The 58,779-nt window shown below is 43.6% G+C and overlaps 1 protein-coding gene across 2 annotated transcripts; it reads left to right on the top strand.

Annotated features, from left to right (window-relative positions):
• The first annotated feature begins 20,001 nt into the window (after window positions 1–20,001).
• NT5C3A (5'-nucleotidase, cytosolic IIIA) lies at window positions 20,002–53,969 on the top strand. 2 transcript variants are annotated; one of them, XM_069958446.1, is made up of 9 exons: window positions 20,002–20,404; window positions 45,243–45,341; window positions 45,901–45,970; window positions 46,059–46,105; window positions 46,586–46,671; window positions 47,332–47,421; window positions 48,247–48,409; window positions 51,975–52,175; window positions 53,440–53,969. In XM_069958446.1, the coding sequence occupies exons 1-9, from the start codon at window positions 20,267–20,269 to the stop codon at window positions 53,539–53,541; spliced, it is 996 nt and encodes a 331-aa protein (XP_069814547.1). In that variant the 5' UTR covers window positions 20,002–20,266; the 3' UTR covers window positions 53,542–53,969. The 2 variants fall into 2 exon arrangements, with proteins under 2 accessions (XP_069814547.1, XP_069814548.1); XM_069958447.1 differs by lacking the exon at window positions 20,002–20,404 and adding an exon at window positions 34,479–34,567.
• The last annotated feature ends 4,810 nt before the right edge of the window (window positions 53,970–58,779 follow it).

Raw genomic sequence — 58,779 nt, forward strand, 5'->3', positions numbered from 1 at the left:
CATCTGCGCTCGATCGTGATGCCTGTGATCCCGGGTGCATAGTTGCGATCCCGGGAATATACGGCCAGGATATTCCAGGGAATTCCAGATCGATTCCCTGGAATATCCTGGCCGCATACTCTCGGGATCGCAACTATGCACTCGGGATCACAAGCATCACGATCGAGCGAACTGCTTTCGGACCAAAAGTCTGAAAGTTTCGCTCATCTCTAATTATTACTATATGGAGGACACAGCAGGGGACATTATTACTACATAGAGGGCACAACAGGGGACATTATTACTATATGGGGGCACAGCAGGGGGCATTATTACTATATGGAGCACAGTAGAAGACATTATTACTATATGGGGGGCACAGCCGGAAACATTAATATATGTGGGGGCACAGCAGGGGCCATTATTACTATTAGGGGATTGCAGGAGACATTATTACTATATGGGACAAAGCAGGAGACATTATTACTATATCGGGGGCACAGCAGGAGACATTATTACTATAAGTGGGGCAGCCGAGACATTATTACTATATGGGGGCAAAGCAGGGGGCATTATTACTATATGGAGGGCACAGCATGGAGCATTATTACTATATGAAGGGCCCAGCAGGGGGCATTTTACAATATGGGCACAGCAGGAGAGATTATTACTATATGGGGGGAACAGCAGGAGACATTATTGCTATATGGGGCACAGCAGTCAACATCATTACTATAATATTATTACTATATGGGGCACAGCAGAAGGCATTATTACTATATGGGGGTACAGCAAGGGACCCTATATAGGGGGCAACCAACATACCTACTCACTTTACTGCACAAAACACCAAACAGCAGAATTACTACTGTATGGGAAAAGGGAACTGATGCCAACTGTTAGTCACTGAATGATGTTTTTTGTATTTTGTAGAAAATAGGGAAGGGGTGCCCCGGAGTTGGAAAAGGTTGGGCAACACTGCTCCGAACCATAATAAACACACTGCTTCTTCCTAGCAACAGCCCCCTTTTCTGATGGTATATTTATTGGGAACAGTGGCGTAGCTACCATAGAGGCCGGGTAGGCAGTTGCTATGTGGCCCGTGCAGGAGGGGGGCCAGGGGGAGAAGGTAAGAGTGTGTGTCCTTCTGCTTAACCCCTTATGTACTGCAGTGTGTAAGTGACCCAATGTTTACTTACTAGAGATGAGCGAACCGGGTTTGGGTTCGAGTCCATCCGAACCCGAACGATCGGCATTTGATTAGTGGCGGCTGCTGAAGTTGGATAAAGGACTAAGGTTGTCTGGAAAACATGGATACAGCCAATGACTATATCCATGTTTTCCACATAGCCTTAGGGCTGAATGCCGAAAGTTCGGGTTCGGATGGACTCGAGCATGCCCAAGGTTCGCTCATCTCTATTACTTACATGCTGCAACATAAAAGGGATTAACAAGCAGAAGACAGAGATCTCTGATTCACTACACTGATAACCTCTGACCTCAATTAAGTAGGAAAGGAAAATGTGCAGAGCTAGTGCAAAGGTCAGTGGTTATCAGTGCACGAGCAGTAAAGCAAATATCTGCTTGTCTTCAGAACTTTGGGTCTTTTGCACACTGCAGTAGTCTGCTCCTGCACCTATGTATTTAACCATAAGAGCTCCTAATGGGCCCTTATAGGTAAAAACAGTGGACTGTCATAGCAAGCAGCCATTGGAACTCTGATTTTGTTTTTGGCCACATCACAGAGCATACTATATTATACATATCATGCAGTGCTTTGTGTTGTGCGTAGGGTAGGGGGCCCCTTAACATATTTTGCTATGGGGTCCTGTGAATCCTAGCTACGCCCCTGATGGTGACTATATTTTTTACCTGTATACTAGGGAGGGGGGTCGTTGCACCATGTAACTCCTTGGTTTATGTACAGTGGGAAGTATTTGTTCCTGGTTTACTGCTATTATTTGGTAACTGTATGACTATAAGTTAGAGGTACAGGGAGTTTCAGTTTTTGCCTCAGGCAACAAAAAAGCTAGAACCAGCCCTGCCTGTGCCAACATCGCTAAATTATCACATTTCTGCACATGGGGTGGTGGTCCGGTTTTGGAGTCACGCGGAAGTTCACTTCTTGCACCAGAGCTGCTGATTTTCACTTATTTATCCATCTATCAATTGTCTGCGTTATGAGAACAGCTCAACAAAATTGTGTAAATAATATATTTTTCTGTATACCATTTCTGTCACTAGTTTATGCAGCTCTCATTTAAGGACAAACTAAGCATAATTCGGAATAGTGTTTAACCCCTTAAGGTCAAAGTCACTTTTCGTTTTTGGGCTTTTGCTTTTTCCACTTTATGTTTTAAAGGCCATGGCACTTGCATTTTTACACCTTTTTTTTTTTTTGCGACACCAATTGTATTCAGTACGATTACAACGATATGTAACGTGCATGACTTTTATATTATTTGATGGCTTTTAAAAAATTAAATCCTTTAAAAAAAAACTAAATGTGTTTAAAATTGCTCTATTCCCATCCTCATAACGCTTTTATTTTTTGGTCAATGGGGCTGTGTGAGGTGTAATTTTTTTGCGCCATGATCTATTCTTTCTAACGGTACCTTGATTGTGTATATGTGACTTTTTGATCACTTTTTATTAAATTTTTTTATGGATTCAGTGCAACCAAAAATGTGCAATTTTGCACTTTGGAATTTTTTTGCTTACGCCATTTACCCTGTGAGATCAGGAATGTCGGCGATACCAAGTACGTTTGTTTTATTTATTTATTTATTTTTATTTATAAAATGGAAAAAAGGGGATTTTTTATTAAAATTTTTTTTTTTTACTTTTTATTTACTTTAACTAAAAATCCCCTTGGGGGACTTCTATATACACAGCACTGATCTCTTATAGCATTGATCTCTCATAATGTATTGCCGAGCCGGGATCAGCGTCGCCCGAAGCTGAGGCCCCATCCGGCCAGAAGAACGGATTTCCCCCCCCACGATCGCATTGCAGGGGGGAGATTCTTCCCACTAGACACCAGGGACTACAGATACAGAGCATTTCAATGCAGCTGTCAGGTTTGAAAGCTGCATTTAAATGCTTAAAGAGGATGTACCACCATGTACATCTTCTTTAACCTGAACCCACTGATCGAACGGCGCCAGCACGGGGAACTGGTGTCGTGGTCCGTTTTTTGGACCGAGGCCCCGTTCCCGTGCACGGCGCCGTTCTCTGCACGGGAACCGGCCAGTGCTCAAGCACTGGAGGCCGGCCCGCCCGCCCCCAGTGGGAGGGAATTCCCTCTCCTGCATGACGCGGCTCCGTTCATTCTAAAGGAGCCGCGTTCCAGTAGCCCAGAAAAAGGCACGTCATACATACTGTTCCAGTAACGTTCGTACAGCATTACGCGTGATACACGTGAATAACATGACGCTCAGCAGACGCACATTGGAATCATGTATGTAACACTGCGCAAGAAATACGAACAAAATGTGTAATCATTGCTATAAATGTTTATAAAGCGTTCGCAAATATTTTTCCTTCACAACTGCAGAGAGTGGCGTTATACTGCAGAGAGTGGCGATTTTGTGGTGTTGGGTGCACCCAGGCATGCTCCCCCTAATGTCCCAGTATCATTTGGAGGTGTTGGCATTGTTTAGGGAGGTTTCATGGGGGACTTGGTGACCTCCAAGTGGTCGAATTTTGATTTCCAAGTGCCGAGAATTTTTTTCCCCATAGACTATAATGGGATTGAATACTCGTTCGAATAGTCGAATATCGGTGCCTATTCGATTCGAATTCTCGAAAGTTGAATATTTCACTACTCACTCATCTCTACATAATTATTTTCTATATACAGTACGACTAAGCTTATGTCAGGAACTTACCCGACCGCGCTCCAGTGACGTCTGCCCCGGCCGGAGCGCAGCGCCGCCTTCCTCTCCGGGGCCGGGTGACGTCACGGAGACCCGACGACGTCCTTGGTTACCAGGGACGCCGCGGGCTCCGATGACGTGCGGCGGCTCAGCTGAGCGTTGTATGCTCGGCTGAGTAGTATTAGGCTCAAGCTGAGTGGCAGACGCCTCTGTCACCCGGCTTGCAGTCTACACATGTGATTTGATCAGGACTCAGGAGTCCAGACCAATCACATCCTGGTCTGGGCTCCTGGTCCTGTATTTAAAGAGCCAGCGGTCATTCACTGATCGCTGGCTATTAGGTGTATTCCTGGTCCCAGCTCTCCCCTGTATATTCCTGCGTTCCCCGTCCTATCCCTCCTACTGCTCGACTCGTTATTCTGACCTCCCGCCTGACTTGTGACTACTCTTTTGGATTGCTGATTTTGTACTGCGTTGCCCGTGTGGTTTGACCAGGCCTGGTTTACTATTCCTTATTGTGTTTGTCTGTCCATATTGTTTTGTGTACCACGTATATAGCGCAGGGAACGTCTTCGTGGTTGTCCGCGACCGCCTAGGGTCGGCTGAGGCAATTAGGCAGGGACAGTGGGTGGTTCAGATAGGGCCCACTGTCTGGTTGTGTCTGTGTTAGTCTGACAGCTTAATGCCAGAATCTAGAGGTGATTCACTATACCATCACTTTTAAGTAGCCCCCCCCCCCCCCTCTGTTTATATTCTTACGGACAGTGGTGGGATGAGGAAGATTATTACACATAAGCCTCAGGTCACAAAGTCTTTTGCACAATAAAAAAAAGTAGCAAAAGACTGCAGTACAGTACAAGTTATGATCACAAGATGGCGATGGTAAATCAGTTATTTTACTAGTATGCCCGTTTTCCTGTCTATACCTGTCAAGAAACTGTTTGGTTTTATTGTTCCTTATGTATCTTAGTGTAAAATTATAAAATCCTGTTCTTCATCTTTTTTTCACAAGCACGTCACTGGGAAGCTTTTAAAAGGGAACCTGTCCCCACTCCTGACTTTTTTAGCAGGTATATGCAGTAGCCAAGAAATAACAGGCAATTTTGGATTATTTATTTTACAGCTCTATGTTGTGCCATTTCTGTTGTTCTTGCTAGAAATGTATGACTCAATATTGATATTGCGTTACATGTTTCTAAAATAACAGGAATGGCATATCACAGAGCTATAAAATAGATGATCTAAAATTGCCTTATTTCCACAGCATTCAGATCGCAATCCTAACATATGTGAAAACACACACTTAGACATCCAAGTATTGAAATTGCTGCAGATCATCTTATGTTCTTTACTAGACATAGCTCTGCACCCAGTCCTGCAGCTCTCTCCCTGGAATGGGAGGATAATTTTGTCCCCCAGGGCTAATTAGAATTGCATAGTCCCAGCTCTCCACTTCCTTTGCGACTCTTATTTTATGTTTTTCACTAAATTAAATGTATTTGTGGTGTCCCACCACAGGTGTTTTTGTCTCTCCTGTGCACCTGTCATAAAGCCTTTTCTCTCGGGTTAAAGGGGTGATGAGGTATTCTTAAGTTTCACCACTAGGTGTCAGTATTTTCTATGTGTTACTATTATTGCAGTATTGGGTTAATGTTTTATGTGTGCCATGTGTTTATTGTTGACCAATAGAAGGTGCTCTTTTTGTCTTCAACTATCATCTCTTTTCTTTCTCCTGCACACACTAATCCCCACCATTCATAGAGAGGTACACTACAAGCCCCTGTAGGAGAAGTTTACACTGGTGGAGGAGGAACAGGGTAGTCTTATCCAGATTCTCAGAGAGGAAGGACACAAAAAACACTGTTCCTGCTGTAGTTGAGCCAGGGCCTGGCTTATGCCAGGACCGCTGTCGGGGACAACAAGTGCAAGTCAGTCTGGTCTAGTCATGAAACTGTACAGATGCAGTTAGAGACCAACAGTTCTTTTGCTACGACCACTACATTCAGTATGCAGTGCTAAGCACCTTAAAGGGAGAGGTAACAAGGAAACACTATAATGTCACTGCCCAGAGAAGCATAAAACTTAACTTTTATTAGGATTCTTAAAATATCACCACAGAAACAAAATAGTGTACACCTACACCAAACAACAACCAATACTATACAATAAAAATTGCCAGTCAGGGTCTGGTATTACAGATGAACATGTATGCCAGTACAGACTGGTCTTACAATGATGTGTACCAATAATTACTCACGTATGGTAGGCAGAGGAACAAGATATTAAGGTGGAAGTCCCTAGGCCTAACAAGCAGGGGTGGAGTAGGTTGGCATCAGTATAGGCAAGGGCGTGATGGGTATCTAAGTGGTGCCTGTATGCCCCTATCCCTGGGTGCCTATGATAACCTGCCCTAGGCGGGGTGAACGTTCTAAAAAGGGCGGCCCTGCTCCTGGATCCTAACCCTTAATCTCCTACAATAGCCCTTTGATAATGACGGCTATCTGTCTCACTTTAGGAGGCCCTATACTTACTAAAGTGCTCGTGACCCTCTGATATCAGAAGACCATATGGAGAGACTGATCACAAACAAGATGCAGTGTCTGATAGATATGAAGTTCCCATGGTGGAAGTTAGGTGTCTATTCACACTTTTCTAATTGATGATATATATGAAATACCAATTTTTATCATAATGGATTCCTTTTAATCTGTCCACTTGGGTTGATTAACTCCCCCTGTATAAACAAGATACAGTAATATCCGTTGTCTATATTGTTACAGGGTGTACACTGTATCAGAGGGTCACCAGCATTTTAGTAAGTATAGGGCCTCCTAAAGTGAGACAGATAGCCGTCATTATCAAAGGGCTATTGTAGGAGATTAAGGGTTAGGATCCAGGAGCTGGGCCGCCCTTTTAGGACGATCACCCCGCCTAGGGCAGGTTATCATAGGTTATCTCTTGTTCCTCTGCCTACTGTACGTGAGTAATTATTGGTCCACATCATTGTAAGACCAGTCTGTACTGCCATACATATTCATCTGTAAGGGTCCTATTACACTGAGTGATTTTTAACGATTAACGATCGCAAACGAGATTGTTTATCGTTAACCTGAAATCGTTCACCATATTACACAGATCGATAATCGTTAGTTATGCTGCGTTTACACAAAGAGATAATTCGCCCACTCGATCATTTAACGATTTTGAAGCAACTATTTGGTTTTAAACAATCATCGATTAGACGAATAAATCGTTAGAAAAATCGTAAATTTCAATCGTTATTAAGATCGCTTAAGCTCATCTTTTACATAGGTGAATCTTTGAAAGACTGTTTACACGAAGCGATCTGCGAATTTTTAGCGAACGATGAACGACGATTTGTGAACATGTTGAAAGATCAAAATGAATGATTTTTCACTCGTCGCTTGATCGTTTGCTGTGTTTCCACGGAACGATTAGCGCTCAAATGCGATCGTTTATAGCGAAAATTCGAACCATAATCATTACGATCGTTAGTATGATCGTTATTGCGATCGTTACTATGATTGTTTATTCCTTCTGATCCCAGCAAAACAATAGACAATGTGCTATTACACTGAACGATTACTGAAAAAATGCGGAACTTGAGCGAACGAACGTGGATTTACAGCGAACGAGTAGCGAATGATTAGCGAACGATTAACGATAATTTTAGGTTCAGATCTAAATCAACAATCAACGACATACGAACGATTTTTTGAGCATTGCCTGCAATTACACAGAACGATTATCGTTTAAATTAAAACGATTTAACGATTTTTCGCTGTGTAATAGGGCCCTAAGACCAGACCCTGACTGGCAATTTTTATTGCATAGTATTGGTTGTTGTTTGGTGTAGGTGTACACTATTTTGTTTATGTGGTTATATTTTAAGAATTCTAATAAAAGTTAAGTTTTATGGTTCCCTGGGCAGTGACATTATAGTGAATTTTGGGGGAGATGTTTACCCTTTAAGGCAGTGAATACATAACCAAGGAACACCCTGACCCACACCAGAAACACGTCAGAACAGAGCAGGGCAATATCCTGATATTAGAGGAACTAGCCTCGATAAGACAAAGTTACCGCAAAGAAGGTCTACGTATCCTATTGCGCAGTGCAGGTAACTGGGACACTTTGAACACCTAGCTACACCCAGATAACCACAGCTGGGGCTTGTATTACCCTACTGGGACAGGTTAGCTGATACCAGGGGGCAAAAGGTGGTCAGACCAAAGTCTATACACAAGTACAAGTAAGCCTTAGTATAAAAATATCTTCAGGTTCTGGCAGAGTACATTGCTACACTGGGTTGGGGCTTCTCTGGCCAACTCCTCTCCTCTATTGCACTTCACTCTACTCTACGAGCAGCGCTACATCTACCTCTCTACCTCCTCAAGCACAAAAGGTCAAGCACTGTTATTTTGTAAAGTCTGACAGTAAAGCTGTTCTATTTTTTGTCTGAACGCACCTACTCTTCCACCTTTCCCCTTTCTTGCCGAGTTTACAGTGCTACTAATAAATAATTCATCGGCTACAATGTGGTGAGCGACTGCTTCTTTGTTGCTTCACATATTTCATATAGACTCACTGTTGTTGTGCTGAGCACCTCCATGAGCCAGATTGAGTACACTGTATAGCGGGATCGCTTGCTGCTACATACTCCTTTCCCCTTGTTTGATGCCAAGTAGTGCCGGCCACCCTGCTCTCTACTTACCTGTCAGCAGCCGAGCTGCGCGCTCTGCTCTCTGCTCTGACAGTGCCAACAGCATCCCTAGCGGCCGGCTGCTGAGGGCGCGCCGGCGGCGTCCCTAGCGGCAGGCCAGGTTGCTGAGGGGTGTGTCGGCTCTTTCTAGTTATCTGCTGCAGCCGGGGCTTCCCTGGCTGGGCGACACAGCTGTGTAATCAAAGGGAGATTGACAGTTAACACTGCCAATCAGATAGTCCTGTTATCCTGTGATTAGGAGCCCAGCCCCTATAAGTATCATCCCCTATCCCAGTACTTTGCCTGCGATAGAGCCTCACTTGTGAGAGTTTCCTTGACCTAGCAATTGTTCTGACTGTGAGTTTGGTTATTAGATCTTGGCTTGAACTTTGACTATTCTCTGGATCCTGTTTTTGTACTTCGCTGTTTTCTGACTCGGACCTCTGACCATCCCTTTCTGTGTTTATTCGTCTGGTCTTTGTTTTTGTGTCGCACCTTGCTTAAGTTAGGGAATGCCGCCAAGGTGTCCGCTGTCACCTAGGGCAGTCGGGGCTAGTAGGCAGGGACAGCTGGGGTGGGCGCCAGTGCTAGGGCAGCACTTGTCTAGTGTCTTCCTGTCCCAACCCTGACATTACCATTGTTCTATTTTTTATACTTCTGGGACTCTGTCATCTTCTATATGCACCGGCACCTATACACACACAACACCGCACACCTTGGGTTATTTTTTTCCCCTCTCTGTGGGTGGCAGTACTGACAGCCCGGGTGGGTCAGATGCCACTCAGGACTGTCATGACAAGAGCCCAAGGGACCTGCAACAACCCTGGCAGGTTACCGACCATTTGAGGAATACAGGCAGCTATACAATAAGCAGGTACCAACATCACACCTGTGTGCTGGACTAGCAATGGCGTCACGACATCTACCATTACTAGCCATACCACCACAGAATTGGCATCACGGGCTAGGTCAACTACTGGCTGAGTACCACATATTGTCTGATCTATGACAAATCTATAGCGTCCTGAGCATGGGTCACCATTGATGTCCAAATGTTTACTACACCCTAGATCAGGGGTCTCCAAACTGCGGCCCTCCAGCTGTTGCAAAACTACATTTCCCATCATGCCTGGACAACCAAATCCAAAGCTTTAGCTGTCCAGACATGATAGGAACTGTGGTTTTGCAACAGCTGGGGGGCTGCAGTTTGGAGACCCATGGTCCTGAGCAACAGCTCCGTGTGAAGGTGTGGAGACTCAAGTGGTGCCAGTTGGTGTTAGCAAGGGCAGGTGTTGTGGTTACAGCTGAAGTACTTGTCACAGGGCCTGAGTGCTATATGCCCTGACTGGGTCACAAACACTTGCCCTTTAAAGGTAGTAGTTAGTCCCTTGTATCCTTGTAGTGTGGTGATGGTACAATGCAGAGGAATCACAGAGTCCAAGATAAACTTAACTACTTGAATAGTTTACTTGAAAATCCCTTAAAGTGACAGTACAGTTTAATACTTTGGCAGATAAAGCAGTTTGCACTTGAGTATGCTTGCCAATCCCTTGTAATACTGAAGGTTCCAATTTGAATAGGTTATACACGAGTTGCAAAGTTTCTTAGGTAGGTTTTAATTAAAAGACTTGTAGAGTAGATAGGGTTCTTCCAGGTGAGCCTGTCTAGACAGTGCAGAACTCTGTCAGGGTGACCTTAATACTTGACTGTTGAGGGCTAAGACTGGGCTTATCCCTATTGGTGTGGGAAAATCGGAGTCAACCCGATGTCCCATTGGTGGGAACTTTCTAGAATATGCTTATGATAGGATAGAAGAGTATGAGTGTCTGGAAGTCATAGTCTTACATTTGCAAAACATCACAATATTAAATGCAATAATCCCCATCTATCTCAGTGTGCTTGAATTTACATAGCAAACAATAAGTGGCAGCATCTTGTGGCCAAAAAGTGGTAAGGCAGTTTTGGAAAATACAATATAGAAATCCCATACAAAAATACCTTCAAGGCCAACTGATCTACGAGGGGTACCCATTAGTGGCCCATGGTTTCCCAGGCAAAGGATACCCCCTACTTAGCCGTCCTTGGAGTAGGATGGGAAGGAGGCACCTGAAATCACCACAGCACATATGGGGTAAAGCATACGAAAGGATATAAAGTGACATGGAATTATATGAATAAAACAAGGCACGTGAATATAAAGTGCAACATTAGTAAACTGTTAGATATTGAAGTAGCAGGATGCATCAGTCAATGAATACCCGAAGTGCTATGTGTCAGTCCATGTACATAATGTATTGTAAGCTTTTCTGGGTAAGTGGAACAGCAACTCCTTGTGAGGCATTTACACCAATAAATTCCCAGATCATAGCCAAAAATTATATACAATATCCACTTTTATTGAAACACATAAAATACATAAAACCAGAAGGAAAAAATACTCCAGTACTCAATCATATAACTTGCTTTATGGGTATATATATATTGCACGTATATCATTAGTATTACCCAATTTTCATACAGAGCATAAAATAATAAATTATAGCAAAAAGAAGGGGGATATATATTTTATCATAGTGGGAAAATCACCTATCATAAAAACAGTATAAGGTTCAATGCCAATCTCCTGTATATGTGCTATTTCCAACCCCACAGCTACTAACTATTAACAAATCACATCCAATATGCTCAGTATTGCACCTGATGGTGCGTTTACACGTAACGATTATCGTACGAATTTGCGCGATAACGATCAATTCGAACGATAATCGTACGTGTAAACGCAGCGAACGATCAAACGACGAACGATACATCGCTCATTTTGATCTTTCAACATGTTATCAAATCGTCGTTCATCGTTCGCAAAAAATTCGCAAATCGTTCCGTGTGAACAGTCGTTCGCCGATTTAACCAATGTGTGAAATAGGCTTAAGCGATCGCAAAATGAATTTTCCGTACGATATATCGTACCATCTAAACGCTGCTCGTTATGGAAAAAAAATCGTTACTCCCACATCGTTAATCGTACGATCGGGCCAATTATCGTTACATGTAAACGCACCATTACCCATTTTGTAAAGCAAGAGACCCCAACACACGTTTCGTATCTTCCTCAGGGGGCGCTCCCTGAAGAAGATACAAAACGTGCGTTGGGGTCTCTTGCGTTTACAAAATGGGCTTATGCAAAGCGATCTGAGAATTTTTTAGCGAACAGCCAACGATGTTTTGAGAACATGTTGAAAGACCAAGATGAACGATTTCTCGCTCATCGCTTGATCGTCCGCTGTGTTTACACGAGCCAATTATCACTCAAATGGGATCATTATAGTGAAAATTCGAACGACAATTGCTCCGTGTAAAAGGACCATTAGTCTTCAGGAGGACTGGAGGTTGCACACCTGTTGGTATTGTCTTAATCTGTAGACGGTGTGGGGTTAAAAGGCTCCTGCTTTGATAACTTTAGGCGAGTAACAGCTGCAGCCTACTTACCTTTCTCGCCAAAGGCTGGTGTGTACTCCACAATCTCTCCCACTCTAAGGGCCCTTTTACACGGAAAGATTATCTGACAGATTATCTGCCAAAGATTTGAAGCCAAAGCCAGGAATGGACTATAAACAGAGATCAGGTAATAAAGGAAAGCCTGAGATTTCTCCTCTTTTCAAATCCATTCCTGGTTTTGGCTTCAAATCTTTGGCAGATAATCTGGCAGATAATCTTTCTGTGTAAAAGGGCCCTAAGATTGTGTTTGGTAGCAGGCTTTGTTTGACAAGCAGGTACTCTCTAGAGTAATTGTCTATAACAAGGCCATACTCTCTTGTCTTGTCAAACTTGTATACTGTTCTCCTTCTTCGCCCTAGAGAAGGCTCACCTGCTTTAGGTCTCTCCGGGCACCTAATCTTGTTCAGCTTCAGCAGTGGAGGCAATAACAGGGTTTCTCACAGGCCCAGGGTCTCACGCAACACGCTTGACCACCACCAAATGGCAGGAGGGCAAGGCACAGTGCTCACCTGATGTTGGAAGGCTCTTGAGCAGTTTTTGGACCTCTGGCTAATCCCCAAAGATCCACTCTGACAGGGGTGGCGTATATGCTTCTGGCGGTTATCTGGTGGTTGCAGTGAGGGGTGCTACTCTGGCTCTGACTCTTCATCACACACCAGGAGGGCATAATCAGTTTCAGTGTCCCAGCTGTGTGCTGGAGATGGCAGTCTCTGTGCAGTGGGGATCAAGGGAGGCAATGGCTTGATTACCTGCGGAGGTGCAGGATGTCGGTACTGGCAGCAGCTGCATTTGCAGCCATAGAAGCGAAGGGAAATCAGCTGTGTTGAGGGTGGCAGCCGAGCAAGGGCACAAACAGCAACGTTGAGGACCTGTGCCACCGAGGCAACAAACCGGCATCTTCTCACCATGTGGGCTTGGGCAGTCCCGAAAATGCAATAAAAAGTTCCTGGCAAGGTGGCTGCCACCATACAGACTCTGGAAGTTGCGCCAGCTTTTTATGCAACCCTGTACAACATGTCTGTCTTTCAGTTCCCGCTTACGTTCTCTGGCTACTCTTTGTTTTTCCCCCTGGAGGCGGTCTCTGTACTTTTTCCGTGGAGCATGGGTTAAGAAGTTAACCTCTTAAGGGGAGAAGGCTCTGTGGTGCAGCACACCACTGAAGTCCCTACACAATGTACCAGCGTACAGTTTTCCACAGGCATTCCATAGTACATTGTAGGCTGAGTACTTGATCTTCTGCAATCCGCCCCCCACACACACACACAAGCACACACTTTTTCAAGACCACAGGGCGACACATTTGTAAACCACAAGAGTAATTGTAATCCACAAGATATTTTTAATCCACAATGTTAACAGACTTCCACAGCAATCCACTCCTGCAGTAGCACACCAATGCTATCACAGTGACAGTGGTGCACAATACACAGGCCTTTGGCGCCTTTTGTGCTACAAGTGTCTAGCACCGTTTTGAAATCTTGATAAGGATGCTCTGGCGCAACCACATAGAAAACACTGCACCACTTGTCACAGGGCCAGAGTGGTATATGCCCTCCCTGGGTCCATTTGGTATACACCCTAAAAAGCAATCAAAGTGATACCTAATCGAAGCAGTCAAAATAATATCTAGCAGTGATATTTAGTCATAGAAGCATGTTTGTTTGTTTTTTTTCATTCCAATTGAAAGATTCTTACAATATGCAAGATTTAACAGGGACAAGTAATAGTCAATTATGAAGCAACCCCTTTGAGTTACTTTCTTAGGGCCTACAAATAAAAAAAAAAAAACTAAAACCTTTACAGAACAAGACAGCCATAGCAGATTTGTATTTTTTGAAGCACATTATTCTCAGAGCTGTACTGTATACATCTTTTTTATTTACAGAGGTCCAGAACATGTAAACTTATATCAGCTTGGAAGGTCTAAATACAGATCCAGTAATGCCAGACCTATTGACCCGACAACAGCAGGTGCAAGCCGCTTCTTCTCCTGTAATGTCAGATTCCTGAGTGATATGACAGCAGGCTGCATGGACATACAGGCTTTATGTCTATGCGTGTGTCTAAGGTATGGAAAAGCTGCTATAACTGTGCGTTAAATCGCAGTGACACTGGGACCGGATGACATAACATTTATCTCTTTTGTTCCCTAAAGACCATTTTGTAGGCCTCATCCACACATCCATGTGCAGCTTGTAATATTTGGTCGGTTTGCTGACACCATATCATGGACTCAACACTTATTAGAGAGACGGACTCTCTGTATTATAATCCTTTATGATGTAGTGAGCTCTGGAACAGGCAGAGCACTACATTACTGGACTGACTAAGCTGTGTCACTTCAATAGTGTAATGCTCTGGCTGTTTGAGGTCTCAAAGATATAAAGAATTATGACACAGAGTTGCATCACTGATGGGTGTTCAATCTATTATATGCACTAACAAGAATGATATAAGGGCTAAATGTCTTATTTATCTAGCCCCAAAGCTCAATGCTGACAGTGGCATCTCCTACATGGATGCTGCATTCTTTGTGATTAAGAAGTAGGATTGGCAAGACTCCTACAATGCGGTCAGAAGAGTCAATCCATTGTCATTTCAGCCCAAGGCCTTTCTAGGCCGACACACTTTTAATTATCCTTTTTACTATTTTTGAAATAAAAAATGTTAAACTTAAAAAACAAAAACATATTTGGTATCACAATGGAAAAACAATTAATATATAACATTATTTATTCTGCATAGAAAAAATACCACATGGCAGAATTGTAGGATGTCTTTTATCACATTACTTCTAAGAAAAAATGAAATACAAAGCCGAACTATCCAAAATAGTACCAGTAAAACTACAGATCATGGAGCAAGAAACCAGCCCTATGACCAACAGACAGAAAAATTATAGGGGAAGGGTGTCCTTATATAATACAATGGTCTTCTTGGAAAAAAAAGGCTGCCTTTTGGTTCTGTATAAGAAAAAAGTAATTGGTCCTATCCTTAAAGGGAACCAATCATCTTCCTGATGGAGTGTGAACTAACCCCAGTACCTTATAACTGCCATGCATAGGTGTACAATAATGAGGGCACATCTGGGCTACTGCCTGAGGTCTTGAGCCCCATCAATGATAATGTCATCCATTTAATTGGATTGATGATGTAATCAATGATGTCATTGCCTCGTTGATGTTACTGATGATGTCATCAATTAGGTTGATAATGTCATTGGATCAATGATGTCATTAATATCATTGACGATGTCATCAATTATGTCATTGGATCGATGATGGCATTGATGATGTCATTGGATCGATGATGGCATAAATTATGTAATCGGTGATGTCATTGGATTGATGATGTAATCAGATTGATAATGTCATAGAAGATGTAATTGATTATGTCATCAATGATGTCATGAAATCGATGTTATCAATGTTGTCATTGGATATATGATGTAATCGGATCAATGATGTCATTGGATCGATGATGTTACCGATGACTTCATCAATTATTTCATTTGATCGGTGATGGCATCGATTATATCATTGATGTCATTGGATTGATGACATCATTGATGGTGTCCTAGATGATGTCATCTGATCAATGATGCTATTGGATGGATGATGCCATTGGATCGATGATGTCATTGATGTAGATAGGTTATCTTGATACAGACTTTAGTGTTTAATGTACTTGCAGATGAAAACAGCGGCACTCACCTCTTCATGCAATATGGTCGTCTATTGTATAGCAAATCACCAGGGGTGTTCCACAGGCGACGGCTTGTTTCATGCGTCATGCGCTTCTAGCGGCCTGATGTAACATGTGACATGTTACATGAGGCCAGTAGAAGCGCATGACGCGCGAAACGGGCCGTTGCCTGTGGAACACCCCTACTACTATTGTTTTGTCTCTTGCCCTCGCTCTGGTAGGGAAGGAGCTGGCATGCACAGCATACTCCTGTGGCCGCCCCTTTCATAAACACAGGAGGATGCTGTGCGTGCCGGCTCCTGCCCCATCAGAGTGGTGCACGTCGCAGGAGAGCCGCAGGCCGCATCAGGAGAATGCTGTGCGTGCCGCCTCCTGCCCCATCAGAGTGGTGCACATCGCAGGAGAGCTGCGGGCCGCATCAGGGGGTCTCAGAGGCCGAAGGTTCCCCACCCCTGCTTTAAACCTTTACAAAAATGTCTTGTCACTTATATCTCCTTTACACCTATCTTAAATCCCCTACATCAAATTCATATCAGATTAGGTACATGCAAATGTACCCTAGTGATTGGCCGGAACTTAAGGGACAGTGCTGTGTGCTTGCCCCCTAGGTTAAAATCTGTGCTAATTTATATGGATATTGGCCATTTAAAGCGACTCTGTACCCACAATCTGACCCCCCAAACCACTTGTACCTTCAGATAGCTGCTTTTAATCCAAGATCTTTCCTGGGGTCTGTTCGGCAGGGGATGCAGTTATTCTCCTAAAAAAAACTTTTAATCCGGCAGCACTGTGTCTAACGGCCGGGGCTTACATTTGTATATGCATTAGGCTGGCACACCCTCTCTGTCCTTCCTCCCCACCCTCCTCATCATTAGGAATGCTCCAGACAGATTGCTTCCTATTCCCCACCTGTGTGTACAATGAACATGGGCTGGATCGTTAAGACACCTCTACAAAGCTCAAACAGCAGTAAATGTTCCTGGATCATTCCTAATGATGAGGAGGGTGGGGAGGAAGGACAGAGAGGTGGTGCCAGCCTAATGAATATACAAATGTAAACCCCGGCCATTAGACACAGCGCTGCCGGATTAAAAGTTGTTTTTATGACAATAACTGCATCCCCTGCCGAACGGACCCTAGGACAGATCTTGGATTAAAAGCAGCTATCTGAAGGTACAAGTGGTTTGGGGGGGGGGCAGATTGTGGGTACAGAGTCGCTTTAAAATCCCTGTGCAGCATTTATACAATGGTGCCTTGGATTACAGCATAATTTGTTCTGGGACTGTGCTTGTAATCCAAATCCACTCTTAAACCAAAGCAAATCACTGAAATGCAGACAATTGGTTCCACACCCCAAAAGTAATGATTTTTTTATTTTAAATAACATGCAGAACAGATGAAATAATGAGAAATAACTGAATATGTCATATTAAAAGTCACTGTACACTATAGCAATCAGCACATGAAGTATAATGTATACTATGTGCATAATCCTGAAAAACAGCAGCAGTTTGTAGATATAGAATGGAGATGCAGATCCCCATAATGCAGTAGCGTAGTACAACAGGCTAGAATAGATAAGCAGGGCTGCTGTCAGAGGTCTGTGTGGTCACATGACAGCAATGGAGAAGGGGCGTGTGTTCAGCATGGACCAATCAGGAAGTGAGAATCACAGAGCTGTGCAGGAGGAAAGTGACAGAAACTTTTCTATACAGCAGTGTGAATGGCTGAGTGTAAGTGCAGGCACATTATAGCAGCAGTGTGTATAGCTGAGTGTGAGTGTAGGCACTTTATAGCAGGAATGGAGAGGATGGGAAACACAAGGGTTGACAGAGACTGCAGAGAGCATGAAGGAATAAGCAGGGCATATGTGGCACATGAATGCAGCACTCTCTGTCCGGGGAGGGGTTATAGCTATAAAAGAGATTACCTACACAGTCCTGTCCCCTGATGTAAGCCCCAGCCTGAAGTGGATCTGCCATGATTTGGAAGGTGAGGGAGACTTTCTGGGTCAGAGTACAGTGCTGTAGACCACCCTGTGCAGGCCATGCCCCTCCCCCACTCCCATCCAGTACAGGGAGCTTTTACACCAAAGCAATGCTCTTAATCTAAGTAACAATTTTACATTTTTAAAAAAATGCTCTCAATCCAAGTTACTCTTAAGCCAAGGTACCACTGTAGTTCACATAGCCTGAGGACATGTTACATAGCCCCCTCAGTCAGGTTATTTGGTTAGCATGCAGGGTCAGTTGGGGCGTGGTTAGTGGGGTGGGGGCACTGCTAGAGGGGAAGTGGTTAGCAGGGGGCCCACAATTTCTGAACAGCCCAGGGCCCATGATACCCTTAGTCCACCCCTGCTGCTGGGCATAGCTCTATGACACTGTGCCCCGCAGCTATAAGGTACTGGGGCCAGTTCACTCTCCATCAGGGAGGTGATTAATTCCCTTTAAGGGGGCTTTCACACATACAGGATCCGCAGATTTGATGGTGCAGATTTGATGCTGTGTTGTTATTTAGATAAAATCCACTGCGATACGGTGTGTGTGTGAAGCTACCCTAAAGCGGCACTATCAGCAGGTTCAGGCCAGTGAACCTGCTGATATGAGCCACCTGCTATTTACCTCAGGATTCCGGGGCTGTTCTCCTTATTATCGGTATAGTGGTGTTTTGCTGATATGCTAATTAGCAGTTTGAGAGCATTTGGGGCATTCCCCATGCTCTCGGGGCACCCGCTCGGGCCACCTAGCCTGCCACCTCTCGGCCCGCCCACTATGCATATTCATATATACATAGTTAGGCCGCTCGTTACAGGCTGCTTTCTGCACATGCGCCATAACAAGCGGCCTAGCTATGCATATATGAATATGCATAGTGGGCGGGTCGGGAGGAGGTAGGCTTGGGCGGCCTAGAGGGTGCTCCGGCAGCATGGGGAACGCCCCAAATGCTCCAAGCACACTAATTAGCATATCAGCCATTAGCCGAAAACACCACTATACCGGACCGCACCGGAATAAGGAGGACAGCCAGGGAATCCAGAGGTAAATAGCGGCTTGCTCAAACCTGCTTTTAACATGTCATAGAGACGTGCCAATCAAAAAAAGTTCACCAGCACCTTAGTGAAAATAGATGTGGCCTCTGGTAGAAGTGTGGGATGCACGCAGGTAGTCCCCCAATCCCTGGTGAGCCCACTATAGACTTGAAAATGGAAAAGTCCTACAGCATCCAGAAGTAGAATAAAGTGTGTTTATTCACACATCAGGGTATATATACAGCAAGCTGCTCTATGTATATACCCTGTTGTGTAAATAAACACACTTTATTCTACTTCTGGATGCTGTAGGAATTTTCCATTTTCATGTCTTGGAGACATGTCAAAAGTTTTGATCGGTCCAGATCTGAGTGTTCAGACCCGTACCAATCGTGAGAATGAGCCGGGAGAGGACCACGCTATAGTGGGGTCTGCTCCTTGGCGCTGTGTCAGTGGAAGAGTGGGGCTCCATAGACTTACATTAGGAGCCTGACTCATGACGTGACGCAGAGCCGGAAGAGGAGCACTGGCTGGCTCTCGTGATCGGTACAGTTCTGAATTCTAAGAACCAGATTGATCAAACGTTTGACACGACTCTATGACATGTCACAAGTTTTTATAAATGTCAGTGACACTTTAAGAGGATAAGGGCAATGCAGGGCAGTGATGTCTGGGTGTCTGGTCTGTGTTTCCTATGAGGGCGGCTGTCACAAAGAGCGATCCATCAGCAAGCAGAAGTATAGGCCACACTGTATATTTCCCATTCCCGCAGAATCCCTCAGTAGTGGCTTTCCAGCAGTGTGACTGGAGGGGTAATGGCGTATGAGCAGCAGTGCTGGCCGCTGAATGAACACCGTGCTCGGCTTCTCTATCTGCAATGATACATAACGTCCCTCACTATTTAGAGCAAATACCGGGAGGGACAAATCAGGTAAAACGGTCGCACATTGTACCGGCTCCGACTACACGTGCAGGGTCATTCTCCTGTCGCCGCCAAGCTACAGGTTCTTAGCGACCGTTACCTAAGCAACCAGCGCATCCTGCTACTCGCAAAACATAGAGCGCTCCACATGACGCCACGCCCACTAGCCTATAGTAGGTAGCATTTACACTAGGGGGCGGGGCAGAAGCTTGGAGTGACAGGTGGAACGCATGGAGAACGGAAGCGGAAGAGCGGCAACTGTCACTTGTAGAAGTGTGATAGCCGGCAAGATAGGGGGAGAGGGAGGTCGGCAGCGCGGGGTGAGCGCGGCTAATGCGTATATAGTGTATCCTGCAGCGACACAGCGAGAGAGAGGCCATGCGCTTATGTAATGCTCTGTGGGTGTGTGAGCCCGGCACGTGCTCCTAGTTCTACCAGCCTGTATTGTGGTAAACTTTACATACTAGAGTAAGGAACACGTGATTCTCTATACATTCTGATTGAACTGACTTTAGGCTGCTGATCCCTTGTCAGTCATGGACCGATCCTCTGTAGCCAAAGTGGGGGCGGTGGCCAGTGCCAGCATGTGTGCCCTGGTGGCCGGGGTGGTGCTGGCCCAATATATATTCACAGTCAAGAAGAAAACTGGAAGGAAAACAAAAATCATAGAAATGGTGAGTACTATGCTGCAATCTATGTGGTGTGTGTCACAGGTGGGCATACACCTGTAATATGCTGCTTCTATGCTGTAGGAGATAGCACTAACACTGGAGCCATGTGATGTGTGACCCATGACCCCACATGCAGGCTTTACCTAGAGTTATGGCCTGAGCCAACAGCAACAGTAGGATCAGAAGGTACAGCTCCTCTGGGATGTGTGTACAAGTGACATCTACCTTGTTTACATTTCCCATTCAGTATCCTGAGCCCTCAGTTCATGACTGAACAGGATCCTGACAGCAGGATCTGTTCTTACAGACCAGACAACCCATTTACCCGTAAGGCAGGGCTCACACTAGAGAATAATGAGGACACCCTTTTGCGTCTGTTTGGCTGCAAGCCCCAGTTCAACCGTGGGTCTGCCAGGTGTCATATCAGGTTATCAGACCCACATCAGGCCAGGATGTGTGGCCCTAATATGGACACCAAACTGTATCTGTAGTTAACTAGTACAAACCTAGCCCAAGGACATTTTTCTTTCTGACAGGATACCAAGCTACAGATGACCTAGTAGTCCTATTAATAACAGGGACAGAGGACTTGTGGTGAGGTGCCAGTAAATCCTGATTGACTTAGACAGAGTGACATAGAGAACCCACACAAACACAAGGAGGCCATATAAACTACATAGTGGCTGAAGTATGGATGCAATTCAATCCAAGAATCCTGTTCTTCAAAGGAACCATTATAACCACTGTACCACCATGCCACCCATTGTTTCGCTGTGAAAATGTCTCCCTAAAGTTCAATACCAGTAGACCGCTATATTTTGCAGCTGTGGCTATGGCATAATCATAATCACATATTGTAATATACAAAAGTGATCTATTATAATAAAATATTTTGCCATTTAAAAAAAAAAATAAAAAATAGGGCTTAAAAAAATCCTTGATTTATGATCATTCTCTTTTTTTGGTTTGGTACATGAGGTCATTAAGGATGTCCACATTGTGGGGTGGGGGGGTCAAGCAGGCCAAACAGCTTTGTTATTTTCAGGGCATCCAGATCCAGGGCCACATAGTAAGGTATACTCAATGAGGGACATTTATGAAGTCCAGCGTTTTTTTTACATGGGGCTTACAAATGTCCCCGAAGCTTAGGGGATTTATGTAGAGGCGAACTACACCTTTAATTTGCAAATACGCAGCACCGTGGATGATTTTTTGCGGATCGTGAATTTCATCCTTAAAAATATACTGAATGAGGCCTTTGTTTCCCACTACTGTCTGACAGTCTTTCTCCCATAGAAATATGAAGGATTCTATTAGTTACTAGTTTTCTGTGCTCTTGGCCTTGCCACAGTAACAGAAGGAAGTTCTTACTTGTTCTAGGCAGAAAGAACACGATTACCTGTGTTGTGAAGAATGTCCAATGTCATACATTGCTCCTGAGGATTGGCCACAACCTCAGGCTGATAAATCTTTGCAGATGACAGCAGACATGACTTACCTGTTATGATGGTGACTCTAGGTTGTGTACTCATGCAGTAAACATGCTCCCTATCAACACCCATTCACATAATTATCCTTATTGTAATTCTGTCATTCAGACTGACTGCTATATCACGTGTATATAAACAGCAAAATAAAGCAATGTTTAAGTGAACAGGGCCAACCTGCAGAGAAAGTCATTATGATAAATAAGATCATGGGCTTCAGGCTCCCAAGGGTATGTGGCAGTGCAATGCCCCCTAGGAGGCAGTGTATACAATACTGCACAGTAAGCTGCACAGCCCTGGCTACGGGTAACTTTATTAACTTCCACCACAAATATTCAGGCCCGGTTATCCAGAAAGAAAGAGAGACATAAAAGCATCACAACAGTAGAGCACACCTGATATATACAAATGCTTTTATTTTTGAAGGGCTAACAGATTAAAAATATTTAAAACAAACACATGTCCATTTGGTTTATTATATCTAGATGACAACACAGTTACTAAGCAAAATAAGCTGAAAACCCAACAGTAATGCCAAATCTGCAGATGTAAACGTAATAAGCTTAGCCCTCCATGGGCTTGCAATGAATCCCTATACAACCTGTGTGCCGTTCCAGGTGCCATAGTAACAATAGGTGAGAAGACCCCATGTGTTACGCTGCCACATGGCAGCTTCCTCAGGAGTGGGTATACAAGGTATGGAGCCCATATTTATAAACAGAACAGTAATACCTCTGTTCCCGAACATCTTGGTATTCAAACAAAATTTTCCCCTTAAGTTTTGTTTAATACTCGGAACATTATGAGGGGAATCCCCGCTCTGAATTGGTGTTCCCGGCAGCAGAGGCAAAGAGAGAGAGTCAGGAGCAGTAGTTATTTGAACTTGCCTCGCCACCCTTGTTTCTCCCCGCTGCGTGGAACAGCTCCTCCAGCCCCTGGATCTTTCTGCAGGCTGCCAGCCGCCCGCCTCAAGCCCTGGCCGCCACTCGCTGGTAGGGCAGCTGCCGTCAGAGCACACATTGCCCCTGCTGCGGGGAACACCCGTTTAGGGGAATCTCCGTTCAAAACGGGTGTTCCCTGCGGCCAAGGCAGAGAGAGGCAGACAGTAGCGGCTGTTTAAACTTGGCCCTGGCTACTTGAATTTGGCACCGCGGTGGGCGTGGGATGGCAGCAGCCTGGTGATGGGTCCCAGAAGGTCGGGAAGGCCAATAGAGGTGAGTCCTGTAGGGGAGAGGCAGCGGATGGTGTATGCTCTGGCGGCAGCTGCCGGTCCAGCAAGCAGCAGCCAGCCAGGGCTTGAGGAGGGTAGGCAGCAGCCTGGAGAAGAGGGCCTGGGGGAGCTGTTCCCCACAGCGGGGGAAAAGCAAGTTTGGTGCAGTTCAAATAGCTGCCTGCTCCTGCCTCTGCTTGTATTTTTGGGAAGTGTGCGCAGAGGTTGTGCGGACCAAACTGAACTGCCCACGAATGATGACGTGGCTGCACATGCTCTGACAAGTCTAAGGATCCTTTTACACACACAGATATCTGACAGATTTTTGAAGCCAAAACCAGGAATGGATTTGAAAAGAAGAGAAATCTCAGTCTTTCCTTTATGACCTGTTCTCTGTTTACATTTTGTTCCTGGCTTTGGCTTCCGTTATCTGTCAGATATCTGTGTGTGTAAAAGGACCCTTAGTCCAAGTCTCGCAAAGGGGTAAGTTTCACTATAGTACCCACATTATTTAAAAAAAAAAACAAACGTTTAATATGTCAGACAACTAATACAACGCCCACCGACCATCGCTCTGCAGCCTGGGTTACCCAACACCATTTTTGCAACAGACTCTTTATCCCAGAAGATAGATAACATGTTCAGTCATGTCAGTGTGTGTTTGGCAGCCTGTCAAAATGGTATGACTATGTATAGCCCAGTGTGTTCCCGATGGCCCCCTGACTTTAATGTGCTGACTAGGGTCCATTTCCTAAACCTATCCTGTTTCTGAGCAGGACTCAAAAACAGGGCTCCTTTTTTACCTTAGGTAGCTGGCGTATACACAGACAAGTGGCCAGAAACATGAACTGGTTCTGCCTGTTACATTCCTGACCCGTGGTATTTTATTATGAGGTTCTGGATGAGTCGGTGATGAAGGCCAGTGATCTCTTCCTGGGGATCTTTGTTGTATTTTTTTCTTCCTCCTAAATTTTAATGATATGTTATATAACAGTAAATAAGAGAAGTAACAAGTCTTTCTTGTCACATTAGGTAATACTGTGTAATGTCATACTGTCATTTGTCCACATGTAATGTAATTAATTTTACTTAGTCATTATCAGGTGTTGAGTGACTGATATTTGTTTTTATTGTGATTTTTTTTTTTATTATTATCCTTCCTTTAAATGAATGACTAAATGCAATATTACGTCCAAACACTTTAAGTGAACTGGAATTCTGATACTGGTTGTACTGGTGTTGTATGTCTTTGGAGGTGATCATTAAGTACTAACGTAGGATATTATTCTATAGAGGTTAGCTTATAAATATAAAAACTGCTCCTGATCTTTGCCTCCAGCATTTTAGATAGATAATGTACATTAGGATCAAATATTTGCACTATGTGTATCTGGATTGTGAGGCCTAATCTGTCCAGTACTGTATACATGTGATAAGACTCTGCTAGTCATGCAAGTGGCTCAGCGTTATTTTCTCTAGTTTGACAAAAAAATTTAGAAGTAATTTGGGTTCTGTAAAGATTAATGAAAGATGTGTAAAAATACAAAAACAACATTTTTAGCTAGCTAGCATGTGGTTTGGCTTGGCAGTGGAAAGCTCCTTTGGGGTGTGTTCACATGCTGCAGATCTGCTGCAAATGTTCTGCTGACTGATAAACTTCAAATGTACAGTGTTTTCAGCTGCATATTGTGTATTTTGTATAAAGCCCAAAATGCAGCATAGAAAAAAAGCAGCTGAAAACACTGTATGGGTGAATAGACCCTAAAACAGACCTGTCAGCAGCCTGTTTGTTAACATGTAAAAGTGTCCAGGGGGCTTCCCAAGAATGGCCAGGGTTAGCCAGCTCATCTCCTTTTATTCACCAGGGGGGTAGGTAACACTGGGAACTTGCTGTCAAATGTCCTGGGCCCTTAAAGGGGTTATCCAGTGCTACAAAAACATGGCCACTTTCTTCCAGAGACAGCCCCACTCTTGTCTCCAGCTTGGGCGGGGTTTTGCTGCTCAGTTCCATTGAAGTGGATGGAGCTTAATTGCAAACTGCACCTGAACTGGAGACAAGAGTCGTGTTGTCTCTAAAGAAAGTGGCCATGTTTTTGTAGCACTGGATAACCCCTTTAAGCCTTAACAAGTTGCAGAAAGGTCTGCTTTAACCCCTTAGTGACCACTGATAAGATTTTCTACAGCAGTCACTAATGGGCTTTTCACGGTGGCATCACAATAAGTAATTGCCGTGCTTCTGCTTCGGCATTGCAGGAGGAGATCTCCTGTTGTAAGTACCCGGAGAATCCTCAACACCTTACATGCCGCTTTCGAATCATGCCTGTGGCATGTAACCAGTCCCAGTGGTGTCAGTGTGTATACTTTCCCATCGAAAAGTCCCGCAGCGAGGTCCCAACTTTGGATCGCTAATCATGGCAGTCCCCGGACTTCTGACGACCCCTGGGCCTGCCATGGATGCGCATAGTGCTGATTTACACAATACACAGCACTACAGTGGTAGTGCAGTGTATTGTCTGTTCTGGGTCCTGTTCTTTTTAACATGTTTGTAAGTGACATAGGAAAAGGTTTGGTAGGTAAGGTTTCTCTGTTTGCTGATAACACAAAAATGTGTAATAGGGATAATACCCCTTGAGGTGCCAGTAATAAGGAAAATTATTTACCCTTGCTAGATAAGTGGTCCGAATGGAAACTGCAGTTCAGTGTTTCCAAATGTAAAATAATGCATTTGGAGAGGAGAAATCCTCTATCCAAGTATAATATCAACAGCTTTGTGTTGGAAAAGACTTCAGTGGAGAAGGATTTAGGGGTAGTGATTTTTGACAGCCTTAAAATAAGTCACCAGTGCAACCAGTCGGTGGGGAAAGCAAATTGTATGCTAGGCTGTATAGCTTGAGGTATAACCAGTTGGTAGAGGGAGATTGTGATCCCACTGTATAGAGCTCTAGTGATACCACATCTCATAGGCCATCAGTGGGTTTTCCATGGAAAACCTTATTAAGTAATGGCTGAACTTGCAGTTTCTGCTATTGGGAATAAAGTTGTCGGAGATCATAGCACATGAGTTTTAAATGGGTATTCCAAAAAAACTAACTTGTCTCCTATCCACAGGATAGGGGAAAGTAAGAGATTGCAGGGAGTCCTACCTTTTGTACTCTCCAACGATCACCATATAGGCCTGTGGCTCTATTCAAAACAAAGGAGCCGTGGGCCGATATGGAGGTCATGTGACTCGTGCCTCCATTCGCTCTTTATAGAGCCACTTGAAAGATCCAAGTGCTGTACTCTCTCCAGCAGCTGCATAGAGAATGAATGGAGCTGCCGGAGAGAGCAGAGTACAGCACTCTCCTATTTCTGGCGGCTCGATAGGAATGAATGTGGCGTAGCTACAGTGAAGGCAGGGAAGGCGACTGCTATGGGGCCCCTGCATGAATGGGGCCCGAGGAAGCCTGCCCTGCCTTCATGGTAGGTACCCCGCTCCCCCAGGGGTCCAGAGAGGAAGAGGGACCCCCCTGTAGTGTCGGGTGAGCGGGCTGAACAGAGGAGCAGGACCTGCCAGACGGCACAGGAGAGGGATGAAGGACCTTTGGGTCACATGACCCAAAGGTCCTCAATACCTATGTGAAGGTCAGCCCGGACTACAGGAGGAGAAGGGGGAAGCCTGGGAGCTGTAAGTGCTGTGTATGTGTGTCAGTGAGTGGGTATATGTATGTGTCAGTGTATGCATGTATCTGTGTATATATTTATATGTCAGTATGTGTATGTATCTGTGGCTATATGTGTGTGTTTGTGTATGTCAGCAATGTCTGTAGCACTGGTGTATATATGTATGTGTGTGTGTGTGTGTTTGTGTATGTCAGTAGTGTCTCAAGTGATTGACAGGTTTGCTCCCAAAGATGTTCTGCAGCAGCTTCTATTAATGTTGGGCGCTAATAAAAGAACCCACCACTAATATCTGCTGCATTTTCTTTTATTTCTGGTTGAGTATTTCTTATTACAATCAGATGATTTCCCTGTGTACAGTCTATTCATGGTGTATACATCAGCACTAGTGTAATCACATTACAGCGTATATATGTGTGTATGTCAGTGGCGTATCTGTATATATGTTAATGGTGCCTCTGTCTGTGTATATGTGCGTCAATGTCTGTGTTTGGCGGGGGGGGGGGGGTACAGGATTCATGGGGCCCCATACAGTTTTTTGCTATGGGGCCCCATGAATCCTAGCTACGCCCCTGGGGTCACGGCTGTATTTACTTGTTCCCTATCGTGTGGAATTTTCCTAGAATGCCCTTTTAATTAATCTTTATTTATAATATGACACAGGACAGCCCCACTCTGGACACACTCTGGATAAAGGCATTGTACATATTCACTATTTTGAATAGCTAAGCACTAGTTTCATAGAAAAAAAAAGATGCAGTAATTTGTTTTGTTAACCTTGCTCGACTGCCTCAGGTGCGATAGGTCAGCAAATGAGATTTTCATGTATGTACTCAGGGCAAATAAATTTTACTCACTAATAGTGAATGAAAAAATATGTCTCTTTACCAGCTTTCATTACTATTGTATTGTATTGTAATCCGTCTCTGGTGGTGTTGCAGCAGAAGGTGATTGACCTCAGACATGTAAACATGGACTTGATATAAAGCCTGTATGTCTATGCAGTAATGCCTTGTCTGCCTGCTGTCACATCACTCAGGCACTTGAGATTAGAGAAGAGGGGCCTGCACCTGCTACCATTCAAAACTGACGTAACTGGATCCGTATTTAGAACTTCAAGGCTGATATAAGTTTACATACTATAGTCTCAAATATACAAGTTAAGTGTATACACCTACAGCTCTGATAAAAGTAACAGAATGCATAGTACATCGCCCTAGTGTATCACATAATACACCCTAGCAACACTGAAACAGAAAGCCAGGGAAGCTTGTACCCTCTGCAAATTCTTCTGTGTTCTTCGGCTATTCTTCCTTTTATCCTGAAATCTGTGCTGATAATACAGAGCTGGCATTTTCAGTGCAGTTTCTGCCTTGAAGGGGGGCTTCTAGTATAAGTGTAAAAGTTAAAGTGTTATTATAAGTAAAAAGCCCCCTCCCCTAATAAAAGTCAGAATCACCCCACTTTTCCCATGTTATAAATAAAAAAATAAATAAACATGTTTGGTATCGCTGTGTGCGTAATCACCCAAACTATCAATTTATCCCATTCCCGTCTCGCACGGTAAATGGCGTAAGCGCAAAAAAATCCCAAAGTGCAAAATTGTGCATTTTTGGTCGCATCAGATCCAGAAAACTTGTAATAAACAGCGATCAAAAAGACATATATGCGCAATCAAGGTACAGATAGAAAGAACACATCATGGCACAAAAAATGACACCTGACACAGCCCCATAGACCAAAGGATAACATTTTTTACCGGTCATCAGATACAATGAAAGTTATACATGTTACATATCGTCGTAATCGTAACATTGAGGAACATATATAACAAGTCATTTTTACCCCAGGGTGACACTTTGAATTTTTTTCTGGTTTCGCAGTGTACTTTATGAAAAAGTTCAGCCTTTCATTGCAAAGTACAATTAGTGGCGCAAAAAATAAGGGCTCATGTGGGTTTCTAGGTGGAAAAATGCAAGTGCTCTGGCCTTTTAAGCACAAGGAGGAAAAAACGAAAACGCAAAAATTTAAATTGGCCGGGTCCTCTAAGGGTTAAAGAGTCACTGTTGTGTTTTTTTTTTTTTTTTTTTTGCAGAAATCAATAGTCCGGGCGATTTTAAGAAAATTTATAATTAGGTTTATTAGGCAAATATGCCATTATCTGCATTCAAAAAGACTTTTCCCAGGTCCCCCCCCCCCTCCTCTTTTCCATTCACTGCAAAATATCAGGAAATTGTGACTTGTTGCATCAGACACAACCCGGTCTGTTCTATGGAGAGGGGAGGAGGAAGAAGGGAGATGAGTCGGCAGCAGAGAGCAGAGAACAAAGGATTATACAGCCGGGAGCTCCATGAAAGCCCCTATTCAGGGGTCAGAGAGGTCAGTTCTGACTCTCCTCACTGTATCAACTCTGCTAGGGGGGGGTGGTTGGAGAAGAGGAGTAGGAGGCTGCAGCAGCATGGGTGCCAGAGCTGGCATCTGGGAGGCTGTTTGAAGCACTAGGGAGGCCGCCAGGTGCTGCAAGTGATGTAAGCTCACGGGCCCAGGCCATTACAGTACCTGGCCACAGAGCCACTAGATGCGGCGGGCCATGTAGCAGCTACTACAGTGGTAGTTCCTCCCGTGCGTTTGTGTTATGTATCTGGTTGGGCTGTCAAAATCAACTCTGTATGAAACGGGGCATCACTAGATTGCATATTTTCCATTACTGCTTCCTAGAGTTTATACCCACAACATCCATTATAGTACTGCTTGGTAATTTACTTGATATAGTCATCACTTCCTAGTTTGACTGACAATTATAGTATCAAATCCATCTCTCCTGGTACCAGATTGCATTTTAACTATGAATATTAGATTTAGTTTTTTTTTTTGTTTTTTTTTTAATGATTGCAGATTAACAGTGGGACAAATCTTGAAGGATTCCACGCTGTGTGTGGCCTCTTCTTCCTGATCTGATAATGCATTGTTCTATCTGCTTGTTTTGTTTTTCTACCTGCAAAACAATGTTTGTATCTGTTGTAGTCATTATGCTTGTTTACTGGATACTGTGGGGGAAATATTTGCAGTACATTACCTATATATAGTCCAGTAGAGTAGAGCCAAGGATGATGACCTCTAAAGGATTCCGCAGACTTTTAGTATACGATACATTGGAAGGAACATCCCTATTTTTCCTCTTAGGGTACACATAACATGCTTTTTGTTTCTATTGAACCCTTATGAATAGATGAATAGATCCATGATACTATTACTTGGCAAAGTAAAAGCTTAATTCAGTCTGATCAGTGGGACCCTCGCTATTAAAGGAGAAGTCCGGCAAAAAATTTTATCAAAGTATTTTATTGCCCCCCAAAAATTATACAAATCCCCAATATACACTTATTATGGGAAATGCTTATAAAGTTTTTTTTTTCCCTGCACTTACTACTGCATCAAGGCTTCACTTCCTGGATAACATGGTGATGTCACAACCTGACTCCCAGAGCTGTGCGGGCTGTGGCTGCTGGAGAGGATGATAGCAGAGGGATGCCCAGTGTCCCTCCAGTGGCCTGTGTCCCTCAGTGTTCCCCTGCCATCATCCTCCCCAGCAGCCACAGCCCACACAGATCTGGGAGTCGGGTCGTGATATCACCATTTTATCCAGGAAGTGAAGCCTTTATACAGTAGTAAGTGCAGGGAAAAAAGCACTTTATAAGCACTTCCCGTAATAAGTGTATATTGGTGGTTTGTATAACTTTTGGGGGGGGCGGCAATACAATTGTTTAATTTAAATTTTCTCCGGACTTCTCCTTTAAGGCTACCATTTATCCAGGGCCCTTTAGTTGCCAAAAGGGCTCTTTCTAAATGGAGTTTAATGGGCAATGACTACATGCAGACAACACTTTTAAAGGGGTTGTCCGGCGATAAAAAATTATTCACAGAATAACACACATTACAAAGTTATACAACTTTGTAATGTATGTTATGTCTGTGAATGTCCCCCTTCCCCGTGTCCCACCCCCCCCCACCCGTGTACCCGGAAGTGTGGTGCGCTATACATACCTGTCACATGCCGACCACGGTCTCCGATCCTCAGCAGTGACGTCTTCTTCGGGCGGCCAGGAACGGAGACCGTGGTCGGCACGTGACAGGTATGTATAGCGCACCACACTTCCGGGTACTTGGGTGGGGGGTGGTGGGACACGGGGAAGGGGGCCATTCACAGACATAACATACATTACAAAGTTGTATAACTTTGTAATGTGTGTTATTCTGTGAATAATTTTTTATCGCCGGACAACCCCTTTAAGGCTGTAGAAAGTCCGGCATGACCATTCTTGAAATCCTTGGGGATCCTAGCAATCAGTCCTCGACCAATCAGAAATGTGTGGCAAAAAGCCTCCAGTTCCTGTAAAGTCCTGGGCTGTCTTGCATGAACTGTGTGGTTGAGATCTTCCCAGAGTGGCTCAATGATATTAAGGTCAGAAGACTGAGATGGCCACTCCAGAACCTTCACTTTGTTCTGCTGTAGCCAATGACAGGTTGACTTGGTCTTATGTTGTGGATTGTTGTCATGCAAGTCCAAGTACGTCCCATGTGCAGCTTCCGGGGCTGGTGAGTGCAAAATTGCCTCCAGTATTTGCTCATAATGTGCTGCATTAATCTTTTCTTTTGAGCACAACAGTATGTAGGTATGAAAAATGAATGACACTCATGGCCCCAGTATTCTGAAGGTTATGTGGCAACTCACCTCTAACTAGTATATACTTGATCTCTCTGATCAAAGAGAGATCCAAAATCTTATCAGCAGCTCTGCCTCCACACTTCCACAAATTTCTTTGCTAACTACTCATTCTGAAAATATTCTCTATATTAATAGGAATGTTGAGGCCATAAAGTTTTTCTTTTGTATGCTGCCACACTGAAAAAACTATTCAGAAATGATTTTAAGAACATGAAAGGGACTAATTATCTATTAAAGGGGAACCTATATGATGTTATTGGGTTGATGGTTTTGATATTGTGGCTGATAGATGTGTATGTCTCTGTGCTCTTCTGCATCTCCTCTGTCCTTAAAGCGACTCTGTACCCACAATCTGACCCCCCCCCCCCCCAAACCAATTGTACCTTCGGATAGCTGCTTTTAAACCATGATCTGTCCTGGGGTCTGTTCGGAAGGTGATGCAGATATAGTCTTAAAAAAACAACTTTTTTGTATCAAATTGGCGTGGCCTAGAGTGTGTGTGTCCTAGGCTTGCTCCGCCTTTGCGTCCCTCCTCCCCGCCCTCCTTATTATGAACACCCCTGGCCAGAATTTTTCTTATTCATCACCTGTGTGAATACTGCACATGTTCTGGATCTTTAAGGCACCTGTGCAGTGTTCAGATAAGTGATGAATAGGAAAAATCCTACACAGGGGTATTCATAATAATGAGAAGAGCAGCGAGGATGGACAGAGGGTGGTGCAAGTCTAGTTCATACACACACTCTAGGCCAGTCATGTCAAACTCTAGCCCGCGGGCCAAATCTGGCCCATGGTGCCATTATTTTTGGCCCACCAGGCAATTCAGAGTTTGAATTACATCTGGCCCGCCATGGCTACTATATAGGAGACTAAAGGGGAGGGCTGGCTACTACATGAGACTATTGGGGAGGGCTGGCTACTATATGAGACTACAGGGGAGGGCTGGCTACTATATGAGACTACAGGGGAGGGCTGGCTACTATATGAGACTACAGGGGAGGGCTGGCTACTATATGAGATTACAGGGGAGGGCTGGCTACTATATGAGACTACAGGGGAGGGCTGGCTACTATATAAGAGACTATGGGGGGAGGGATAGCTACTATATGAGACTATTGGGGAGGGCTGGCTACTATATGGAACACTTGGGGGGATGACTACTATTTGGGCAATAATGGGAGGGCTGGCTAATATGTGAGGCTAAAGGGGAGGGCTGGCTACTATATGGGACACTTGGAGGGCTGGCTACTATGAGACTACAGGGTGGGCTGGCTACTATAAAAGACTATTGGGGAGGGCTGACTTCTTTATAAGATAATATGGGGAGGACTGGCTACTATATGGGACTACGGGGAGGGCTGTCTACTATATGAGACTACAGGGGAGGGCTGGCTACTTTATGGGACACTTGGGGGGCTGGCTACTATTAAGGCACTATTGGGAGGGCTGGCTAATATGTGGGGCAATTTTGGTTGGGTTGGTTACAACATGGGGCAATATTGGGGGGTTGGCTATTACATAGGTTTGGGTTTAATCATATCATAGGAATTTATCATGTTATTTATCACACCACTGACAGTGCCAGGAACACTGCACGCTGCTCTGACAGTGCCAGGTCCGCTGCATTCGCGGTTCAATAGTTATCAAGGTTGGCCCACAACTTTGTCCAATTTTTAAATTTTGGCCCACTTTGTATTTGAGTTTGACACCCCTGCTCTAGACTATGCCAATTTGACGCAGGGCTGCAAGTTTAAAAGTTGTTTTTAAGGACAATAACTGCATTGCCTGCTGAATGGACCCCAAGACAGATCTTGGATTAAAAGCAGCTATAAAAAGGTACAAGAGGTTTGAGGGGGTCAGATTGTGGGTACAGAGTCACTTTAAAGATGTTCTTATAATGGAGAAATGTAACCCAGCTCTTGTAACAACCTGAGATGTTGGAAGCCAGCCATGGCATGGCCATAAGGACATTGAAGATTTCCATTACATTTGGATGAAAGCAGAGGGTTAATATCAAACTTTAAATAGAATTTATTTTTTAATGAATTCATTAATACTAGTGATTATATCTATCTGTCCCCCATGAGTGTGGCTTCTTCCTTTACTAGCCCTTGTATGCTCAGCACAGGTGACATACACTGCTGAGAGCTGGCAGACCTAGCAGACTGTTTACCTCTACAACCTCCTGTATTGTATCCTTAGGGTAAGTTCACATGGCTTATTTTTAGCAGCTTTTGCTGTTGTGGTTTTACTTGTATATTAGCCTTTTTGAGTGGCCTAAGGCTAATCCACAGTTTTTTTGGAAAACGACCACTGCAGTTTTACAGCTAAAGCCAGAAGTGGATCCGCAGGAAGTCCTTCCTTTATATTTCTCATTCCTTTTAAATCCACTCTTTGGCCCCAAAACTGCAGTCGCAAAAGGTGCAGTCAGGTCACACTACATATAAGCTGCCTGTTATAGGCAAAGTCTAGAATAGCACTGCCAGTCCAGCTAGGGTTGTTACTGAATGTCCACCTCCATGGGTTTGGCAGCTGGTACATTGACTTGAATACCAGGTATTTGGGTTGCGCTCTGTATTTTGTTCTTTGATGTGTGGCAATGTGTGAATACGATAACCATGTACAATCTAAAACTGGGAGCAAGCCAATGGATTAAATCATCTAGTTTCGATTTCTGAGAAGTGATGTTCTTAGCTAAGAAGTGACTTTTCTGTTTCCTTTTAGTAAGGGAAGCATTTCATAGAAGCAAAGTCTCTACATATCTACAGCAAAGATTATTACAGCCAGTATTTCTGTGCAAAAAACAAAATTAGAACCATTTCCTATTGGTGTGAAAAACAAAATCCATTCCATGTTGCTGAGCCAAAGGTTATGCATAGTTCATACCTTCTGACTCCTGTCAGGATTCCAGCCGTGGCAGTGGGCCCTGCTATGCCGGTGTACGTCAGAGAGCGGCTGCCTGCAGGGCTGGATTAGAGCTTCTATTTCTGGTGCCGCCCTTATCTACACAGTGAGCTATATAAGCGCTGAGCAGACATGCAGAATTTTCTTTTCTCTTGTCAGCTGCTACAGAGAATCCCGTGGTAAGAATGCTCTGCCCATGTAAACAAGCTGCTTCTCATGACTCAGTCGCATGAAGTGTGCCATTGCCATAGCTGGCAGGCAGATACCAAACTCCTAATGGGAACTGTCAGATGGCACCTAATAACCAATATGCCTTCATCTACTAGTGGAGTCTTCCATATATGTCACTTTATGTTGATGTTGTATTGTGCCTCCTATATGAATTGCTCTTAGAATACTTTTCTCTTGTTTACTCACTTGTCAGTTTACCGTTTCTTCTTCCACTTATAGTTGCCGGTTTTGTAAATAAGCATCTGATCTTATGGCTTGTGGAGTTTTGGTTAATGATCTGTGATTGTAGGAGCTGGGGATGTAACGGACAGATACCTGCTGAGGACAGTGAGAGGGACTGTCATTATATAATATTATCTCTCCAAACCATGATTGAATTTTTAAAAGAAGTAACATATAGAGGAAACATATATGGCTGGCATGTATTATTGGTATATCGTGTCCTTATTTGATTTCTTTTATGAAACCAATTCCTTCTTGTTAATATTCACTGGATTTATGTAGTAGTTGGGGTAACTGAAGATAAGTGCAAGTCTCCAGTTTTAAAGGGGTTATCCAGCGCTACAAAAACATGGCTACTTTCTTCCAGAGACAGCCCCACTCTTGTCTTCAGCTTGGGTGGGGTTTTGCTGCTCAGTTCCATTGAAGTGAATGGAGCTTAATTGCAGACCGCACCTGAACTGGAGTCAAGAGTCGTGCTGTCTCTGAAAGAAAGTGGCCATGTTTTTGTAGCACTGGATAACCCCTAAGAGGAATCGCCTGATCAAAAAGTGTTGGCAGATTGCTAGGGTATGCCATTGCTTCAGTGAGTTCACTGATCAGTGGAGATCCAAACTTTTGCACCCCCTTTTATCTTGAGAATGAAGGAGTTGTAATACTGATGCCTATTCACTGTTATTCCCTGTACAGCGGCGCCCCCATCTGCTGCTGTGCAGGGAATTGCAGCATGCTACATTCATGTCAATGTGACTGGCTACAATTTCCAATACAGCCAGGTGGCTGGGAGCACCACTGTACAAGGAAACCTGGAGGATGAGTGGAGGTACCAAAGATCAAACCCCTCTCAAGGGATTGATTGTATAATCTGCTTACATGCTATAACTTTTTAATTTTGGTTTTCAGATCAAAAACTTCATACAGATTAATGTGATCTATTTGTGATCCCTTTTTGTGATTAATGTGATCCCCTTCACTCCATTACATTCTGGCTTAGGGCTCAGGCACACTGAGCAAAAGAGACAGATTTTCGAGCGGATTCTGCTCGTAAATACGCCCGTTTAAATTGAGCAAAGTACTTTTCCATTGTTTTCAATGCGCTTTGCACTGTGCTTTTCACATAGCAGAATTTCCGTCTGTAAATTTCCATTGCGGATTCACTTTCCGCCCAAAAAAGTGACATGTTACTACTTCGGGCATATTCCGCTAGAGGAATCCTATAGAAGTTGATTGGGCTTGAAATTCTGCTTGAATTCCGCTCAAATTCCACTCAAATTCAGCTCCTATTCTGCCATAGCAGAATAGAAGAGAAATTTCAAGCAGAAATTCCCTGTCTATTGCTCAGTGTGCATGAGCCCTTAAGGTGAAACTCTGGAGAAAATGTTCTACACTTTATGGCATTACCATTTTGAGGCTAAATAGCCACCCTGCTCCTACCGGACTGCTTTCAGGTCTATGTCCCCGCTGTTCTTTAGTGTTACTAGCATCAATTGCTGTGTGAACCGTAAGTCACCTCTCTATGCAATCCTATAAGACTCGCATTGAGCATTTTAATATTTTATTCTATGGCTGCGTTTCTAAAGTTTCTAAGGCCTCATTTACACTCACAGTGTAAACCGATAAATCTTGCACAAAGCGAATGTACTTTTTTTTTATTTTTTTTTATTATTTTTTTTTATACATCACCTGGTCAGCAGTGCAGTCTATTTTTCAAATCTCTGCCCAGTTCCCGCCATCTGCGCCGATATCGTCATATGTTAAATGGGCCGTTGTATGCACTGGAGGTGGGCCTGGCACCTCTAGTACACTGATATTCCCTACCCTCGGTGAAGCGCCTCATTTACAGTCAAGTCTGGCTTTACGTTTAGACCAACTCTTGATTGGCTTAAAGTGTTCCAGATTTCTGGCTCTTTTTTTCAAAACTGTCTTAAAGAAAAGTGGTGTTGCCCATAGCAGCCAGAGCTCAGCTTTAAGTTTTCAAGAGTAGAATGCAGAATGAAAGCTGAGATGTGATTGGTTTGGGCAACAAAGTTGTTAGAGCGTTTTGAATATCTCCTCCCCCTGTAGTGTATCTTCATAGTGACCAATAAAGCTGGAAGTTACAGATGAGTAGTGGGAGCAGCCATCTTTTCTCTTTTACATTGGCTAGTAATGTGGATCTGCTTTGTCTAGTTGCAATTTCCCTATGCTGTTTAGTCCCTTGTGTGCAGTGCTGGGCCCATTTTCTGTTTGATGTGGACATATATTATAAACTATGAGTCAGATGAGCGTTTATTTAATGTTTGTCTGCCGCCCATAAATAAAATATAACAAAGACAAAGTATTTTGTAATCTTGTATAACATAGTAAATCTAAAAGTCAATCAGAAGAATAGTAGAAAGGTAAATCCAGGCACAGCTGTGCCCGTCTATCAGGTTTACACAAATCCTGTGGGATACTTGTTATGTGGGTCTGGATATACGTTCATTTACCATCAGCTTATATGGGATTGCTCATAAAGGAGTGGTTAATGTGTTTGCATTGCCTTGTGTTTTCTAGAACCATAAGAATTTTTTAGTGTATTACATTATTAAAATTCTACTACATTGATATTGAAGTTGTATGGTAGATATAAAAGGGACAGATGAATTTTGATTTAAATTTCCTCATAACCTGGACAAGAAACTGTATAGGGAATATTATATATACAGGGCTCCAGACTAAAAAATTTACCTGGGAGCCATTGGCTCCTAACCTGAAAAATTTAGGCGCCAAATAGAATATTTGGTCGCCAACATTTTAAACCATGTAAAATTAATGTTATGTTACATGGGACTTACTGTGTGCAGAGGCCACGGCAGCCTCCTCCTCCTTTAGATCCTTTCTTTTCTTAGTTTGAAAACGTTCAACATGGAAACTTGCAACTTGACAACCATATACAGTCTGACTCAGTACTTCAGCTTCACTTGGCTAGCCTTTTAATGAGGCTTACTCTTCTGAACTTGAACTTAAAGGTAACCTGTCACCCCCGGTGACGGGGTGACAGGCTCCCAACCCCCCGTTAGAACCCCCTATACTCACCTCATCTTCACCCCGCTTCTGAAGATGGTCGGGTCACGGAGATCTCAGCCGCTGCAGCCCGGCGTGCGCTGAGAGATGAGTCCAACGCTCATAGAGAATGACGGGAGAGTCCAGCGCTCCGTCATTCTCTATGAGCGCTGGACTCATCTCTTAGTGTGCGCGCCGGGCTGCAGCGGCTGAGATCTCCGTGACCTGACCACCTCCAGAAGCGGGACCCGGCGCGATGAGGTGAGTATAGGGGGCTCTAACGGGGGGGGGGGGGGGGTTGTTAGCCTGTCACCCCGGCATCGGGGGGTGACAGGTTCCCTTTAAAAGCTTGCAACAGTCTATACATACTGAGCTGGACTTATGACTGCAGCCATAGTGACCCCCCACAAGATGTGTATATAGATAGATATATCTCTCACCTAGTGACTAATGCAAGTGACCCCCTACAATACAGACACCTGAGGGGCCCTGATAATAATAATTGGGCATATATCTATCTCCCAGTGTCTGCAGCCAGTTTGCCCTACACTTATAGATGGCCCCCTCCTTTTATAGATGACCCCCTCTACCCCCATTATAGATGACCCCTCCTCCCCCCATTATAGATGGCCCCCTCCCCTTATAGATGACCCCCTCCTTTTATAGATGACCCCCTCTACCCCCATTATAGATGCCCCCTCTCCCCCCCCCATTATAGATGCCCCCTCTTCTCCCCCCCTTATAGATACCCCCTCCCCTTATAGATGCCCCCTCTCCCCCCATTATAGATGCCCCCTCTTCTCCCCCCCTTATAGATACCCCCTCCCCTTATAGATGCCCCCTCTCCCCCCCATTATAGATGCCCCCTCTCCCCCCATTATAGATGCCCCCTCTTCTCCCCCCCTTATAGATACCCCCTCCCCTTATAGATGGCCCCCTCTCCCCCCCTTGAAGATGGCCCCTCTTCTCCCCCCATTATAGATGCCCCCTCCTCCCCCCCATTATAGATGCCCCCTCCTCCCCCCCTTGAAGATGGCCCCTCTTCTCCCCCCATTATAGATGCCCCCTCCCCCCCCCATTATAGATGCCCCCTCCTCCCCCCCCATTATAGATGCCCCCTCCTCCCCCCCTTGAAGATGGCCCCTCTTCTCCCCCCATTATAGATGCCCCCCCTTCTCTTCCCCCCATTATAGATGGCACTCTCTTCTCCCCCCATTATAGATGCCCCCCCATTATAAAGCCCCCCCCTTTCCTCTATGCTAAGCAGTATTTAAAAAAAACAAACACACAAACTCACCTGACAACCCGCTCCCCCGGTGATCCTCTTCTTCTTCGGACGCTGTCCCCGGCTGATGTGCGGCTGCCGGGGGTGTCCCGTCCTATCCCCGGCAGCGCGGCGCGTCAGTGAGCTCTCTGTACGCCGGGGCTGGGACTTCTGACACAGGAAGCGTCTCTGATGCGCGCTTCCTGTGCCGGAAGTCAGGGCCCCAGGCAGCTCACTGATGCGCCGCGCTGCCGGGGATAGGACGGGACACCCCCGGCAGCCGCGCATCAGCCGGGGATACTTAAAGAGACAGCGCGCCGCCGCCGGGGCCAGTCGCAAATGGCGCCCAGATTAATAAATCTGGGCGCCATTTGCAAAATGTCAGTCGCATTGGCGACCATTTTGGTCGCCATCTGGAGCCCTCATATATTATACAGTGGTACCTCTGTTCTCAAACTTAATTGTTTTCTGGAAGGCATTTCCCATAGGAAATAATGTAAATGTGTTTAATTGGTTCCAGCACCCACCAATGATTACCTACAGTACCCATATATTACATTGTATAGTGCCCAGTATAATCACTACAGTACAGAGCAGCACTATACCGTACAGTACATCACAGAACAGCACTATACTGTACAGGACACTATACACAAGAAACATTTAACAGAACCAGCAATTATAGTACTGTAAGGTATGGGAGATGGTGGTGCACTGACTGTACTACTACAGTACTGTATATGCACTCCAGCATACCAATTTCCTTAACACACACAGGTGGTACCCTTAAGGGACAAATCGTATCAAGGATCATCTTTATCTCCCCAAACCATTCTCATTATTTGTCTTGCTATTATTTTTGATTCTTGATACTATTCTTCCCTTAAAGGAAAAGTCAGGTGAAAATCACCAATGAACACATATTACGGGAATTGCTTATAAAGGGCTTTTTCCCTGCACTTACTACTGTATCAAGGCTTCACTTCCTGGATAAAGGCTTCACTTCCTGGATAAAATGGTGATGTCACGACCCGACTCCCAGAGCTGTGCGGGCTGTGGCTGCTGGAGAGGATGATGGGAGGGAGATGCTCAGTGTCCCTCCAGTACCCTGTGTCCCTCAGTGTCCCCCTGCCATCATCCTCTCCAGCAGCCACAGCCCGCGCAGCTCTGGGAGTCGGGTTGTGATATCACCATTTTATCCAGGAAGTGAAGCCTTGATGCAGTAGTAAGTGCAGGGAAAAAAACACTTTATAAGCATTTCCTGTAATAAGTGAATATTGGTTATTTGTAAAACTTTGGGGGGCAATACAATACTTTAATAAAAACTTTCACCAGACTTCTCTTTGTAAGGGTCCCACCTGTGTGTGTGAAGGAAATGCGTAGACACTGACTAACCTATGCAGAGAGATGGCAAAGCCTTTTTGTTGTTGGGAAAATTGCAACAATCTTTTAGTGGTGTATTATACCTATTATAGGAAGGACTGGTTATTCATTGTGTTGAGTCAGCACCACACAATGTATACACCTCCTATATGTAATTGCTTACATATAATTTTTGGTGGTAAAGAGGGTCTTTGACTCATTTGGTTTCCAGAAGTGTGTCACTCCCGTATACATTTTTCTTCTCTAAGGTTAAGGTTTAGTAATGTCTTCCATGAGTACTTTGTGAACCTCACATGTGTTCTGTGAGCTGTGGTGGTTGGAGCCCTCTATTACGTCCGACCCTAGGCAGGCCATACTAATTGAGCGAATATATCACAATGCACTGTAGTGTATTTTACAAGTCCCCTAGGGAAACAAAAATAAAATGGGGGTAAAAGGATTTTAAAAGATAGATAAAAAAAAGAAGAAAATAATGTAGTGTGGAGATGTCCTATTAAGAAAAAATGTTACCTACCAGCAAGTGTCAGCAATATAACACAGCAGGACATCTCCCCATACAAACTAGGTGAGAGGTGACACAATTCTAGGTACAATGGTCACCCAGGAGCATTGATTTGTCAGGCCTTACCTTGAATAGTTTGACCTTATGGTATAACTTGCACAAGAAAATTGCTATGTAAAATCAGATTGGCCACTGTGCACTATGATGCTATTTCACAAGTTATTTCTCAAGTTATTACTAGAACTAGTAATAGAATAGACAAGCATGTGTGACCATTACCAATATGACCTTTTGTACTAGTTTAAGTCTGTTGACTCTTCTAAGAAATCGGAATATTGCTACAAAGTTTAGTGGAATTATTTGGTTTCTGTCCTGAAGGTGCAAATAAAAACTTTGGTTTTATGAAATACTTCAATAAAACCTTTTAACCCTATGGTCTGTGAGCATGTTCTCTGACAGTTACTAGAACCAATTCTGCTTCTATTAACTCCTTATGACAGCCATGTATTGCAAAACACTGCATGAGGTCGTTTAAGGACACGGGAGCAGGGAGGGGCGGCATATTTCACTGTTCTCCCAATTCTTGCAGCCATTCTGCAGTGCTCACAGATAGCCAGATAGTATCAGTGGCTATATGTATACTGCCCTTTAGAAAATGCCTAGTTCATGAATATATATGAATATTAAGATACAGTGTTATATGTAAGGAGGATAAGTGAAGCCTCTATGCTGTCTACATCAACTATAATTTTCTTTGTTACACTAAATTCATGGCTGTGGACCACAAAAACATTTAAGGTTATGATACATGATGATTGTTGTCTTTATAAAGAATATTGTTTGTGGATACATTTTTAGGGAAACCTTAGCATCACTGCACCAATAAATAGCTTTTCTGTGACCACCTCAGTAAGTGTTGAGGTGGACACACTTGCTAAGGCCCCCTTCACACGTCCGGAAAAACCATCCGGATTTCCGGACCCATAGACTTTAATTGGTCACGGACACCCTTCTGGATTTTTCCGGAAGGGTGTCCGTTCCGGAAAATAGATCCGGGAAAAATAGGACATGTCCTATTTTTGTCCGGAATTCCGGCCCGGACGCCACCATAGAAGCCTATGGGAGCGTCGGAACCACGGGCACTTTCCTGATGTACATCAGGAAAGTGCCGGGGATTCCGGATTGTTTGACAGCCACCGTCGCCCCCCCCGGACCTCAGCCCAGCACCTCTGCCCGCTGATCACTGCACCGCGCACCCCGCACCCCCAAGGCGGACCTCACCACTGTTCCACTGTTCTTCCCTGCACCCGAACACCAGCACAGGCTTTCCGCCGATCACCCCGCCGTGCCGCCATCCCCCCTCCCCGGAACTCATCAATCTTCTGCCGCCGGCACCCCTGCACGTCCGCCCTGCAGCGCCGGCCGAAACCCCCCCCGGACCTCAGCCCAGCACCTCTGGCCTCGCTGCCCGACGCGATCACCGCACCACAACGCGTTCACCCCGCCGTGCCGCCATCCCCCAGGACCTAATCAATCTTCTGCCGCCGGCACCCCTGCATGTCCGCCCAGCAGCGCCGGCCGAAACACCCCCCCTCAGCACCCCCTGGACCGTGCAAACCACCGCCCCCCCCCCTCCCACCGGGACCTTCCGGAACTCTCCTCATGCTACTGCCGGGAACCAGGACAGGTGAGATCACAACCCCTCCCTCCCACCCCAGGACTAAAACTCCCACCACGTCCTGCTGACAGGTCATGAATGGGAGTTGTACTTCTGCACTGAGGCCATCCAGGTTGCAGAAGTACAACTCCCATCATGCCCTTCCTACAGGTCATAATGGGAGTTGTACTTCTGCAGCCTGTGGCCATCCAGGTTGCAGAAGTACAACTCCCATCATGCCCTGCTGACAGGTCATGATGGGAGTTGTACTTCTGCAGCCTGTGGCCATCCAGGTTTGGAATTACAACTCCCATCATGACCTGCAACCTGGGTGGCCACAGACTGCAGAAGTACAACTCCCATCATGACATGTCAGCCGGGCATGATGGGAGTTGTAGTTCTGCAAGCTGTGACCATCCAGTTTGCAGAACTACATCTCCCATCATGTCCTATTCTTTTCTTCTGATCAGAAAATCCTGAAGGTTTTTCCTGATGGTTTCCTGAAGGTAAAAACTGATTACTGTCAGGAAATCCTGATACTTTCCTGATGACATTTGAGGTGTCCTGATCAGGATTTCCTGACAGTAAAAACTGACACGAACGTGTGAATGGGGCCTAAGGCTTGCTTCTTTTTTGTCTCCACCAGGTATGTGGGGGGGATCCCTGCTGTGGTAAGCCAGATGCCTGAAGCTGCATTGTCTTCTGAGAAGAAATGCTAAGGACGTACGGTAGCAGTCTCCTGCTAAGCAAGAGAGGCATTGAAACTTCAGAGACATCTGGTTCATCATAGAGATCCCTCTCCATACCTGATAGAGAAAAGAAATTAAATTAAAGGGGTAATGTCGGTTATAAACTCCAGACCTTTAGATTGGATCGAGTCTCGGGGCCCTGTTACACAGGACGATTATCATTTGGAAAATTGTTATATCGTTCAAATTTAAACTATAATCATTCCATATAATTGCAGGCTACGATCAAAAAATTATGTGTCGCTAATTTAGATCTGACCCTAAAAACGTTAACTGTTGGATAATTGTTCAGTGTCATGGTCCGTTTACACGGAACGATTATCGTTCAAATTTTCACAATAACAATCGCATTTGAGCGATAATCGGCTCGTGTAAACACAGCAAACAATCCTGTGACGATCGAGAAATCGTTCATTTTGATCTTTCAACATGTTCTAAAATCGTTGTTGGTCGTTTGCTAAAAATTCACAGATCGCTTAGTGTAAACAGTCTTCATCCTATGTGTGAGATAGGCTTAAGCGATCTTAAAAACCATCGCAATAATAATAATAATTTTTTTTATTTATCTCTTCGTCTAAACGCTGATCGTTAAAAAAAAACGAAATTGTTGCTTAAAAATCGTTAACCGATCGATTGGGGGAATTATCGCTCTGTGGAAACGTAGCAAATTTCCACATCGATTATTCTTTTGCTGGGATCCGATGGAGTAAATGATTGCAGTAACAATTGTGACTAACGACCTTCGTTTTGTGTAATATGGTGAACGATTTCAGATTGACGATAAACAATCTTGTTTGCAGTTGTTAAAAATGTCTATTTCTAATAGGACCCTGAGATGTGCAGTAACCGCAGGAAGCGGGCACCACTCTCCAGCCGGCTGCCCAATCCAGCTGATTAGTGCCGGCTATAATCACACAATCTAACACATGACTTTAGTTCTAGTTCCATTGCTGTTTAATTATTACAATGAGTGCGGGACTAATTGTCCTGGCACATGAGGCATCGGCCCTGCCCTGTGGGCACTTGCTGCTCACTTACTTTAAAAGTCCTGAGTACTTTTTACAGGAAGGTCAAATGCAAACATACAATACAATAGCCAAACCTTCTACACCTTTATCCCTTAGACACAAGCAGCTTTTGTTCCTGCACATTTGTCTGCCATTCCTGTTGTATCAGCTTTGATTCAGTCACTGGTAGTTCTTATGAGAAAGCAGTGCAGCATGCAAGTGCAAAGTGTTTTCTGCAAACATTGCGTCTGCTAATGTTTTTCTGAGTCTCAAACTGGATGAATGGACCTTTACTAGAGATTCTGGAATGCCTATGATAAGTATGTTATGTTTTTGTGTATACATTAAACACTACTGTAATTTCTTGGAAAATGGCAGTGTGCAGTTCTTATTGACTGGTAATATGCCTGACACCATGACACAAGCCCAACAGACCTCATTAAATGGGCCCGCATTCAGCATTGTTCTGCCTCTATGACCGGCAATCACAAGAAGCTTGGCTGAAATAAAATTGTTAGGACTAAAAAAGGTTTACCCAAAGGTCTCTTACACATCTATTGCACCACTGATACCCTCAGCTTCAGGCGGGACCACAAATGTGCACCTGGAGGTGTGTAAAAGAGCACGTTCCCCTGCATCATACAAATGTGTGTGTGTGTGGCTATGGGAATTAATGGGTCTGCATTCTGCCTGTAGCCACAGACCCGCAGCTATGGACAGAATTAACAGTCTGAAATGGGCCTTAGATCACTACTCCACATACTGTAAATATAATTTGTATTCTTATATAAAATTAATAATAATTATTATTATTGTAGATGCCAGAATTTCTGAAAAAGACTGTCCATATAAAGGACCGGGCAAGAGTTGAAGATATAATATGTGGATTAATAAAAGGTGGTGCAGCCAAGCTTCAGGTATGTACAAGGACTGTAGGCACTGATGGCTCTAGCTCCTAAGGGGATGTTCATATAGGTGTCAGCATTGAAATCTTTAATGGCAATTATTGAATACAGTGGAGTGGATTTGTAACCAGGAGAAACCAGTCTTTCTGTGTCCCTCAATCATCTGTTCCTGACTGTGTTCTGTAGATGCAATTAAAAGAATACACGTGTTAGCATATGTATTGTGTGAGTCAAATGCTGCATTTCTTTCATTTGAAACATATTAACATATTGCGATACAGTATATTCTCACAACAACAATCCAGTTATGGACAGCATGTCAGAACCTTTTCGATAGTGGCTTTAGCTTAACTGCATTGTCTGAAAGGAGACTGAGGTGGTCCAAAATCCAGCCCTTGTCTTACGAGCTGCTCAGGCTATTGTATTCACGTTGGCTGCGGTGTATTGGCACAGGCCCAGCAAGAGCTGATTTCCTTTACAGCAAGGATAGATTATAAGCAACAAAATCACTAAATGGTAAGTGAGGAAAACCATGTATATGTATGGGTTATTTTATTTTTTTGCTTTGCAGGTAATAACTGATTTTGATATGACATTAAGCCGATTTTGTCACAATGGAAAACGATGTCCCACTTGTCATAGTAAGTGTATTTTTTATCTACAGTTATGGAAACCCTGCTCTCCTTACAGTACTTAGTGTACTAAATTCCTCTATATTTTCATCTACAGATGTAATTGATAACTGCAAATATGTTACTGATGAATGTCGTAAAAAGGTAAGTGCCACATATATTACCTTGTATCTGTAGTGAGTTTGTTGGGCCAAATTGCGGGGTAAAGAAATAACTGCAGATCCTAAAAAAAAGTTCAGTAATGTGTGTCATCATAACATAGCCAATGCATCAGAAGTGGCCCGGGAGCTTAACATTGCCCCTTTGACCTTCAGCTATCTTTTGAAAGGTGCAATGATAAAAGTTCATGCCTAGCCCCATATATTACATGCAACGATGTGCGGTTGGCGGGCGATGGTTTTTGGCCTTGGCCAGTCGACTCTATTACACAGAGCGATAATCTGTGTAGTAGGGCCCTTACTGTGAACTGTTCCTCATCTAATGGATTATACAGTAGTAATACTGGCAGAAAATGATGCATTCTCTTCTGGGGGAAAAGATGACAAGTTATGTTACAGAGTATTGGTCCATAAATTAGGGCACTGTTTTATTTGGTTTTTACTCTCCTCCTTTTTGTTTGTGTAGTTATATGAACTGAAAGAAAAATACTATGCGATTGAGATTGATCCAGACCTGACAATTAAAGAGAAATACCCCTTCATGGTTGAATGGTAAGTCTGGTATAAGAGCCTACTAAATGTCTGCAACTCTGAACTCTGCTACCTAATGTCATTCAGTCACATGATCACAGGTAGCAGGATCTCTGGGTCCTTACATAAGAAGACCTTGATGGTGAAACAAATATGAATGTGTTTAGGGATCAGGCATTCACTCCATGTCTACGTAGGGTGCACAGTATCCAGTCAGTAAATGAATGTAATTTGTCTGCACAATGCCCATTTTGCTATAATATTCAGTACGTTATTTTATTTAGGGTATAAACCCACACACCGTATATGCAGCATATTTACTGCTGCGATACGCAGCAAACTCGCAGCAGATTAGATCTAAATAACTGAACACAGCATCAAATCTGTACCAACAAATCTGCTGTGTATTTGTTGCGTATCTGCTGCGTATACGGTGTGTGGGTTTATACCCTTAAAAGTAAAATGGATATTTCTGCAATTGTATTGGTAGATTATTGCTAAGATATATAAAAAAATGTTATGCTAACTTATATAAAAAAAAATGAATCGAAAAACTGATCAAAAACAGCTTTTTTTTAAAAAAAAAAAATTTATAAGCGTGCACAAAAATGTGGTCGTTTTATCTAGCATATTACGATAATACCATTTATAGTAGTATGACCAGAATTTTTTTTTCTCCAGGTATACCAAGTCACATGCACTGTTAATTGAACAGTGTTTTCAGAAGGACAAATTGGAAGAGGTCATAAGGGACTCAGACATAATGCTTAAGTAAGTTTCTATTCATAATGTGCAAGACCATAAAGCAATACACTGTCATTTTGGGGTTACAGAAGGGATGCAGCATGACTATTTCTGAACACATTGCGCTGTCTGGGAACTATCTTTTATGGTACCCTCTCCATGATTGGGTGCCATATTATCCAAATATCTTCTGATAAACAGCTCAGTGCGCAATACACATGCACTGCGTTTTACACATGCGCCCTTGGTTCACCAGAACATGCACGTGCTATGTATGGGGAGGGGTAGATCAGTCCTTACTAGACAACTGGAAGCTTCTTTCTTCCTGTGAGAAGAAAAGATGGACATGTGGAAATTCAGCATTATTGCTAGGAATAGCTGGCACATCCCCAAAGGATAGTCAGCCAATACTACTGAAATTTGTTGGCGCAGCTAGCTTTGCTCTGGGCTGTGTGCACATTAAAGGGGTTATCCAAGATTTTACAAATTAACTTATTTGTAGGAAATAAAATACAATAAAAAAGAACCAAATGTTACTTGTGTTAAATCATATGCTGATGTGTTACATGCTAGTATCACGATGAAGCCAGTGACTAGCTGCTGTGGTCCCAGAAAATCAACTAGAACCATTGGAGCAGAAGGGGATTTAACAGCATTTTCAGGGAAATGTTTCTTGCTGGTTGGGCAACCCCCTTATTCTTTGATGTAACTTGTCCTATAGATGCTAGGTCTCTTGCTGTAAATGTATCTTACAGAAAATCGATTCTACACCTTCTACTAAAATGTGAATATGAGCAATTTTTCCTTTAGTTTCAGAAGAATTTATAAGTACTCATGTGTTGTGTCCTGCAGGGAAGGATATGAGACATTCTTCGATAAGCTGAACGAACATGGCATCCCCGTTTTTATCTTTTCAGCTGGACTTGGAGATGTCCTGGAAGAAGCAATACGCCAGTCTGGTGTATACTACCCTAATGTTAAAGTTGTCTCCAACTTTATGGATTTTGATGAAAATGTAAGTTTTGGTGTGTTTTGTGTACATTATTTCCATAAAACCCCATTATACGTACTTAAAGGGAACCAATCAGCCTGGGCATCGCTGGGATGGCCCATGTCAGATCTATACAAATGAATTGTGAAAGTGACTTTTGTCCTCACGGTAGACACTGAGATTTGGCATGTCCATTGTGCAGTCATGTGATCCTAGCTTGAGAAAGAAAGAAACCATCCAGGAAAGTTTAGCTGTTATAGCCTTTCCTCAGACCAGTCAGTGCGTGAAATAATAATTCCCCATGCAACTTTAACTCAGAAGGAACATGATTTAGAGTTTATAAAGTAATCCAAAACAAAGTAATGGAGACAGCACTTCCAAGTATAGTCTTTGAAGAGTTTATTACACACCAGTGCTGGTTTGAACTGGTGTGTAATAAATTCTACAAGGACTATACTTGGAAGTGCTGTCTCCATTACTCTGTTTTGGATTACCTGATGCCAGCATGGTCCGGTTTGGTAAGGCGTGTACCCACATTTCATTGTATACTTGTGCTGCTGAAAGACTTTGTGCTGAGTAGAGTTTATAAAGCACTAGAAAATGTACCCGGCGCTGCCCGGGTATAAAGTGTCAGTGTGTTAATTCGATTTGTTCCAAGGTGCCCAGGAGGCCAATCTAAAGGTATTGTTTCATCTGAGTTAATCAGTGGAATTAGTGTATACTTGTGGTGCATATTTGGAGGGGTTCTGTATACCTACAGTGTATAGTTTTTAGGGATCTTGCATATCTGTAGTGCATAGTTGGAAGGTGGGGGGGGGCTGTATACCTATAGTGTATAGTTAGGGGGGGTCCTGTATACCTGTAGTGTGCAGTTGGAGGGGGGGCTGTATACCTATAATGTATAGTTGAGAGAGGTCCTGTATACCATTAGTGTATAGTTGGGGGGGCTGTATATCTGTACTGTATCGTTTGGGAAGTCCTGTATACCTGCAGTGTATAGTTGGTGACGGTCCTGTATACCTGTACTGTATAGTTCGTGGGTCCTGTATACCTGTAGTATATAGTTGGTGCTGTATACCTGTAATGTATAGTTGGTGGAGGTCTTGTATACCTGTAGTATATAGTTCAGGGGTCCTGTATACCTGTAGTTTATAGTTTGAGCGTCCTGTATACCTGTAGTATATAGTTGGTGGAGGTCCTGTATACCTGTAGTGTAAAGTTTGGGGGTCCTGTATACCTGTAGTATTGAGTTGGTGAAGGTGCTGTATACCTGTAGTATATAGTTGGTGGAGGTCCTGTATATCTGTAGTGTATAGTTTTGGGGTCCTGTATACCTGTAGTGTATAGTTTGGGGTCCTGTATACCTGTAGTGTATAGTTTGGGGTACTATATACCTGTAGTATATAGTTGGTGGAGGTCCTGTATACCTGAAGTATTTAATTGGTTATGTACATGTTTTTGTAAGGTACATAGCCATAAAGATTTTTACCTGATACAACTCTAAAGCAGCAGCATACAATTGTCCATGCGGAAAACATGCAGAATACAGATTTATGCCGCCACCTGCAGTGATCAGGCTTGGGCCTTGTTTATTGTCATTGCAAATGATGCTTAAAGCGACGTGTTCGGTGTTCTATTGCTTTTGGCTGCTGCAGCCGAAAGCAATAGAATGCCGAGCCGGGATCAGCGCCATTACGGCGCAGACCCCGGCCCGGGATGGATGCAGGGATCGCCCCCACTAGACCACCAGGTATTGAGATGAGCAAGTATTTAGAAGCAGCTGTCAACTACTAGCCGCAATCCCGGGCTCCATGCGGCACCCGGGATCGCGGCAGTTCAGAGGGGGGGTCCCATATCAGTAACGTCCTGGTGCAGCTATGGGTTAAAAGCTGCTATCCGAAGGTACAAGTGGTTTGCAGGGGTCAGATTGTGGGTACAGAGTCACTTTAACAGGAAACTGCAATTGTCTAAAAGGTATTGTTTCATCTGAGTTAATTAGTGGAATTAGTCTATACCTGTAGTGTATAGTTGGGGGGGGCTCTATACCTGCAGTGTATAGTTGGTGGAGGTCCTGTATACCTGTAGTATATAAGTGGTGAAGGTTCTGTATACCTGTAGTGTATTGTTTTTGAGTCCTGTATACCTGTAGTGTAGAGTTGGGGGGGGGGGGGCTCTAAACCTGTACTGTATAGTTTAGGGGTCCTTTATACCTGTAGTACATAGTTGGTGAACGATCTGCATACCTGTAGTGTATAGTTGGTGGAGGTCCTGTATACCTGTAGTGTATAGTTTTGGGGTCCTTTATACCTGTAGTGTCCTGTATACCTGCAGGGTCGTATTTACCATTAGGCACCCATGGTCTGGTGCCTAGGGCAGCACCTTGCAGAAGGGCAGTACCCTCCCATTCAGACTTGCCAGAAAATCTGGCGTCTTTTGGAGGGGGGGTATGGCGGTATTGGTCAGGTCTGGTATAGCGGTGTCATCCAGTCACAGTATGGCAGTATTGGTCAAGTCTGGTATGGAAGTGTTATCCAGTCACAGTGTGTCGATATTGGTCAGGTCTAATATGGCGGTGTTATCCAGTCACAGTGTGGCGGTATTGGTCAGGTCTGGTATAGCGGTATCATCCAGTCACAGTATGGCAGTATTGGTCAAGTCTGGTATGGCAGTGTTATCCAGTCACAGTGTGTCGATATTGGTAAGGTGTGGTATGGCAGTGTTATCTCGTCACAGTATGGTGGTATTGGTCAGGTCTGGTATGGCGGTGTTATCCAGTCACAGTATGGCGGTATTGGTCAGGTCTGGTATAGTGGTGTTATCTAGTCACGGTATGGCGGTATTAGTCAGGTCTTGTATGACAATGTTATCCAGTCACAGTATGGCGGTATTGGTCAGGTCTGGTATGGCAGTGTTATCCAGTCACAGTGTAGCGGCATTGGTCAGGTCTGGTGTGGCAGTGTTAAATGTGACGTCTGGAGCTATTATCTACCAATCTACCTATCCTGATGCTAATTAGTAAGTGAGGATCTTCAGGTTTAGTGCTTAGGGCAGCAGCAACTGGTAATACGGCTCTGTATACCTGTACTGTATAGTTGGAGTAGGGGGTCCTGTATACATGTACTGTATAGATGGAGTAGGGGGTCCTGTATACATGTACTGTATAGATGGAGTAGGGGGGCTACCAGTAATTTCTGTGGATGTTGTGAGGCAGCTGCCCTAGCAACCATTCAGATTCCAGCTCCCTATGAAAATCAAAGTAGTAATTCTATTGGTTGCTAAGGCTCCCAACTGCCATTTCCACTAGGCAGCTGCAGCTAATTATATCACCTGTGTGTGCAGTGTGGAGATTTTCCCATTCATTTCTATGGGGCGCCGCTCTTCCCCATCCCGCTCCCCTCCTGTACATTTGGCAAGGACGGGACCTTCGCTCTAACCTTCCCGGGCACCCAATGTATCCAAATTTGAGGTCAAACGGTTCAGGCGTTTGGAAGTCTATACGGGACAGACAGGCAGACTTTAATTTTTATTATATAGATTGTTAGGATAAATGTTTTGTATCAAGGCTTTTATATTTTTATCTTTTTTTCAGGGCGTGATAAAGGGATTCAAAGGAGAATTGATACATGTTTACAACAAGCATGATGGTGCCTTAAGGAGGACAGAATATTTCAGCCAATTGAAAGAAAACAGTAATATTGTACTGCTGGGAGATTCTTTAGGAGATTTAACTATGGCTGATGGAGTACCTAATGTGGAAAATATACTCAAAATAGGATATCTCAATGATAAGGTAATGTAATGGCTGCATTTATTTGAGAGCTGGGCAATGCTGTTGTTAATAGAAGAATTTTTGAAGAATTTTGTTTTTCAGCATTTGGGCCCCAGTGTAATTAAAAAGTTAATGGCTTGCAAAAGTTCACTGCAAAAGTCAGCCAATAAGCTGTGCATAGGGAATACACTGGTGGGTAGCAGGGGGTCCATACACTGTTTTAGCTAGCCAGCTATGTAGCTTTGTGGTCCTCAGTCAGGCATCCACAATAGGTTAGCTCTTTGGAGAGCTGCTGACGGGCTCATCTTACTGCAGCACTACACGAACTCTGAGCACCCAGTTGATTAATATACATGTTCAGCCATTAGTTACCCAGCCTTCTAATATAAGTGGCTTATCCTGAAGAGATACCATTATTTTTAGACAAAAAAGCAACCAAAGCTCTGACATTTTTTGCATAAGTCCCATTGACTATTATGGGAGTTGCGCAAACTGCATAACCCCAGGAACTACACTGTTCACATAACTCCCTCCAGTGTCTGAAAACCGGCAAATACTGAAAGGGGCCAGGAAGCCATCTTTGCAAGAATAGGAGTATCTCTAACACCAAGCAGTCTTTCTATCAATACCCGAACATATACTAGGTATTGAATGCTAAAATACATGAATGTGGACAGAGGTGTGCAAATTTCAAGCGGAGTTTGTGCTGCAAACTCCACTTGAAATTGTGCCTGTCCCATTGATTCAGTGGGATTTCTCAAGTGCAATCCACCATCCGCCCACAGATTTTCTTAGGTTCAAAATGGTGTGTTTGTTTGATATTATTCCTAGAAATATTTGAATACCCTAACATCTGGGTGTTACAGCTTCTCTTTTTAAAGGGGTTATCCAGTGCTACAAAAACATGGCCACTTTTCCCCCTACTCTTGTCTCCAGTTCAGGCGCGGTTTGCAATTAAGCTCCATTTACTTCAATGGAACTGCGTTTCAAAACCTACACCCAAACTGGAGACAACAGTAGGGGGAAAGTGGCCATGTTTTTGTAGCGCTGGATAACCCCTTTAATGGCCCTATGTACCTGTGGGTCTTGTTTTTTTTAATCTGCTCCAAATATGCTGTACATTTCAACTGTTGCTCTTGAAAGATTGAATTTCTCAGGAGTCTGAATGCGACAAAGGATTTCAGGTCATCTCTACAGTGGCAATATTCCTGCGTATGCACATGCTGTTAGTTTTGACACTATTTATGTGAGAGTAAATGTTACTCTTCTGATATTTCATTTACAGGTAGAAGAGCTGCTAGAAAAATACATGGATGCTTACGATATAGTTTTAGTCAAAGATGAAACTCTGGATGTGGCCAACTCCATTCTACAAAAGATTCTTTAACCCGCACTGATGAAAATCCTTCACTTTCCAGCAGGGAGGACTCTGTCAACTGCATTTTTTTTTTAATTCTTATTTTAATTTTCTTTTATTTAAATGTATTTAACAGAATCATTTTGGACTTTGAAGGCACCTTACCTTTTACCACTATGCTGCTTTTTGAGTTTTATTGTATTTTTAGTTTCTGCAATATGTCCATCACCTTCAGCCTCCATGACAAATCTGCTAAATGAACATTCTAGAATGGAAATCATTCTGTTGACGACGAATGTAAACTTGTAAAGAATTGAAATGTATCTTTATTTTCATATGCACTTAGGTGTTTATATTTTGTATAAGCATATATGTTTTCGAAGGCCAAAATGTGCATGCTCCAAATGCTGTTTGTACAGTCTTTTTACGTATTAAAAAAATCTACTTTATTCATTGAACATATGTTGTGAACTTAAGTTATACTTGAGTTTGACCCTTCCACTAAACAGTCATATATATAGATATATATATAGATATATATATATATATATATATATATAGCTTTGAAGCTTTTATGCACTACTCTACAGTTCAATGTGTACAGTGTCCAGTGGAGCATGCCACAAAAAACTATATGAAACTATAAAACCTCATGTATCCATAACTAGGGGCATCCTCTACATTTAGAAGAAAGTCTCACTGCTCTTATAGTAAAGAATCTCTATCGTACTCTATCACCCGATGTTTGATGGTCGATTCATAAAACAAGTTTGAGAATATTCTGGATACCTTTGAGAATTTGCATAATACAAGCTATGGTTACCAGCTTTCTGGTGATAGAACTTTGATCCAGATAGTTATTCTGATATTTGGAGTTGAGAAGGACTATTGCCATCAGGCTAACAAGGGTTTTTGCCATCTTCTGGATCAACCCAATAAGATTAAAGATTGAACTTAATGGTCTATTTTTTTTTCAGCATTATAAACTATGTACAGTAGGTAAGGAAAGTGTTCAGACCCCCTTTTTTTCATTGCAGCCATTTGGTAAGTTCAAAAAAGTAAATTTTTTTGCTCATTATTGTACACTCTGCACCCCATCTTAACAGAACTGTAAACATTTTTGCAAGTATTCATGCCCTTTGCTCAGTATTTAGTAGAAGGTAGTACAGCCATGAGTCTTCTTGGGAATTATGTAACATGTTTTTCACACCTGGATTCTGGGATCCTCTGCCATTCTTCCTTGCAGATCCTGTCCAGTTTCCTGAGGTTGGATGGTGAACGTTGGTGGACAGCCTTTTTCAAGTCACTGCAGAGATGCAACAACAAAGTTGTTCTGAAGCCACTGCTTTATTATTTTAGCTGCATGCTTATGGTCATTGTCTTGTTGGAATATGAACCTGAGGTCCAGAGCACTCTGGAAGAGGTTTTCATTTTAGGATATCTCTGTACTTTGCCGCATTCATCTTTTCCTTGGTGAACTCCAAGATCACCGTGGCTGAGCTCCAGAGATGCAGTAGGGCGATGGGAGAAAGTTCCACAAAGTCAACTATCAATGCAGCCTTCCACAAGTTGGGGTTTTATGGCAGAGTGTGCTGACAGAAGCCTTTCCTTGGTGCAAGACATATGAGAGCCTGCATACAGTTTGCCAAAAAAACACATTAAGAACTCCCACACTATGAGAAATAAGATTCTCTGGTCTGATGAGACAAAGATGGAACTTTTTGGTGTTAATTCTAAGCGGTATGTTTGGAGAAAACCAGGCACTGCTCATCACCTGCCCAACACAATCCCAACAGTGAAACATGGTGGTGGCAGCATCATGCTATGCCAGAGCCCTGACCTAAACCCAACTGAGCATCTCTGGGCAAACTTGAAAATGGCTGTCCACCAACGTACATCATCAAACCTGAGGGAACTGAACAGGATCTGTAAGGAAGAATGGCAGTGGATCCCCAAATCCAGGTGTGAAAAACTTGTTGCATCATTCCCAAGAAGACTCATGGCTGTACTAGCTCAATTTGCTGCTTCTCAATACTGAGCAAAGGGTCTAAATACTTATGACCATGTGAATACTTCCGTTTTTCTTGTTAAATAAATTTGCATAAAATATCAAAATTTCTGTATTTTTTTTCTGTCAAGGGGTGCAAAGTGTACATTGAAGGGGTTATCCAGCAAAAATCTTTTTCTTTCAAATCAGCTGTTTTCAGAAAGTACTATAGATTTGTAATTAACTCATTTTTAAAAATCTCAAATCTTCTCATATTTATCAGCTGCTGAATGTCCTGCAGGAAGTGGTGTATTATTTTCAGTCTGACATAGTGCTCTCTGCTGCCACCTCTGTTCATGTCAGAAACTGTCCAGAGCAGCAGCAAATTCCCATAGAAAACCTCTCCTGCTCTGGACAGTTCCTGTCTCAGACAGAGATGTTAACAGAGAGCACTGTGTCAGACTGGAAAGAATACATCACTTTCTGCAAGACATACAGCAGGTGATAAGTATGAGAAGACTTGAGATTTTTTAATAGAAGTAAATTACAAATCGATATAATTTTCTGAAACCAGTTGATTTGAAATATTTTCACTGGATAACCCCTTTTAGTGAGCAAGAAAAATGAACTTTTTGAACTTACCAAATGGCTGCAAAGAGTGAAAAATGTGAAGGGGTCTGAATACTTTCCGTACCCGCTTTAGTACAGCTCTGTACAAAAGAGCATTAATATGGAAGGGAAGCTGAACAAAGGGACTGAGTGATAGAATTTGGAGAAAGATTACTAGAAAATCTACTAAAAACAGCTTGAGGCCATGTTCACACAGTCGTTTTTTTTTTTTGTAAAATAACAGCTGCCTTTTTAATTTAACATAACAACCGTTTTCAGTCTTTAACGATTTCCATTTAAGAGTCTATGGAAACAATGGCCTTAAAGGGGAACTCCAGATAAGAAAAACTTGTTTTCTATTAAAAGTACATTAAAAGTTAAATATATGTGTCTATACAATGTATTACCGTGTCTGTACGGTTCTGCCACACTGGTAGCTGGTAGAAATCCAGGGGAAAAAAAATGGCCTCTGTGCCAATCCACATTGTCTCCTGCTCCTTCTGCTATCCCCCCTTAGGGTGGGTTCACACTACGGAATTCTCGCAGATAAACTCAGTGGAATTCCGTCGGCTGTCACTTCTTTCGGCGGATAGCAGAATATGCCGGCCCATAGAATGGTGTCTATAGAGCCGGCGGAAAGGCGCGCGGCCGTGCACGCAGACACATGACGGAGTTCCGCGAGTTTATCCGAGAATTCCGTACTGTGAACCCACCCTTAGGGTATGTGCACACTGAGGAAAAGGTGAGGAATTTCAGCTTGAAATTCCTCCCGTAAAATATGTACAGAGCAAAGTCCCATTGTGTTCAATGGGTTTTCTGCTCTGTTGTTCACACTGCAGAATTTCCGAGCAGAATTTTTTGCAGTAGATCTGCTAGAGGAATCCTATAGAAGTCAACGGGAGGGGCTTAAATTCTGCTTGAATTCTGCCTGAAAACTTTCTGCTTCAATTCTTCGAGTATTGCTCAGTGTGCATATACCCTTAGGAGACAAATTTCCTTGCCTCTGTCTCAAATTGTGTTTGCTGAGATCAGGCTGATGATGCAGACAGGGGGCAGGGCGTGATGTCCCAGGAGGCTTGGCTGGATCCTCCAATCATCTGAGTGATTCACCATCTCGGACCGGCCAGAAGCAGGTGTTGCACTGTCTTCTCTAATTGTGCAAAAGTGTGCAGTGAAATTAGGGCTGTGTTCACACATGTTGGAGTGTCATTGCAGTACTGCAACGTATTCACAAAAATGATGCAGTAACACAAGTAAATGATGCTAAATGGCAGAGAGGATCAGAGCCTTATTGTGATCAAGCATCAAGATAAAAGATGCTTGATCATTATATGTGCGTGGAAATAAAAAAATAAAAAATTCTAAAAGTTCTTTACTTTATTTCAATATCAGCGCTACAGGTAGAGAATACAGCGTGCTGTGTGGTGTTACAGGTAGAGAATACAGTGTGCTGTGTGGTGTTACAGGTAGAGAATACAGTGTGCTGTGTGGTGTTAGAGGTAGAGAATACAGTGTGCTGTGTGGTGTTACAGGTAGAGAATACAGCGTGCTGTGTGGTGTTACAGGTAGAGAATACAGCCTGCGGTGTGGTGTTACAGGTAGAGAATACAGTGCTGTGTGGTGTTACAGGTAGAGAATACAGCCTGCGGTGTGGTGTTACAGGTAGAGAATACAGCGTGCTGTGTGGTGTTACAGGTAGAGAATACAGCGTGCTGTGTGGTGTTACAGGTAGAGAATACAGCGTGCTGTGTGGTGTTATAGGTAGAGAATACAGCGTGCTGTGTGGTGTTACAGGTAGAGAATACAGTGTGCTGTGTAGTGTTATAGGTAGAGAATACAGTGTGCTGTGTGGTGTTATAGGTAGAGAATACAGTGTGCTGTGTGGTGTTACAGGTAGAGAATACAGTGTGCTGTGTAGTGTTATAGGTAGAGAATACAGCGTGCTGTGTGGTGTTACAGGTAGAGAATACAGTGTGCTGTGTGGTGTTACAGGTAGAGAATACAGTGTGCTGTGTGGTGTTACAGGTAGAGAATACAGCGAGCTGTGTGGTGTTACAGGTAGAGAATACAGTGTGGTGTTACAGGTAGAGAATACAGCGTGCTGTGTGGGTGGGACCACAATGAAATCCTAAATTATTGTCAAATAATTCAGTAACACAATGAAACTGCAATGTGTGAACACAGCCTGGATGTTCTGCCACAGCTTTGGGTGGGGAAAAGGCAGGGTGGAGGACTGTGATGAACAGCTGAGGGAAAGCATTGCATTCTGGAACCTGTAGTCCTGTGTACAACTGATAAACCAGGAAGTGCAGAAACACAAAACAGAACAAACCCCCCCCAAAACAAATGGATTTTTGGTAGTTTCAAAAAATGGAATAGATAGGTAAGTAATGCTTTATGCTTCTGCAGAGGTTTCATTTTTTTTTTTAACCTCTACCTGGAGTTCCCCTTTAAGTTCACACAATGTACAAAATAATGGATGTTTGCAGCTGGCTTCAAATAAATTTGTCATTAATTTGCGCCCATTATTTAACACAGCAGCTGTTATTCTAATTTGTTCACTGATTTTTCACAGTCCTTTCACTTTCTTTTCAATTAAATAAAATGGACATTTTAAAATTAGCCCCAACCAAAAGGGCCATCTCAAACCTATACTAGAATCCTGTAATGAC

Source organism: Dendropsophus ebraccatus, chromosome 2 (genome assembly GCF_027789765.1).
Source record: "Dendropsophus ebraccatus isolate aDenEbr1 chromosome 2, aDenEbr1.pat, whole genome shotgun sequence".
Classification (NCBI taxonomy): domain Eukaryota; kingdom Metazoa; phylum Chordata; class Amphibia; order Anura; family Hylidae; genus Dendropsophus; species Dendropsophus ebraccatus.

What these genes read in the sequence shown, in the direction of transcription:
- NT5C3A (XM_069958446.1), top strand. Translation starts at nt 20,267, where the DNA reads ATGGACCGATCCTCTGTAGCCAAAGTGGGGGCGGTGGCCAGTGCCAGC. An exon ending in GTGGTGCAGCCAAGCTTCAG is followed by an intron (nt 45,342 to 45,900) that starts GTATGTACAAGG and finishes TTTGCTTTGCAG; the next exon opens with GTAATAACTGATTTTGATAT. An exon ending in GACTCAGACATAATGCTTAA is followed by an intron (nt 47,422 to 48,246) that starts GTAAGTTTCTAT and finishes TGTGTCCTGCAG; the next exon opens with GGAAGGATATGAGACATTCT.